Raw genomic sequence first — 72,089 nt, 5'->3', positions numbered from 1 at the left:
TACTGGCCACTGGCCTTGCTGTTGGTTACTATGGATACCCATTCTGTGTGCAGTTTCTCATGCACACATGTACTTGGCTCTACTTTGTACTGGCCACTGGCTTTCCTGTTTATCACTCAGGATGCCCATTCCCTGTGCAGTTTCCCAAAGCACACATGTGCCTACTTTGCACCTTGTACTGGCCACTGGCCTTGCTGTTGGTTACTATGGATGCCCATTCCCTGTGCAGTTTCTCATGCACACGTGTACTTTGCTCTACTTTGTACTGGCCACTGGCCTTGCTGTATATCACTCAGGATGCCCATTCCCTGTGCAGTTTCTCAAGCACACATGTGCCTACTGTGCTTGTTGTACTGGCCACTGACCTTGCTGTTGGGTACTACGGATGCGCATTCCCTGTGCAGTTTCTCATGCACACAAGAACTCTGTTCTACTTTGTACTGGCCAGTGGCCTTGCTGTTGGTAACTATGGATGCCCATTCCCTGTGCAGTTTCTCATGCACACATGTACCTTACTCTACTTTGTACTGGCCACTGGCCTTGCTGTTCATCACTGTTGCTGCCCACTCCCCGTGCAGGTTCTCATGTACATACTTTGCACTGTGTACTGGCCAATTGCCTTGCTCCTGTCTACTTTTGATGCCTATCTGTGTCATATGTAATAAATACAGTTGATCCTGTTGTCTGCTTTGTCAATGTTCTTGCTAAATAAATAGTTTGCTGTATGGGTATGGTTTAATGGGACACATGCTCTGTATGCCACTTTAACGATGCCAATGGCTTGTTTAACTTTTTCAGAGTTTGGCAGAGGTGACAGGCACTTCAGTATTTCTTGACTCCAAGACTTGGGGATGCACTGATAGTTGTTTGTGATGACCTACTGTCATCCTAATCATTCTTTGGTCAGGTTTGCTAAATTGTACATGTCATGTTTGGATGCACTGCCAGCACAGAGGTGGATTCTATCCACAGGATTGCAGGCAGGCTGGCCACGGTCCACCATATCTTTGTGATCTTTCTTGATATGAGGACAGCAGTGTTGGTGTATGGTCATCTTGTGATGACCTGTCTTCCTAGTCACATGGGTACATTTGAATGTGTGCACTTGAGTGGTGATGAAGTGTGCAGTGTTAAGGGGGTGACTTTATCAGTGGTTTTGATGTGTGTGTGCCCCTGTAATGGCTACTGCACACATATGTTACCCAGGAGCTGAGTGCCTGTTAGTTTGATTTGTCAGCCCTGTGCTTGTGATTGTGTGCACATGTAGTAGTTATAGGTTGTGCACTGTGCAGTGTGTTGGTGTGTTCTTGTACTCCTGGGGGACACCTACTTGTTGTTGCTGCCAGTTGTGAGTATGAAGAGTGTGTGACAGCCAAGTCTGTGTTGTCTTTTGTTGATCAGCCATGTGTCTTGATACTGTTTGTGCTCACTGTGAAGACCTAGTCAGCCACACTGACATTGTGGATGGGTTTTATCATGCATTGCTGTCACTTGAGCCATTTCTGGATCCAGTATGGTATGTGGGATGTGGAGTAATCCCATCCCCTAGCTTTGCTTCTGATGCCTACCCATTGTGATTGACTCCTCCATATAATTGTGTATAGTACACCCTTGACCTGTCTACTACTGACATACACACGACTTCACTCTCATGTCACCTATCACCTTGGGTTGGCAGTGTGTGTTCCTCCCCACCACTTCATTTGTTATATAGTGCTTTGTGCTGCTGGTCTGTGCACAGGAACAATGTGCCACTTTCCCAATTAGGAATGTGTGATTTTCTTGTACTGTTTTGCAGTCCTGGTTGCTCATGTGCAGTGCAACTGTTTAAGCAGCACTGTCCTCTGGTCATGTTGTTTGCACCTGGGTGTCCCTGAGTTGAGCATCTGTGGGTGTTGGGTTAGCTGTATGTGTGTTTGCTGAGGTACTGCTACCCTTACAGAGTGTGAAGTTGTCGGTGTGCTGTGCTGATTTGTGTTATGTGAGTACATGTTGTGGGAGAATGAGATGTATGTGCTACTGATTTGGTTGTTGTGCACACACTGCTTGTTGTGCATGCAGTGATTTGAGTGCATGTTGCCTTGTATTTGCCTGGTGTGCATGCCTTGATGTCCAGCTGAGTTGCTATGCGATGGATTGGCATTTGCATGTGTTATGTTTTTGTTGTGGATGTATGCAGTGTTTGGCCTGAGTTGGCTCTTTCAGCTGACAGATGCTTTGTGTGTTGTATTCTCTTTGCATGACATTGTGGGTGAGTTGTTAGTGCATTGTGATACATTCAGATGTGTGTTGCAGGTGTAGTGTGCATTACTTGTGTGTGTGTCACATGCAGCGAGGTGGATTCGTGTTCCTGAGCTTGTTTTGAGTGCACATTGGTGGTTTGTCCTCCTATTTTTGACATGTCACTTGTCAGGATTGTGCATGTGCATGCTTGTGTTACACTATGACACCATATTGACTTGATGGGTGGTGTGTTATGTCTTTCTGTAATTGCTTATTGTCCCATTAATGCCAGTTTGTGTCCATGATTTTTTCGAGATGCTGCACTTCTTGTTTGTGTTGGGGCATGATGTCTTTGCATTGGTCCTGAGTGACAATATTGTGTGCTTTTGTTTTGTCTGAGTTCCCATTGCCTTTCCACTGTTTGGCTGGCCAAATGTGGGTTTGGTGTACTTCTGTGTATGTTGTTTGTGAGGTTTGTGTTTGGCTATTGTTTTTCTGCCAGCATTGGTTCAGGCATCCCTCAGAGTCTGTGTGTTGTTTGTGGATGCACACCAGGGAGTGTGATTGTTTGTCTGTGTACTGACAGGACATTATTTGCAATATTGTGTGTGTTTGACACTGGTGTGGAGTGGTGTAGGTGAGAGGTGGGTGGAGAAGGGGTATGTGTGCAAGATCCAACTTGTGTTTGACAGTCATGGAGTGTAACAATGAGCCATGTGTGCTGTGCTGCTGACATACACATGTCAGGTGAGTTGAGACAGATGTGTGGCTGATCACTGTTGACTTCAGACACTTCCTATCATCCCTGTGCCTATGCATGGCTTGCCTTGCTATCTCCCTTAGTTGTTGCACAGTGGTCACTGTGGTTTAATTTCACTCACTGTGCCAGCCATGTCTGATTTGATGGCCCAAGGGTGTTTTGATATGTGTGTTCTCTTGCATGTGATGTACACATGCTTTGTGTCTTGCTCCATGGCTTTTCAGCACTGTCCACCTCATTTTTGGCTATCCAATTATTGTCCTCCATTGCTGCTTACATCTGGTAGGTGTATGTGGCAGTGTGCCAGTGTGGGGTGTGTCTGGGTGACTTGACGGCAGTGTGTACAGTTAAGTGGTTGTTCATATTCAGTGTGAGTGTTAATTTTGTGATTGACTCAGTTTGCTTGACATGAGTGGAGGGTATTTGTGGGGCGGAGGGTTGACCTGCTCCAGAGCTTCTGTGCAATGTGTTCCTCTTCACCCCCACATTCTGAGACAGATTCCCTGGTTGTTTGGTGTGTGTGTGGTGCAGGGTCTGGGAACACCTGGCTGGTTAAATGTGCAGGGGGGCACATGAGGGGCACACACCATGTCCCCTAATGGGTGTGGGGGAGCCTAGTGTGTGTAGGGTGGAGGTGTGGTCCCATGTTCACTGTGGACTGCCCATGCCTGGCGCTGGCCCTGCCTACTACATTTTTTTCAGGTTTTCCTGTGTCTTCACCGCTGAAGTGATATGACCGGGAGATTGCATTGATTTTGAGGTTGATGGGTGACCGGGATGCGGAGGGGTTATTTGGTGACAGGTAGGACATATGTGGGTACACTTGTGGATGTGTTCCTGTCCCCACCAGAGTGTCTGGTGTGGACAGGAACCGTATATCAGCCCAGGAGTTGCGTGCTGTGGTTGTGTGCGTAGTTGTGTGGTAGCGTATCTAGGGTGTTGTATGCGACGGTGCTTGACTTGCTGGTAATGGATCAGGTACACCACCGGAAAGGCGTGTAAAGCTGGATCCAATGCGGTCCGGACCGGGTGGAGGGGACCGGGAGTCTGGTTTCGCTTTCTGCTGTTGTGCTTCTGCCGTCTCCGGTTGGGTGGTTTCTCCACTGTGGTGTGCCGGGCTGTTTGGGGCATACTGATTTGTACGCCGGTCGGGACGTCATTCCGCATTGTAGTGGGTCTCTATTGGCTCACTCCGCGGTGGGTGCATTTTGTATGGCGGTTCATGTCACACTGCAGCGGATGGGAAATAGGCTATGTTTGTCCATTGTAATATGGCGGCCGTGAGGACCAGTACTGACATGCTGAAAATGACATTTTCCGCCAGCACCGCGGAGGTGCCTCTGCCCTCCATCATAATAAGCCTCATAGTTCGATGCACCTCAATGTACTTGATTATCATAATTTGATTATTGTGATGAACAGTGAGTTTTTTATCTCTTACTGTTGCTGAATAGTTATGAACTATCTCAATCCATGCCCACCTGGATAGATTTACATAAGCAAAATAAACTTGTCAAAACGAATTTGAGGCTTTCTACAGCTGCAGTTTTGATATAGCAGCCATATACAAATTTAGACCTAAACCCTCTAACAGAAGGGTCTACATATTGTGATATGTTCCGCTGCAAAAGTAAAACTTATAGATAGGCAAATTATTATTTACTCTCCCAAACACTCAGATTTAATGTAGTATTTAATGGAAGATGCAAAGAAAGTGGCCAAATGCAATAAAAAATATAATTCTTCCAATTGTTTCAATTTTTTTTTAAATAATTGACATTTATATATTTCTCCTTATTGTATTTATATTTGTGTATGTCACCTTTCTAGGCCTGGAGAATCTAAATGTGTGTTTTTGCTACTTTGTAAGTGGTCAGAAAACCCCCTTTTTGTGCAGTCATCTCCTATCTCTTCAGGTATCATTTTTACTGTATAAACCTGGAAATGTAAAAATGTAATTAAATAAAGTCCCTGATCCGTATACGAATCGTGCCATTATGGTTTAGTAAGACCAACGTTAGCCTGCGAGTATTTTTTAGATCATATTATAGTTGAATTATAATTGCAAATGGGTAAGTAAGGCCAGCGTTAGCTTGAGTTGAAAATATTATAGTTGCGATAGATATGAGCCTGGCTTTTAGCTTACTTTCAAGCTATCGGTTTCACCGACTTTACGAATTAATCTTTGCAGATATGATCGTCCTTTGGTCATAAGGTTACAGGAACATTTTGCAACCTTTGCAACTAGTTTAAAAACAGCAGTCTTTAGTGACTCGTTTCAAATTTTTAAGAATTCGTATTAAAGTCAAATCCTATGAATGTAACCAGCACAGCCTAACCTAGCAAACAAAAGGATCTAATTTACTCTTCGTGATCTTAAATGTGCATTCATTCTAAATATGTATTTCTGGTCTCATGCACACTGGCTATATAAGTTGATCCTTTTATATTGTTTCGAACAGTAAAAAAATGTGTGGTGCCCTGACGTAAGCCGTGTGAACTCGCGCTCAAGTGAATAACGATAGCTTTACTGTATGGTTTTGTAGGTCAAATTTGACCTCCAGCTGAGTACTCCTCACAGAGAGGATCAAAAACGACTTTCTTTTTCTTTAAAAAAAAAAAGGAATTAATCTGGCTGCGCCAAGGGTGAACTGGTCTTTTTATTACCGCGGTTCATATACTCACAGGGCTCGTTCTACTGAACAGAGAAATTGCTTGGAATTTTATTTTTACGATTTTATATTGTTAATTGAAAAAGCGCATCTTTCCATAACTAGACAATAATAAATAAAATTCAAACTGCCATTCTTTACTTTAAAATGTGATCTAGTTTTTTATTTGGTGAAACAGATATGTTTTGGAGGACATGGTTGAACTCTTAACACACAATTAAAAAGTAAAGTTAATGGTTCCTATCCAGCTCTGTCAATCTGTCAAATATCTTTTAAAAAGTAGGGGGCAGATTTATGATAACTGGCGCATCCCCAGGGATGCGCCAGTTATTTTGCGCCGCTGCTCCGCCACCCATGGTGCACCTCATTTACAATGCGGCGCACCATGGGGCAAAAACGGCACAGATGCGTGACGCATTGGTGCCGTAAAGGTGGCGTATTGCTGGAGTTGCGTCGCAAGCGCGACACAGCTCCAGCAAGACTCGGGGTGCCCCATCTTTACAATGCTGCGTCAAGACCTACGCCTGCTTCAAGTAGGCGCAGGGTTTTGACGCAGCATTGGCCTGAAAGTGACTGAGTGAAATCTTATAGATTTCACTCAGTCAGAGATATGCGCCAGGTCTGAGGACCTGCAAGGCTGCAATGTGGTGTCCGACATCGTTGTTGAGGCTGCCGTCGACAAGGCCTATCCCAAGGATGCATCACGCACTGGCAGTTCCGACTAGGCAGTGGGCTGCAAAGGCAATGCAATGCAGGTCTTTGCAATGGGTCCTATTTATGCAGCAGAGCGGTTGCACTGCACAGCAGAGGAGATATTTCAGTTGTGCTGGGACCTAAGAGTTTGGCCGAGCACTTTAGACCCACTTTCAAGGGACCAGAACTAGGGTGGCACCGCTTGGAAGGGTAGACACACATATAATAAAATCCAGGTGCTGGGGTCAAGGTTGTTGGAGCCTTCTGTCCATGATGCTCAATCAGGAGATCCAGCACATAGTCCTCAGAGTCACTCTGGGGTCCTTGGATGAACAGATGCAGGTCCAGTCCTTCTCCCCCAGGACAAAGGATGGCAGTGAGTCAGCACAGCAGGTCTACAGTCCTTGAGAACAGCAGTCCAGCAGAGTGTCAGTCCTTTCAGAAGCACAGCAATCCTTCTTCCTGGCAGAATATGCACAGAATATATCTTCCTGAAAAGTTGGTATCCAAGGTCCAAAGTGTGCCTTTGAAGGAGGGAGAAGCTTCTCGAAACCTGTCTTTGAAGTGCACAGGTACCCTGCCTTCCTTGCCCTGGCTTCAACCTAACTACAGGGGGTATGCAGCTTTTCAGTGGAGACAGGAAACAACCTATTCAAGTGTAAGTGGGGCAGTGCCCAGGTCCTCCCTCCCATCCTGCCAATTGATTGCCCATCCAGGCACATCTGCGCTACTTTTTGTGTGTGACTGTCTAGGAGGAGTACACAAAACCCAAATGTCAACTACGCCTAGGCATGTGACTCAGAGACAAGCTGTAGGTACCAAATAGCTAAGGTAGGAAAATGCCAGACGTGGGTCCCATGCTCACTACACCACTTGATACAAGCTAGCCTGGCTAATGAAGGGTGAAGCCCTGAAACCGGTCCCAGGATGCTTGTTTCCGGTCCAGGGAGGACCTGGCTTGGCAGTTCGGGCTGGATTGTTCCCACAAGGAACAGGGTCAAGACTAATTTGCATAAGGCTGGGTCCAAACTTGGGTGGTGTGGTGAGCAAAATAATGATGGATTTAACCCAGATCCTTGTGACTGGGGGCAAATGTTTGCATTGTACAGCATTCTGCCCATTAAGTGTTTCTTTTGAACATTCTAAAAGTGTCATTTTCAAAATTGTGATTTAGAATCCGAATTCACCATAAGTTCATTACTATTCCAAAGACACCATTCATGAACTGGTTACCTATTCCCATTTGGAAATTAACATACTTTTTCTACGGGAAAGTTTAGCCTTGCAGCAGTGAACAATGAATTTACTCGTTTTCCACTACCAGGATATATAAAACTAAACAGTATATGTGCCAATTGTTAAATACATTGCACCTGCCCTCTGGGCAGTCCAGGGCCTACCCTAGTGGCGCCTTATGTGTATTAAAAAGGTTAGTTTAGGCCTGGCAAAAGCTTACTTTGCCAGGTCAAATTGGCAGTTTAAAACTGCACTCAGGCTGAAATATCAGGCCTGAGGCACGTTTTTAAAAGGGATACTTAAGTGGGTAGCACAATGAGAGCTGCAGGCCCACCAGAAGCATTTAAGTTACATGGCCTTTGTACATTAATTATTACCAATTTACTAGGGACTTATTCATAACTTGAAAGTGCCAATTGGGTGTAAATCATTTTTACAATGTTTAAAAGTGAGAATACAAGCACTTTAGTACTGATGAGCAATGGTAAAGTGCGCAGAGTCCTAATGCCAACAAAAACCGATGTCAGAAAACAGGATGGGAGAAGGAAAATAGTTTTGGGGAAGACTACACCTATGCTGTCAGGACTAATATGGGCCCTGCCTACCTGTAACTGGGGACAACCACCCACCCATGGGAGTTCTCATCACTAAGACAGAAGAACCTGGAAAGACCTTCAACATTGGAGTGGTCGGTTCCAGGGTAGAATTCTACCATAAAGTCTCATTCCTGTAGGGAGGTGGACTATCTAATCAGTTTGACATTCTCACCCCTCATATGCATCAATCAATCATTTATTTGTAGAGTGCACTAATCCCCCGTGAGGGTCTCAAGGCGCTGAGCGGGGTGGGGGTGCAAAGGTAGCTGTAAAATATTAAACTGCGGGAACATCACCAAATTAATGTAAGAGATAGGCCTGTCAAATGTTGTAACCTCACAATATATCACATTGATAGAATTTATCGCTCCAAGCCAGGGTCAAACAAATGAAACCACAAAGGTTACCTGGAGCTCGATAGAGGCGATGAACAAGATCTTACGGCACACCAAAACCTTCAAGCAGTGGGGCATAATCATTCTACTCAGCAGGGAGCCAGGCTATTCACATATTCTGGAGAAAACCACAGGCATTGAGCTTTCACACACAGAAAAATATCAGTCTATTCAGTCTTAAGGAGCGCCCGCGACAAAACTCCTACCTCTGACTCAAAAGTAACAAAAACAAGAGAGGATCAGATCACTTTTAATACGGGTATGTAGCAGACAGGAACATGGCCATGGTTAACGGGATCCTTAAACTCAACCCGGCTGCTACGCTGACAATACAACAGCCAAAAGGGTCACAAAACCTGTCCATTAAGAATTTGCTCTTGGAACATTAATGGGCTATCAAATAAACTTGGGGACACAGCATTTATCTGCTACTTACAATCATTTGAGATCATACTGCTTCAAGAGACATGGCTCGTGGAGCCGCAGCAATCAGAAGGGTTCAAAACTCACCACATTCCAGCTCTGAAAAGTGAAATCTTCGGGACGAGGCAGCGGAGTCCTAGCAATTTACATATCAATAAAAAATGCAATCTCCTCATAAGACCTCGCGATCCCTTCTCATTCTCTTCAGTCTGTGGGAATCTCTTTTAACACTAACAAAGGCCAGCCCAGGTCAATAACTTTAATGAATGCCTATGTTTGCCCAAACTCAGTGTCCAGGCAAACCTTCTCAGACGAAGTGACAGCGACAGTGCTAAGAACGAAATCTGGATATTCGAATGCAGAAATAATACTATCTGGTGTTTTCAATATGTGGCTAATGTCCGACCTACAGAAAAATGAGGTAACCAAATCACATTAAAGCGTTTGGGTCATACCACCGCAGATGGTCGGAATTATCACTGGCTGAGCGACACTCCATCGATTTAATATCCTTGAATATAGCCCTGAGGAAGTCACAGAGAGATTGTTCCAAATGCAACGAAACACGTGTCGGCTGGTTTTTCTCGAAAATTAAAGACTGAACAAATTCAAAATTCATCAAGATGTCATCTCTGTATTTGGTGGCTTGCATAATGTACTATATATGTCTACACTAACAGATTATCACATCTAATTTATGTGTGCCTAAGTTTATGCTCGAATTTTGTATTGTGAGGGTTGTTTCCTGCACTCAATTGGGGGGTTACAGGGCTTATCCCCTCACCTAGTTGCACCATACAGCAACATTTTTCCCTTTTGAACTATTGCGTCCACTTCAGCAGAGCGCCTTGAAAATCCCTGGTTACTCAAAAACCCTTTTTTCTTGACTAGTAACTCCACCCCAGATGGCGCAAGGAAGACCCGAAGGGACGCTCCTTACAAGGTAACCTGGAACACCTTGGTCTTAGAGCCCTCAATGGGCGCTTTCTCCCGGACAAGCCACCCGGCCTTTCATACTTATCGGAAAATGGTGCATCCTTAATTGATTACACCTTTGTCAGCCTTTCCCTCTTGCATCAAATATTAGGTTTCAGTTTCGGCAGAAGAACTGAAAGTGAAAACAGCCCTCAAGAAATATTGCTTAGCACCAGACTGGTGCAACATGCTGAGGCAAGGACTCAAGCTGTTGATAGCTATACGATCAATCTAAAACGAATCAAGTGCTCGATCATTGAACTACAGCAGGTAGTAACAGAGTCAAAATACATCTTTGAGAGTACCAGTAGGACAACCAATGATCAAATTGCAAACTGGACAACCTTTGCATTGAAGCTGACAGCCAGACACGCAAAACCAATAATGCATGCAAAACCAAATGGGATGCAACAGTCGACCTTTTCGAATTACGCGATACGATGTAAATGTAAATGTATTGCGACTTATATAGCGCACGTATCACCCGAAGGCATCAAGGCGCTTGCCTTGGGAACCTGTCCTGGCTTTTCCCTGTGAGATAACCCCTACTGGGTATCCCCAGGGTGAAAGCCAAGCATCCCGCAGCGGGTGGGCCGCCATAGTGGAGATTAAGCAACTATTGCCCAGAGCTGCAGCGTGGGACCCCATGATCAGAATAGGCATCGAGGCGAGAATTATCGAGTCCGTGGACATTTTGGGCTCAGGACCCTGCCGCGTCAGGAATTGAACCCTGGTCCCGGGCCAGACCTCTGCATCAGGGTCTGCCGCTCTAATCAGTGAGCTACACTCCTCCACGATCAGCGAAAAGAACCGTGAACCGGCTATGGCGGGAACTAAAAACAAAGCCAATGGACTCACCAACAATAATCAAACTGAGAGAAGCCAGCAAACACCTGAAGATAGTAAAAAGAGAACATCGTAGGGCTCACTGGAACTCTTTCTTGGCCAAATTATATCAGGACATAAGGTCAAACAACCTAGAGCTTATGGCGCCCGGGGGCTATCCTTCAGATTGCCGCCCCTCCCTTGCTGGGGAAAAAAGACGGCGAGCACTTGAAAAAGCTCCGAGAGACGCGTCGTATTGCTGCTAATAGTTACCTCGATCATGCAAGTTATATGCACATACATGACACAGTCTAAGACTACACAGTTGAATACACCGGTGACCGGCAGTACAAAGGAGAACACCCACACTGCATGATCTATCTTGGGACTCAGAAAAACTGCCTGTGACATCCATCAGAGAGCTGAGTGAACAATTACAACACGAAAGGAATGCATACCACATATCAGCCCTACATGAAGTTAGAATTTTTGAAATCCTGTTTTATGCTGCTAAAGTTTTGAGAAATTTCAATGTTCTGCTGTCTGAAAAATTTCCCAAGATAAGTTTGTCTTTGCCTTCCTTACAAGTTTGCATTAAATTCTGCTATGTGCGGTAGCTCCGGGAACCACACTTATTGGACTTTTGAGTTTTGGAATGAAAACCATGTTCCCTTCATAAATGCTTTCAGGCCAAACCTACTGATATCTATCAGGGGAAACCCGGAAGATGGCATTTAGGTGCAGTAAGACGCAAGATCTGGACGTTGGCCCTCATTACTGGGGAATAACCACTTGTAATGAAGTGTATAGCAACAACAAAACAACAACAAAACAAAAATGAATTCAAAATACTTCCCTTCTCCCTTCACTATCCTTTTTCAATCCAAATAACAGACTAACATGTCCACTACTCAAATAAATTTCCTATTTCACTATACTAGTTCACCACTAATCCTTTATGGCTTCCGGAGTAGCATACTACTCACGAAAAAATCACATTAACACCTCAACAGGGGTAGCAAGCGCAATATAAATGCAAACCTTTTTACCTCTTCTACCCCTTCTGTATCTTCTTAATCCAAATAATTGACTAACATATCTACCACTCAAATTATTAAAAATGACTTGCATATTTCATTATACTAATTGCGTCTGTGAGCTCTGCCTCCCGTGGTCTATCCCACCCTCCAGTGTGAAATGACCAAACATAAGTAGGAAAGGAAAAAAAGTGAACAACGATTGGCAGTGTCTCACGGGAGTAACACCTTGGGAGTCTGCAGACTGGTACTCGCCTACATCCTCAGGTTCTCATCATCAGTGACTATCAACCGATAACAAAAATTGTGATAAAGTAAGAAAAAGAAAGAAGACACACTGTTAAGTGCCTAAGTCTCCATACCTCCACTATCATTCTCAATCCACATAATCTGACTAACATATTCAACACTAACCTTACTTTCATATTTTCATTATACTAATTCACCACTATTCCTTTCTGGGTTCCGAAGTAACGTGCCACTCGCCAAAAAAGTGCTTTAACACCCATCAAGGGTAGCAAGTGCTATATAAATGCAAACCTTTGTCCTTCTTCTATCCCTCCAATATCCTTCTCAATCCTTCTCAATACAAATAAATGACTAACATATACACCACTCAAATTTCTTTCAAATTTTCCCTATACTAATTCACCACTAATCATTTATGGGTTCCGGAGTAGCGTGCCACTCGCTAAAAAAGCGCTTTGATGACTCGTTATGGGTAGTGAGTGCTATATAAATGCAATTACAATACAATACAAAAAATTATTGCAAAAGTGCCATCAACACCCTCAAGCAACCAGACAAGGGAAAACTATGCAACCAAATTTAAATCCATTCTTCCAAACACCTGACCTCTACAAAGAACGTAGGTCCATATCAGTGCGTCAAAGGCAATATTTGAATCTACATGAAATCAACCACATCTGGCCCACATTCTGGGTTAAACTAGACTTTAGGTTAAAGTTGTTAGATATATGAGGTCCTGCACCTCAGCCTCCTCTTAGATATGTTGCAGCTTTGTTCCAAACCACAGAGAGCAAATGCTGATTATGCAAGAAAACAGAAGCCAAGGGGTTCACAGAAGGAGCCCGAAACAATTGAAAGGATATAGCAAAAATCCTCATGTGTGCACGGGAAGCAGTTAGAAACACATGGGAAAATGACTTAAACCCCATTATTATTCACAGAACAATATGGACCTCACAGACCTCCCCAGTGCCCAGTTGGCAATGTTCTTCTGTGCTGTAGTGTGACATAGTATCTGAGGCTAAGGCAGGCTGAACTAAGGTAAGAAGCCATTGCAGGAGAAGAGTTTTAGCTTCTCATGGGGGCTGGGCTTATCAGTGAGACTGAGTGGGGGCCCAATTTGGTTAAAACTGAGTAGAGACCAATGCCCCTATGTCCAGACCTAGCCTAGACCTTTTTTGTCTTTGAATTGTTCTTCTTGAAATCACTGCAGAGATGCAGGCTTCAAAACTGGTCACGGATAAAATACTTGCTACTGGTACAGTTTAAGTGCAACAAAGCATTATGGGAAAGGAGGGACGCAGTACTTCACATCTTCAAGTGACCCTTTGACATCAGTGACACCTTCATCAAGTCCTGCTTTTGTGACAAACAGCACTTTGCTTTTTGGTGTTTTAGGATCCACAGAATCAAAGTGGTCTTGGCTAAAAAACCAAGATTGGAAGGCGTCACTTATGACAATGGGCGGTTAACACGCTTACTACTTTAATATTTATATTACCTCATTTCTCCCCTGAGGCGGAAGCCGGGGGCTCTCAGCTCAACCTTGTCTATTGCTAAAATCTACGTATTTGACCAGCGAAGTACATGAGTATTTTACTAGTGTATATATTTTAATTGTGCTATTTTATTTCGTACTTCCATGCACTTCGGCGCGAGATTAGCGTTGCACCGAAGTTGACATAGACATTCTTCCTGGCACAGCGCAGCCGATTTCGGGGCTGACACCGTGATTACACCCACCTCAGACGCCATCTTGCTGGGAGGAAAGGGTCGCGCTCCAGTTGTTGGACGCCTCCCACCCTCCTCTAATCCCCCTGAGACATGTATAAATACATCATGCTTTCCCGTCCGCACCGGCGGCGTGCCGAAGGCGCGCCAAAGGCAAGCCCGTCTGCGCCCGTCCGCGCCCGTCCGCGCCGAGACCGGGCCTAGGGCCACGACCCCTGGCCGGGCTCTATCGGATCACAGGTTGGTTTACTCCCGCTCATTTTTGATGGAGTTTCGTTCACTCCCCACTTCCCGTTGCATAATGCATGATCCAACAATCATACTACAAAATGCCACTATTACATGCCCTGATTGCAACAGTACGATTTCTACAAATAGCCACAAGACCCAATCCGAGCCACAAACTCATCTTAAAGAAATCAATATTCTTATGGCCCTCATTAAGGCGCGATCGGCGTGTAAACATAGTCAGGAAATAGCGGACCTTATAACCGATAACAATTTAGATGTCCTGTTTATTACTGAAACGCGGATGGATGACGCGTCAGACCCCGATTTAGTAATTGCTGTACCATAGGGATATAAAGCTTACCGACAGGACAGGGTACGGAAAAAAGGAGGTGGGCTGGCTATCATAGCTCGAGAACGGTTTGCCGTTAGAACATCATCCATCCCAGCTACCGCATGCGAAGCCCTGCAGTTCGGTATTAAGTTCACTGCCCTCTTTAATTTTAAGGGAGTACTCTTATACCGACCTCCTGGCACAAGGACCACGTTTTTAGCTAATCTAAGTACAATATTGGAGTCGATAGCCACCGAAGAGTCTTTCACTGTTATGGGTGACATGAATTTTCACCTAGATCAAGAAGACGATAAGGACACTTCTGCCCTTATCACAGACCTGGATATACTGGGTCTCAGACAAAGGGTCACCTCCCCTACCCATCAAGCCGGACATACCTTAGACGGTATCTTCTCAAATGGGGAGGGCTTACATATATTAAACATCTTACCTATGCCCTGGACTGACCATTATGTTATATTTAGCAGACTGACAATTAATGAAATCTTGAAAAAAAAGGTCACTACGCCTATCCCAGGATCCTTTAAAGTATGGAAAAATATAAATCAGACTGAATTAACAAAGTTATTGGACAGCACACGTCCATCTCTGTCCACTGATCCCAATATTGCTACCCAACAATTTCACGACTGGCTAGCCCATGCCACCAATCTCCTAGTACCAATTAAAACCCAATCTAGGAATAGAACCACATCTTCTGCCCCATGGTACACAGAGGAACTAAGGAGGCAACAACAATTGAGTAGGAACAGGGAAAGGCAGTGGCGAAAAAACTATGATACAGAGAGTAAGGCCAAATATAAAGATTCATTGACCGTTTATAAAGCTATGATCACGGAAGCAAAAAAAAAGTTATTTTCAGATCAAATTGAAAAAGCCAAAAACTCGAGTAGGCAATTATACGACATCACTAGAACTCTGTCAGGTAATGCCCCAGATCTTACCCCGCCCCCCTCACAATCATTTTGTGATGCACTGGCTAATTTCTTTTTTTCTAAAGTTAATGATATTTACCAGGCTTTTACCCCAAACCCGACAATAACAGCTCCTTTTGATCTGCCTTCGGATAAGGTTTTGACCAGCTTCAAGGCTCTTACTATCGATCAAATAAAGATCATTGTCTCCTCTATCAAAACTGGATCGAGACTAGATCCCTGTCCATTCTCAGTCCTCCCACCGGTGATGGACACACTCATCCCGGTCATCACTTTAGTTTGTAATTCTATATTGGGTTCTGGGATATTCCCAGATTCCTTAAAGAACACGCTGGTGAAACCCTTGTTGAAGAAAGCAAGTCTTGATAAGGCCGAATTAAAGAATTATAGGCCCATTGCAAGCCTCCCATTTTTAGCCAAAGTGATCAAAAAGGCCATGAATCAACAACTAGTCGAGCATGTAGAGAAACATCTTCTACTGGATGAATCACAATTCGGTTTCCGAAGATATCATGGTACTGAAACCGCCTTAATCAAAGCTGCAGACGACATCAGGGCAATTCGAGACCAGGGAGGGACAGCAGTACTTGTATTGTTGGACTTATAGGCGGCCTTCGACACGGTCGACCATAAGATCTTGGTCGACCGTTTCGGAAAGATGGGCATTTACCATACAGCGAGAGATCTGCTTGCATCCTTCCTGGCCGACAGAACACAGGCTGTCACCCTGGGGCCATACCAATCTGTTAAGCTGTCACTACCGTGTGGGGTTCCTCAAGGCTCATCCCTAAGTCCGACACTATTTAATATCTATGTGTCGGACCTTGCTAATGTCATCAAAGCATATGGGATGAGCCTAACCTCTTACGCTGATGACACACAATTGGTTCTGGCCATTAAAGACGATGGACTCGAGGTGGCAGAGCGTTTCCAACGCCGAATGCTAGCAATCGGAGAGTGGATGGCATCCAACTGCCTTAAACTCAACTCCGAAAAGACAGAGGTGCTCATCTTTGGACCCCTTTTACCAGACTGGTCAGCAACCTGGTGGCCATCAGCCTTTGGAGCCCCTCCTAGTCCAGCCCTCAAGGTCAGGAACCTGGGAGTAACTTTTGATGCGGATCTCAACTTTGTGGCACATGCGAACAGAGTAGCGGTAACAGCCCATCACAAATTAAGACTGATCAGAAAAATCATCCAGTTTTTGCCAGATGCAGCTGCTAAAACATTGGTTAGCCGTGTTATCGTCCCTTGACTATTGTAATGGCCTATTCTTAAATGCCCAGGTGAGGGTAACCAATAAGCTTCAGACAATACAGAATGCAGCAGTACGTCTGCTCTCTGGAACACCCACGTTTTCGGCTATATGAGACACCATCAAGAAATATCATTGGCTGACGATCCGTAATCTGATCAAATTTAAATCACTTTGCATAGTATACAAGACACTTCATGACCAAGGACCACATTATTTTAAGGATCAGCTGATACCCTATAAACCTGCCAGACAGCTTCGATCTGCTACTCTTAACCAACTAGTGGTTCCATGTTCAAAAACTGTTTCATGGGGTGATCGCCGCTTTTTAGTCGCGGCACCCAAATTATGGAACACCCTGCCGCAGCACATCAGGACAAGCCCCTCACTTTTGCAGTTTCGCAAAAAATTGAAGACCTGGCTTTTTAATCAGTAATATCGACAACTAACCTTCAGGAGATTTTTTCATCTTGGGAAAATTAGGTGAATAATCTAGCGCCGAGACGCCTACGGGTATTCGTTTGCGCTTAATAAATTGCAAAAATAAATAAATAATAAATAAATAAAATAGGATTAGCGGGATAGGTTGCCATCTTACAGATTCTTCAACCGACAGCAGGCACCTGATCAAATAAAAAAATCCTGAGACGGAAGCACCGTTTTTGCTCCACTGCACCACTTTCCCACAGACTTAATTAAGATCATTGAGAATTCATTATGTGATTGTGCACGCAGACCAAAGGGTACTCCTCCACCCCCCAAGCTCTCTTCAAACGGAATACATCTGCATGGGCAAGTTCTCTGGCTGTGATTTGTAACTTTTTTTAATCTTGAAATGTGCCGTTGGCTTTTCTAACGGGTATATTTTTCTTAGCCGGAAATGCAATGTTGTTCTTACACAGCTTTTTAAATTTGGTAAATATGTTAGATGCACGCTTTTTACATGTTTATACTTTTAATTAACTAATAAACTATTACTAGTCACTTGAACTGTTCATAGACATGACTGGATAACATGGATGCACTGTCCTGGGGCTCTGGAAAAAAACACACAAAGACACACACACACCACACACACAGAGACACACACACCACACAGACATATACCACACACAGACACACACACACACACAGACACACAGACATGCACACACACACACAGACACACCACACCAAGACGCACAAAACACACACAGACACACACACAGACACACCACACACACAACACAGACACACACGCAGAGGATGGAAGCCCTATTGTGCAGGGTTTCTAATAACTTTGCACTGAACTAATGTTATACATGAGTAAGACATTTTAGAAAGATGATTCTGCATTTCCTGCTGCAATCATTTGAAGGGAGAAGACAGCAAAATGCTACACCATCCATGTATCGGAGATGTGGGACACGGACACCCCACTCCCCACAGATGCCACCCCTTTCCAGTCATGCATAGCTGCCAAGGTTTCAGATCACCATGTGTGACATTTTCATAATTTTGGTCTATTTAGGAGTGACATTTCAACAACTGAGTGAAACTCTCTCACGAGCAAAATTAAGCAATAAAAACGAGGGACACATAACAAATATCAGAAATTACACGAATTTGAGCAATGATAAGGCCAAATACGTTTTTAAAACTGCTGCAAAGCACCAGTATTCAAATGGCAGTAATATGTACTTGTGTGGCAAAGTCAGGAGGTTGAAGACAGGCATCATGATCAGTCTTCCTGCAATTTTACTCAGCCAGCGCCGGGCGGGCGGCAGCAGCAATTACTGGGGCCTGGTTTGTCAGAAAAAGTTACCAGAATGTTCAAATTAACAGTTTAGTAGGCATGGGTAAATAGAGAAGCAGTACCAGAGTTGCTAGCGCTACAGAGGGCCCCCAAAATTGTTCTGCTCAACGGATTCAAGCAACCAGTTCAAATAGAAGGCAAGTAAATGCCAGAAAGGAATACAACAGATATATGCTTAAGGCCGACACTGTGGCAATGTAGTCACGAGTCTAAACTGGGGCTGTGCTCGCTTGGCAAGTGGCAGTCATTCCTTTTTCTCCCCTCTTTTGTGTTTCGTACAGGCTGTACAGGGGATGCTGTATTCTGTTTGTGTTTGCTAATCACCGGGGGCCTGAGTTGACAGACCGACGACGACGAGGGAAAATAACATTAAAAAACAGGAAACAACTTACTTTGAGCTCCTTGTATCGCTGAGTGGCACACACAAGACATGCAGTGGGGGAGCGGGAATCTGCCCCGCCTGTTAATTTTCTGACTTTTGCCTTGTCCTTGTCTTCTGGTATAATCTCTCTGGATCTGCCCCCAGAGGGGCTGCGGAGGGCAGCTATACCGCGATGCTGGCGCCAGGCCTGACCTCGCTGCCCTGGGGAGCCTGGGTCTCACAGGTCTCGTGCAGGAGGCCTTCCTCGCTGTGCCCTCTAACGGACGGACTGTTGTGAATGTATCTAGAACCCTATTTAAAAATTCCCGATTCATGCCCTTATGTGGTTATAACAAAACATATCCTTATAAAGGCATAAGAATCATATCCATATTTAGTCATAGCCAATGCAGTCCAAATACGGCAAGGCTACTCCCATAGACTCCTAGAAAGCACAACGCGTTCCTTAAACAAACCAAGCTTTTAGCAGCCCGGGAAATCCCCCTGCTTTTGTTTTGATTTGTGCAAGAACTCCTGGAGTCCAGAAAGAACTGTAAGTTCTTAGTGACGTCTTATGTCCAACCTTACGTCAAACTCGGCACCTTCCAGGTATAAATATACCAACGTTGCCTTAAGCAAACCCACGGTGGTTAGGAGCAAAGCGGCTATCTACTTGCCCGAAGCCCAGCTGATGCGAGAGCTGAAGGAAGCCGGGCCTCCCATTGAGAGAGACGCTGTCTTTTCTCCTGCCGAGAAATCCAGCTCCAGTGTTTCCAGTCACCCTCGCGGGTTGCTGGGAAATCGAGTCCTGAGAAAGAGATACAAGACCTCCTTCATTCTATAACCAAGGGACGGAGCTGATTAAATCCTTAAGAGATCTCTTGATTCAGATTTTTGGCAAAAACTAAATTAACTTAAACTGCAGCTCACTTACTCCTTCCCACGTATTAGGCTTAGGTCAGGTACACCGGGGTAGGCGTATCTTAGAAGCACCAGTTGAGTACGTTTAGTCAATGATTTTAGATATGTATATATTTGATCCATTTTAAGTATCATATGGCTCAGAAACCATATAAATGCTTTTACAGTATTATTTCATAATACTCCTTTTACTGTACGCACTTTACTTTATGACAAGTATTGCAATTACGGCAATTCACTTCTCTTGCACGAGAAAGAGGACTACTCAATAAATAACAACTTTTATTGAAAACGCCCGTCTCTCTATTTCTCTGCACTTTGGTGAAACTAAGCATGCACGATTGACTGAGTGAAATAGCTATCTATTGTTTTCACACGACTCTGGAGATATACTCCTCATTCTGGAGGGATCAAAGTTGTCATGTTAATGCGGTTGTCAGAAGCTAATCCCTTCTTGTCTATTCAGGGAAGTTAACTCATCCCTGTTTACTCGAGAACGTTTCTAGTGACCTCTGAGCTAGCTGGCATTCATAATTAAGTCTAACATATTCAATAGAGACCTAGTCGACCTCAGTCCTATGTCTAAACTATTGTTTATGTTATTCCAATGCGCAGAGCCTATTGGGAATATAGGAACTACACTACATGGTGCCCAATGTTTGGTAAGGCGATAATCTAACGCAAGATACTAGAGTAACTCAGTCGTGCTTTTCACACAGATCCCTTTTTCCCGTAAAAACTCCAAAAGACATCTGGAGTGGGTGAAAGGTTAATATCCGCCAGAACTTAGTAGGATGAGAATCCTATGTATTAGATTTTGGTTTAGTCAACGTTGAAGGATACAGTGTTCCAAAATATTGTGCACCTAATCTTTGTTTACTTGAAACTTGCTCTGCAAACAAAAACTTTCTGTCAAAAAAATGGGGGAAAGTGAGGATGAAAGAGAGAAAGCTAGAATAGCAGCTCAACTTTTAGCGGATGACACAAGTCTCCAAAATGATGACCCGAATGTTATTATCATTCCGGTAAACGCAAGAAGAACTATAACTCTTAAACTTATAGAAAATGGACTATCACCAAGAGGTGGTACAGTCATATTTGTGGTAGAGGCCCATGAATATCGGCAGACAAAGGTATTCTATCCATGGATACATTTTCCAGCAGCACACGTTGTGACACAAGATTTCCACTATTACAAAATAGAGGAATCTCCAGAGAAATATGCTTCTTTCGAGGACGTTGAAATTCCACTAACATACCAAGAGCACCTGCTCAGGTTTAATGGCGCCCTAAAACATCAAAATCACATCACCAGGCACGGTCCACTAGGTAGACCAGGAGCCACATGGCCGATTCTAGCCAGCTATACACCACACCCTGACATTGAAAAAAATGTCAGACCGAGAACTTTTAGCTAAGCTAAAACAACTCATTAAAATACATAGACAATTGGTCCAATATGTCATGCGGACTTCAACAGTCCAACCAGCAATAAGAATTCCACAACACACCCCTCAACAGGGGAACACAAATAAAATCACACCACAGAATATACGATCAGCCATTGGCAAAATACACGCTAAACGGGAACAAATTCCATTCAGGTTAGCTCAAAAAATCACTTAAATAGAGGCAGTATTTGCTGATACTACTCCTAATGAGAAACACAGAATTCTGACTATCTGTCTCCCAATGGGGATTGCACCACATGTGGAGGACTGTGACACTTGGGGCACAGTCTTTGCTTCGATTTACACAAAAACACATGGTGTTCCGTCCATGGCGGTTATACCAGACGTACTAAGACAGATTCAAAATGAATACGGTCCAGAATCTGCTTTAACTCTTGGTATGAAATTATTAAAAGACTTTAAGCAGGTCTCAGCCATATTACTAGCCAACATAAAAGGAGAAGCAGCATCTGTGGCGATCCGCCAAAAATTGAAAGAAACAGATATAGCAGAACAACCTTTTGAACTTGCCAGAATCATAGAAAAATCCTATGAAGAATTAGGTAGAGATAGTTTGGGTGGGCAACCACTAAAACCACAACTAACTGAAAATCCTGAAAAAACCTTTATTAAAAATAATCTCATTACTTCAAAAAAGAAGTGGGAGGGTAATAAACAAACTACTCCCAGAGAAAAACAATTTCAGTCCAGAGGAAGGTCTCCTCAACGGAGAGATAGATCTCCAGAACGAGGAAGCAAGTCTCCTCACAGGGAGCCATCTGAGAAAAGATACAACCTTAGAGATAGTGATAAATTGAGAAAACCTGACAGATATCAAGATAATGATACTCGTCCCTCTCGATCTTTTCAGACTTCCTCACAGAAATCGGAAAGAAGAGGACGATCAGAACATAAGGAAGAGCACGTCAAGTCCAAAGACAAGGAACCTGCTCATCAAAATAAAAAATTACAATTTCCAAAAAAGAAGGTAGCTAGTATTAAAATAAAACATGCCGAGGATTTTGAGGACACAACTGAAAAACGGAGAGTGGGCCCAGACAATGCTAGACAGCGCAGCAGAAGTGACCATAGCTCGCAAGATCCTGATGAATCTTCTGGAGACAGTGGACACGAATGAATACATTCAAGTGGAAACTGCAGACACCAGAGTTAGCATACCCCATAAATTATATGAAATAACATTAGGTATAGAGGGGGACAAAAGGGTCTCTTTTGGGATAACATTTCGGAAGGCTATGATATCCTTCTAGCAGAAAAAGACTGGCTACCAGAGTTTGTCAGGGAGTGCCCACATGGCGAAGAAATGATTATGCCTGCCTTCTCAAATCAAATTCCAATACATTACAAATACACATTTACAAGAAAATGGGCAGTTGCCCAAGCCCCTGCATTATATAAAAATCATGTAGGATGGGATGAGGATTCTCCTCACCATAAAATTTAGTTAAAAAATCAACCAACTGCACAGAGGCAGTATCCTGTTAAGCAAGAAGCTAAAAAACAAGTCAGGGAGATCTTAGATCAACTTGAATATCAGGGGGTGATTGAAACATGCACCTCACAAATGAACAATCATTTGTTTCCTGTCTCCAAGCCAGACGATTCATATCGTCTAGTTTTGGCCTACAGACACCTGAACTCATGCTGCAAAACTTTTGCAGTACAAAACTCACACAGTGCAGCACTAATGAATAACATCGTGCACAAAAAATATAAAACCACATTAGATATCTCAAATGGTTTCTTTTGTCAAAACATTGTACCTGAAATCAGGTATTTGACCGCTTTCTCAACAATGGGGGCGCATTACAATTTTGCCGTCTCCCACAGGGATTCAAGAATAGCCCAGGATTATTCTCAGCAAGGGTAACAGAGGTACTACAAATGTATGATGATGAGGCATTATCCTATGTCGATGACATCTATCTTACAGACGACGACCTGGAGACACACTTGAAAAGAGTGAACACCATCATACTTGGCATCTGAGGGTTATAAATTCAACTTTAAGAAGTCACGAATTGCCCATCTAACTGTCCTCTTTTTAGCCTAGCAGACAATTTCTTAGAGAAATGTGCAGTACTCCAAGCTCCCAAAATGCTGAAGAACTTACAATCAATTCAAGGTTTCCTGAATTTCGGAAGAACATACATTCTAAATAATGCAGAGAGGGTTAAACCTCTCTACGAATTAATAAAACCTGATTTCAAACCAATTAATTGGACTCAGAAACACACAGAAATTTTACGAACATTAGAAACAGACATATTAACTAAAACAAAACTGAAAACACGCGCAAATGAACGCAACATTGTAATCTGAGTCATCCCAGGAAGATGCGGATTCACGTACCTGACCTCTAATGAGGGCGAAACAGTACCAATAGCTTATAAATCACACTTGTACACACAAGCTGAAATGAAATTCAGTTCTACTGAAAAAATTCTGACTGCGGTTCAAAATGCTGCAGCAAAAGAAAGAGCCCTAGCACAAGGTAAATGTATAATAATCGTTACACCGGTACCTGCCCTAGAAGCAGTAACAAGAGCCAGCATTCCAAATTCTAAAGCTTTACATCCATGATGGATACAATGGGAAAATTCTCTTGCTGCAGAAGACGTGAAACACGCGTTTGACCCAAAAATGAAAAGACTAGAAGATCTAGAATACGAAAGTGAATGTCCTCTGTCAATCGAAATTCTGCCTCTCGAACAGTACACCTGTGTAATATACACGAACAGATTCGCACAACACTACGTTGTGGATAAATAAATTTACAATGCAGCATGCACGATTGTTAAAGGTCGCTGGCGAATAGGTAAATTCAAACCGATGGTCATCAAAACTGAATCATTCAGAAACTGTTTAGCTCAGCGAGCTGAAATAAGATCTTTAAAGATGGCGCTTGAAAATGCTGATCGCGAATTCCCCACACTAATAGTGTGCGATTCGCATTACTGCGTTAAGTCTTACAATAATGACATGCAGACATGGATCAAAAACGGTTACAAAGGGGGAGGAGCCAAGCTCGCGAGCGTAATGGTCGCCTTGTAGCTCGGCTCCGTCAGCCCTCTGGCCCGACTCGTATATCCTGTCGCATATCCTGCCCAGAGACGACATAGTTCCGAAGAAACAGGAACGCAACGTTTCGCTCTTACTCACCTTTTGACCTGGAGGCTCCGGCGTGCTGCGGTTCCGAAGTTGTGCCCCCCGAAGGAACCTGGGCCCTCGTGGTGTTGAGACCGGGGCCTCGCCTATTGGATCCGGCCTGGCGTTGTGGTGACCATCGGCCCCGGCCGAGAGACTGCGCCACTGGTGAGAGCCGTTGTGTGAACATCCCGGCTTACTTCACGCTGTCATGTGGTGGGTGGTAATTTTGGTTAGGAAAGGACTGGGGTGAGATGCACGGCTCCCGGTGGTTTACTGGTGTACGGATTCGTGGCGAAGTTGCTCATATTTCTAGTGCTGTGGGAGACCCCCCTGTACGTTTTTTTTGGCGCTCGAGATTGTGTCGTTCTGGCTCACATATAATATGATCGTATGGTTGGGCGGAGGGCTGTGGCCGACCGTATTTGTTTCTGCCCTCTTGCTCCTCCCTCCCATTTATTTCTTTTGTTTTCATGTCCTTCTTTTTGTCTCTTTATTCCTCTTCTCTCTTGTCTCTACTACATTTCGGGTTCTGGTTTAGGGCAACAGGCGCGCTGTTTGGAGGGTAGGCCGTAGCCTTCTGCAGGGGTGCTGGGTGGGATGGGTGGGTTGGGTCTTATTTGATGTTTTATTTTCCTCAGTTCTATGGCCCTTTTGTGTCTCTTTATTGGTGTGCCGCGTCTGTCCTTGCCTTCCGTGGTATGATTGGGGTGGGGCCTGTAACGTCGCTGTTCTTCTTGTAGCTCTGCTGCTTGCCATCGCGACTCCCATGCCCTCCTCATTGCTGATATTCCTGCTCTTTTATATGTTCCTCGCTACGGGGCGCTTGTTTAGGCGCGGCATTCTTCTCTTTCAGTTTGTGTTTTCCTTTCCTCTCTTCTTTCCTCTCCCCTCCCCCCTCCCCTTTCCTTCTCTCCCAAGGTTAGCATGACGGGTTGGTCTTGGTTTTGTCGCTATTCCGGCCCCTTTGTTCTGTTTCCAATGTGCTACTGGGTGGTGGAGATGTAACGTTGTTATTAATTATATATTGACTTGTGTTCACCGCACCTGTTTTTATACCTATATGTACAGTGCTGATACTCCTGCATTGCTACCCTTTAGACTTTCTGTTGTCAATGGTTTGCTTTGGGATTCCGGATTCCTCTATATTGTCGCAGAGCCTGTCATGCTCCTTATCGCTACATTATAAAAAATAACCTTCTTTGCTCCTGTTTGCTGGCCGTTTAGATCCTCTTTCCTCCCCCCTTTTTAGGATTGTGTTGATCGCGTTCCTCTATGATTGATTCTGTAACTTCATTCTGGATTTCTTGATTGCTTTCACGTATCATGGCCGGCCAGTTTGGTTGTAGGCCCAGATTTGTATATCCTGTCTATACGAATAAAGGTTAATACATTTTTTTTTTTAAACGGTTACAAAGATGAGACTGGTGCCACAATAAAGCATAAAAAACTTTGGGAACAAGTATTTCTTTTGCAGAAAAAACTACAAAAGATACATACACTGAGTCATCAACGTGATGGCGTTCACGTTGCAGGGAATTCATTGGCTCACAGAGCCACAGCGGCAGCTGTCAAACCGGATTCCGTAGCTACAAAAAAGCGCACTAAAAAACATATAGATGGTGAAACGCTACTAGCAGTAAAAGCCTCAATGGAAGGCAACTATGCGGCGTTACCTCTAAATTATCCACTCGGAAATAAATACATAATTGATGCAAACTCCGTTCCTTTTGCTCAAATCCCTAGAGTGGGGGATAGAGTAATTCCAAACACGAACCGGAGAGCTTACTTGATTCAAGAAGCAAACATGGGAATTGGTCTGAGGCACCAAGAGATCTTGAAATCTCTAATTGAATTACAATCAGAATACTGGTGGCCGAGGATAAACGTGCAAATTTACAACTTTGGACTGCAATAGAGATCGCAGTTGTGAACCGGACCAGAGACCAGCTCGGACACCTCTATTAGAAAGCATTAGGCTATCTATACGCAAAAATCCAGATGGAAAAAGGCGATCCCATAATTATTAAGACGAGATTCATTTGGATGTGGCCCCAGCGCTCGGCTGACGCCAGAACTGTTATAAAAGATTTGCGAGTCTTTATCGGCACATACGCAATTGGCATGCTACATTCTGACCAGAGTCCTGCGTTTAGCTCTCGAGCTTACAAGGAGGCCATGGCCAGCATGGGCATTGCATTGCGGTACTCTAGTCCATTCCATCCCGAGGGAAATGCGGTAATGGAGAGAAAAAAACCGGACATAAAGCAATCTATAACGGCGAGGGTATTAGGTTCGGGAGATGGGTGGGTCAAACATCTAACAAGTGTCTAACGTAGTCTTAATAATCTGCCAAGAAATTCTCTAAGAGGTATCACTCCATACGAACTTTTGTTCGGTACTAGTATGATAATCCAGGACTTAGATTGTCAGACTTCAGTGGTGAAAGAAAAATCCTTTGACATCAAAGATCGTTTGGCTGTTTTACAGGACTTAAATGAAACAAGAAGAAGTCTAAGTAACATAAAGCTAAAGCCAACGGCCACTGAAGAAAAACCACCTGTCCGAGCAAGACCTGTCCGGATTCCAAAGATTGGGGATCTAGTCAGTGAAAAGATCGCGATGAAGAAGGAATTTGGGCCTTCTTACAGAAAAGCAGTACCTGTCTTAGCTGTTAGCGGAACAAGATCAGTAGTACTACCGCCCCTTGCTGGTAAAAAGGAGAACAGAGTTGTATCAATCGACCTGGTAAAACCACAATCATGTGGCCAATAATAAGTAGTAGGCCTAGTGGACTCCCAAGAAATAGCAGAAGACCAAATCTTGCTACAATCCAAGAGGTTCAAACTGGGAGACTAATCACTTTTGATAAACCTGCAGTGAACAAAAAAGGACTATGCAACAAAGTCATGGAACTTGTGCCTCTTGAAACCCAAATTGCAACAGTTCATCTAGAAACACCTGTCTACAATGATGTAGCTTCAGACTATACTAATGTGACAAAAGAAGATTCAAAGACTAAAGAAACTCCGGAAGCAATTCCAAAAATTGACAGAAATGCATCTGGCTACTTCATCAATTTCGATGACTTTTCGGATGATCCAAGTGAACATGAAGAAACGCTAGCAACAAAAACTTTCAAAGAAAAAATGACTGAACTATTTCGTCAACTCAAAAAAATATCTGATTTCACCATGGATTGAATTATAGATTGTGTTATGTGTACTTTTCCTCCTACTTTGGCTCATCATGATTTTATGTTTGGGTAGATTTATTGATGGAAAATATAGTACAATGTTATGTTATGTTATGTTATGTAACTTTTATATAGCGCACGGCTACTCGATATGAGTGTCCCGGCGCTTTCCACCTGCAGCTCAGAGTAAAAATAACACAACACAGCTAAAATGAGGAAAGAAAGCAACAGAGGAAAACAATAAGAGCAATAGACAGTAAAAACAGACTAAAGATTAAAAAGCCAGGTCTTCAGGCTCTTCCTGAACTGGAGCAAATTGGCAGTGCTGCGGAGCGGAAGAGGAAGCAAATTCCACAGCTGGGGGGCTCTGCAGCTGAAAGAACGCCCTTCCACGTGGGCCTTCCTCACCCGCGGGCCACCGCTTTAAAGAGGGATTCCGAACGCAGGGAGCGGACTGGACGATAGAAAGCCAGTCTCCGCCGCAGATATCCAGCCCCTGATCCATATAGGGCTTTATGCATCAGAGTCAGGGATTTGAACTGGATCCGCTTCCTGATAGGCAGCCAGTGTAGCGTCTGAAGCAGCCCGGAAGCTCGAGCTCGTCTGCGTAGGCCAAAAATAGCCCGGGCGGCAGAGTTCTGCACCACATGAAGGCGCTGAACCAGGTAGTCAGGGAGACAATGGACACAGCAAGTCAGAACATCAACTTGGCCCTAAAGCCTCACAGATCCTCTCACACTGAAAAAAGAGAACTGTCATCAGTGAACATCACAGCCAATCATATACCTGGGGGTGTAGCATGTGACAAAACGGATTACGAAATCTATGGCCCGGTTGAACTCTTGAAATATCCACATCAGTTCAAGGTTTCCTTAAGTGACTTTGTAACACCAAGGGGCAGATTTATGAAGGCCTTGCTTCGCCGGTGCGTCACTTTTAACATGGGAAAAAGTGACGCACCGGCGGCGCAAGGCCTTCATAAATCTGCCCCCAAGTACTTTCTCTGACGATTGGGACTTTGAAAATATTAATATTATGATGTCAGATTTAGAAATGTCAGCAAAATTCACAGAACATGACTATTTGCAGGGTTCATCGAACTATGAAGAAATGTATTGTTATAATCATTATGGTCATCACTATTTGCATAAATCTGCTAATCCTAGAAATGTTTTTACTTATAACCAATGGGAACATTGTCCAACACCATCAAAAGGCAGCTCGAAAACATTTTATGAGAAATTCCCATACTTCTCAGGGTTTAATAACACTGATCCAGAAACATTTTATTTCAAAATGTTAAATAAGACAGGAATGAAAAACATGTTGACAAATACTAAATTGATTTATTCTGAACAATTTTATGAAAAAATGTCTACATTTGGTTTTGAATTTTGGTAAAACAACATTGAGACAAAAACTATCTGGGGTACAAAAGACTGGCAGGTTCAAGGTATAGAATCATTATTTAGAGCCTGCATGATCCCAGAACAGATAATATTTCTGAATGACACCATTCAGCAAACAATCTGTCTTGGCTTAGCCAAGATAAAAGACTTAAACAAACCGATACCTGATGGTAATAGCACTACAGATGTGGAGATAGAAGTATCCCACATTTTACACCAAAATAGAACAAATCCTGATTGGAGAAAATGGTTGATCTGGCCCAAAGACACTAATAACTGTCAAGATAGATTCCTGAACAAAACACAGGGGTTCAAACAGACCAGGCCAGACCCAAGATATTCCCAGAGACAACATCCAGGGATAATTACAACATACAGTGTAGGGAAACTATGCCTCGAATGGCTACAGAGATCCACAGTGCAGGAAATTAAGCAACACTTAACTTTACTTAAAGAAGGTGCTGACTTGCGAGATTTCATAATGGGACCTCGCAAACAGCGTCAAAACATTTCATATACGCCGGTATATACGCAGCTTACAACGAGGCTTGGAAAGTAATGCAAATTGAAACTGCAGAAAAAATACGAGAAAATTGATTGTATAAATTTGGAAAAATCACTGTCTGTAGTGGACAATGGGTTAACGACTCTGTCCCCCAGAATGTATTCACTGGACAGCATTGTATCATCTGCTATTGATATAATAGAGCAGGACTTGCTAATGTTACAACATGGCCAGTCCCAATTACGTTCTATTGTACAGCTAGGCTGGATGTTACAAAATCTGCGTTCAGGTCACGTGCCATGGCGTCTAATCAACAAAACGTCATTATTTTCTAACTTTAACCTTACTGATAAACAAATCAGTTTGGCTCAAAAAAGAGCAGACTATACGATTCTGAGCATTGAAAAACTTGAGAGATTACCATTGACAATGTCAGAGAGACCTGTCATTGAATGGATAATACATGGTACAATTACAATTCCGATAACAACTTTTCAGTTTCAATATTGCCAACAGTTTATACCAGCAGGCCTGTATGAAAGGTTGGGTAAAGGATACATCAAGTCAACCTGGAAATTACCTTATACACATAAATGTTATATTGAAGGGAAAAAGAGGTATTTCTTAGTGGTAATAACTGTAAAAATGCACTAAGCCTTACACTTCTGTGTCAAGTTATTAACTTGCATGGAGTCTGCGAAGGTTCATCGAATAACCTTTCATGTCACCTGCATGGCACTCCTGCAACACAGATAGAGCCTTTTTTCAGACAACTTTCCAACGGCAGCTACGTTGTAATAAATGACCGCAGCTGTTGTGGCATGGTGCCAGGATTAGCCTATCTCGTGAGCGTTATTTCCAGGGTCATTTGCTGTATGCAAGTAATGTATCCAAACAGCAATCCAGACAAGGAGGCAACATTATGGCCTTCTGTGAATAGCTCTTCTATTCTAATTGATACTTTAAGCAGAATGAAGTCTATTCTTTTACAAAAAACTGTGCCTTTAACCTCGTCCAAAGAGATGTATGATCTGCAAGTTCCAAGGACAGCGGCAGAGATACATTCCCTATTATCGATAAATTGCCCCTGTGCATTTCATAAAAATGTTAGGTCAAATTTTAAACATGTCTGATAACAGTGGCATCGCACATGTATTTAAGACCATTTTTTCGGGACTGTTAGCACCCTTTGAAACAGTTCTGGGCATCTTCCCGAATTTTGTGCATTCTGTATTCAGCGGACTGCCTCTTCTTTTGGGAATCGTAGCAGGAATTTTATTTTTGTTCCTTCTGCTCCGATATGGCATGTCAAGCCCCAGACAAAAGTCAGGCTAGAATGGAAGAGACAATTGTGGCTATACGATACCGAGAACGGATCACTAAAGTCCTCGGCTTTGCCCGGCTAAGAGATCTGAGTACTACCTGGTTTCTTAAGTTCAGACCAATCTGGCAAGATTGCATCTTACCTGTGCTTCGATGTCTGCTATGCGGAGAAGAATGCGTGTTGGATGTCTGTCTTACACTACCATCAGCAGTATCTATGGATATCGATACTTTGCTTGGTTCGGTAACGGCTCATGCAACGTGTTGTCCCCAGCGGCTACCTATTCTGATGACGGCATTTGCTGAGACTACACCATTACGATTAGGTGGTGGTGAAGTACGAGATGAAAGCAGCACCACACAGGTACAACCTTCAGTGAGCATTGCTGATCCAGACATCGATGATGGCAATGATTCTCACATATGCACTATTTCAGCTTTTTCGAACTTGGTCGAACTTTCACCTACTATTGTAGACCAATTTTTCTCAAGCCTGTCTGATATGATGTTCTCTCCTAACAACGAGAATAACTTTTAAAACAACGAGCACACAGCGTTCCCTGAACTCTGAATTCGGCCATCAGTTTTGATAAACAAGACTACTGAAAACAATTGGAACTATTTTTTCCCCTGAAAGCGAAATTATTTTTCCATTTAAAAAAATATTTACTTTTTTTCTGGCACACGGTACTCTACTTAAAGTAGAACTATTCTTAGAGAACAGAACTTCTATTTGGAACTCTAGAAACAATATTTTGATTCAGCCTCTAGCACATGTACAGTATTGTATAAATATGTGATGAAATGGTCTCGACCTTCTTTTCTGTATTAAGAGCCATTTCATAGATGTAATTTTCGCAATTCCTTCAGCCAATATTTATATGCATTATCTGAATGATACCACTGCTTGAAAACCGTACAGTACAAATACTCATTTTTCGTGTATATACCATATACCATTTCAAATGCATTTTTTGTATTTTGGGGTAGGTTGGAAAACACATGCATCGTTATATGTTTAGTATTGCTTAGTATTTAGTAATGATGGACATTATACATGGAGTGGGTGTTGTGAATGTATCTAGGACCCTATTTAAATATTCCCAATTCATGCCCTTATGTGGTTATAACAAAACATATCCTTATAAAAGCATAAGAATCATATCCATATTTAGTCATAGCCAATGCAGTCCAAATAGGGCAAGGCTACTCCCATAGACTCCTAGAAAGCACAACGCGTTCTTTAAACAAACCAAGCCTCCAGCAGCCCGGGAAATCCCCCTGCTTTTGTTTTGATTTGTGCAAGAACTCCTGGAGTCCAGAAAGAACTGTAAGTTCTTAGAGACGTCTTATGTCCAACCTTACGTCAAACTCGGCACCTTCCAGGTATAAATATACCAACGTTGCCTTAAGCAAACACACGGTGGTTTGGAGCAGAGCGGCTATCTACTTGCCCGAAGCCCAGCTGATGCGAGAGCCGTAGGAAGCCGACCCTCCCATTGACGCACTGAGAGAGACGCTGTCTTTTCTTCTGCTGAGAAATCCAGCTCCAGTGTTTCCAGTCACCCTCGCGGGTTGCTGGGAAATCGAGTCCTGAGAAAGAGATACAAGACCTCCTTCATTCTATAACCAAGGGACGGAGCTGATTAAATCCTTAAGAGAATTCTTGATTCAGATTCTTGGCAAAAACTAACTTAACTTAAACTGCAGCTCACTTACTCCTTCCCACGTATTAGGCTTAGGTCAGGTACACCGGGGTAGGCGTATCTTAGAAGCACCAGTTGAGTACGTTTAGTCAATGATTTTATGTATGTATATATTTTATCCGTTTTAAGTATCATATGGCTCAGAAACCATATAAATGCTTTTACAGTATTATCTCATAATACTCCTTTTACTGTACGCACTTTACTTTATGACAAGTATTGCAATTACGGCAATTCACTTCTCTTGCACGAGAAAGAGGACTGCTCAATAAATAACAACTTTTATTGAAAACGCCTGTCTCTCTATTTCTCTGCACTCTGGTGAAACTAAGCATGCACGATTGACTGAGTGAAATAGCTGTCTATTGTTTTCACACGACTCTGGAGATATACTCCTTATTCTGGAGGGAGCAAAGTTGTCATGTTAATGCGGTTGTCAGAAGCGAATCCCTTCTTGTCTATTCAGGGAAGTTAACTCATCCCTGATTACTCGAGAAAGTTTCTAGTGACCTCTGAGCTAGCTGGCATTCGTAATTAAGTCTAACATATTCAATAGAGACCTAGTCGACCTCAGTCCTACGTCTAAACTATCGTTTATGTTATTCCAATGCGCAGAGCCTACTGGGAAAATAGGAACTACACTACAGGACCACCAGTGCTGCGCGGTAGCCACCCCTCAAAGAGTGCCGCCTGGGGCCGACCGCCCCCCTCCGCCCCCCTAGCTACGCCAGTGCAAACAACTCCGCGAGGTTCTGGCGCACCACTTATAGTCTTCAAGGGAATGTCCCGAAAGTTGCTTTGTCAAATATACTGGCGTCCGAATGGTATTCCTTTTTGTACAGCCACTTCAACGATCGACAAGATAGCACTCCTGATCAGGCTACTGGCGAAGAGGGCAGTAAAGTTCCAAAAGTGGCGAACTTGCCTCCAGAGCGACTCATCAAAATACTAACCATGGAAGAGCTTCCCGACAAAGGTCCAACAATTGAAACGCAAACAGGGAGACTAAATCATTTTAGTAGCATTGAATACTGCACATTCCCGGAGGACCAACTTGAAAAGCAGATTAAAAAGGAACGGAAAGATGGAGCTCCAGGTCCAGGAGGCATTCCTCCGGCTCTGTTCAAGGTGGAGCCGGCTTTCTGGGCTTCCAAGTTATCTCCACTCTTCACTTCCATCTGACAAAAGAACACCATTTCATTCTCTTGGCAAGGTTCGATTCTTGCAGCAATTTTCAAAGGAGGGGACAAAATATCTCCAGGGAATTATCGATTAGTCGCCCTTATAGATAATGAAGTGAAGTGCTTTGCTGGGATACTGCTCAAATCACTTTGCGCATGTGCTGGCGAACATTCAGTAATTCTTCCAAACCAAACTGGACTCTCTCCAGTTTAATAGACCAGGCAGAGATTAGCACTAGTCTGTTCTATATGGGATTCATAGACTACAAAGCCGCGTTTGACAAAGTCAACAGGGCCAAGCTTTGGCAGAAGCTCTCCAGATTAAAAATCCCAAATGGTCTACTAAGAGCCATACAAATACTGCACCGGGATACATGGGTCAGGATCAAGATTGGGGATGGCTCCAGACTGTCACGTCCAATTTTAACAACGAAAGGAGTAAAACAAGGATGCGTCCTGGCCCCTACACTTTTTAACCTGTTTTTATCGGACTTCCCGGAGGCCCTAAACAAAGTCAACTCTCATGCTCCCAAACTAGGCAGTTTTCAGCTGTTAAATCTTCAATACACTGATGACGTGTGTCTCCTAAGCTAAACAATGATAGGCCTACAAAGGCTTATGGACGCTACTGCCAAATACACAAACAAGAATGAGGTCTAGATAAACAATAAGAAAACTAAAATCTTGGTGATCCATCCGGGAAGGCCAAAGAAGCTGGCCTGGGTCTTAAATTCCATAAGCATTGTAGAATCCAATTACCACATGTACTTAGGTGTCCTTTCATTAACAATGGAAGATACAAAACCCTCTTAGAAGAGCAAAAAAAGAAGGGAGAAGCGTTAGCTTTCGCACTCAGCTCTATCCATAAGTAGCTATTCGGCCCAACATTTTCCCCAACATTGCAGGCAGCACAGGTAAAAATCATTCCAACACTAACGTATGGAAGTGAGGTGCTAAAAGGATTGGATAGTGGCCAATTAGACAAAATTATTGCAAAAATCTTTAGAACAGTGTTCCAGTTAGCCTGGAACTGGGAATCTGTAACCAATCACTCGCCAGATTGATGAGCTTCTTAACGTGCTGCCACAAACTGAGGTTGTCAAAAAAAGGCAGCCTAGCGCAACATTTATGGTCCAGCCTGAACACAAAACAATGGCGAGCAGGGCATGATTATTGGGCGAGAGGGCTAAAAACCCTAGGCCTGCATAAAGTTTTGGACCTACATGTTAGCCAAAACGAGTCTAAAAGGCTAGCAAAAATAAGCGCATAAATAACTCTCCTCAATAGAAGACAAGGCATGTCTCTCAAGGAGAAGCCACGGCTGGATGACCCTTAAATCTTACGACCAGCTGATGCCTCAGAGGTAATTAACCCTGCCGTCTACCGCACGTACTAATCTCTGTTTCTTAAAACTAAGAATGGGAGTGATCAGCTTCTCCTGCCATCTTCCCAAATGGAAAAGAGAACATGCCAAGGAACATTGTCGGCTTTTTGGCAACCATATGGAAGACATAATAAACATCTTATGCCTGTGTCCAAGCCTGCTGAGGAAAGAAGGTCCCTTCTATGGAAAGACTGGAACATCAATGAGGTCAGATCATACAGAGCTGCAGTATTGGCCTATTTTGACCCACAGAACACTAATTCGCACTGTGCCCTGGTAAGGTTTATGGGTCGCGCTGCAAAAAAACTAGGGGAGGGAATCTATCAACAACAACCTCCACCAGAGGCGCAGCTTCCTGGATCTCCAAAATAAATGAAAGATCCTCTTCGCAGGCATCCGGATAAAGGAAATATTGTTAGAACCAGCAACCTAAGGATTCAAAGGGGTTGGCGCACAAGTTGGTTTACTCTCGGAATAAAATGTTGATCATAGACACGATCATAAACGCCCCTAAGGGACCATTATCAAAGTATTGGTGGTAGGGTTACCAGAAGAGAACTCTGACAAGTGGGGGGGGGGGGGGCGGGCATCTTTTACCAAAAGAACTGGGGTTCTATTTTTTTAATGGGTATACTTTTGTCTCTTGTAACTTACAAAGGTTTTTTTTAAATCATGCAATAAAGTTTCTTTCTTTCTTTCTGGTTGGGGGCGCAGCTACTTCTCGAACAGCCAGGTCTGGAGAAGTCTCCTGAAATCAGCAGGTCCTGGGTCTGTCGCAGCTGTGCGGGGAGGGTGTTCAATGTCTTGGCAGCAAGGTAGGGGAAGGATCTGCTGCCGGTGGAGGTCCTGTGGATGCGCGGGAAGGTGGCGAGGGCGAGGTCGGCAGAGCAAAGCTGGCGATTCAGGTGTAGAAAGTAAGAGGCTTGTTGAGGTATGTTGGTCCGGCAATGTGTAGTGCATTGTGGGCGTAGGAGAGGAGCTTGTAGGTGATCCTCTTGTTGACTGGGAGCCAGTGCAGGTCTTTTTTCCTTCAGGTAGGCAGTGATGTGGGTGTGGTGGGATATGTCGAGGATGAGGTGCGGAGGTGTTCTGTATGCATTGGAGCCTCTTCTGGAGTTTGATCGTGGTCCCTGTGTAAAGAGAATTGCTGTAGTTCAGTCTACTGCTGACGGGGGTCTGTGTGACCGTTCTTCAGGTTCTGGTGGGGATCCATCTGTAGATCTTGCGAAGCAGGCAGAGGGTGTTGAAGCAGGAGGAGTAGACGGCATTGACTTGCTGGGTCATTGAGAGCGATGAATCCAGGATGAACCCCAGGTTGCGTGCCTGATCGGTGGGTGTGGGTGCGCATCCCAGGTTGGCTGGCCACCAAGAGTCTTCCCAGGCAGAGGGAGTGGATCCAACAATTAGGACCTCTGTCTTGTCTGAGTTAAGTTTCTGGCAGCTGATCTGCATCCAACTGGCGACGGCCTTCATTCCTTCGTGGAAGTTGGTTTTGACGGTGGCGGGGTTTTTGGAAAGTGAGAGGATCAGTTGAGTGTCGTCGACATAGGAGACAATGTTGAGGTTGTGCGAGCGGACGATGTAGGTGAGCGGTGCCATTTAGACATTGAAAAGGGTAGGGCTGAGGGATGATCCTTGGGACCCCCCCCCAGATGATCTTAGTGGCTTCGGAATCGAAAAGGGGGAGACGGACCCTTTGGGTTCTGTCGGTGAGGAAGGAGGTGATCCAGTCCAGGACTTTGTCACAGGTCCTTGAGTCATGGAGGCGTATTTGTAGGGTGTGGTCGCAGACGGTGTCATAGGCGGCAGAGAGGTCCAGAAGGATGAGGGCCGCAGTTTCGCCTTTGTTCAGTAGGGCAGCGATGAGGGCGGTTTCGGTGCTGTGATTGCTGCGGAATCCGGATTGGGACATGTCCAGGATGTTGTTCTCCTCGAGGAAGTGGGTCAGTTGCCTGTTGACAATCTTTTCGATGACTTTTGCCGGGAACGGGAGGAGGGAGATTGGCCGGAAGTTCTTGAGGTCCTTTGGGTCCGCTGTGGGTTTTTGAGTAGGGCGTTGATCTCAGCGTGCTTCCAGATTTCCGGGAAGGTGGGGGTCTCGAAGGAGCTGTTGATGATCTTCCGAAATTGGGGTGCGATTATGCGGTTTGCTTTGTTGAAGATGTGGTGAGGGGAGGGGTCGGATGTGGTGATATGCATGAACTATCTGAGGGGCCTGTAGCCTGCCTGAACCCAGAAGTGAGTCCTAGACAGGTATAGTCTGAGCTTCGTCTGTGAACAGACCATAGCAAATGATTCTGTTCCACTAGCACTCCACCTCTGTTTCCTGGGAATGAACCTCCTACTTATTAAGGGTGCATGTTGGCCTAGGCACACACTTAGCTGTGAGAACACAGCCAGCACAGCCTTTATGCCATGCTCTGAATCGTCTGTCTGCACAATTAATTCTTTGGAAAAGTCAGGTCCTTGAGTACACAAGGCTTCCTTGAGGTTATCAAAGGCTTTCTGGCAGGCCTCTGTCCAGGTAAAATGTTCAGACTGCTATTTGTATGTCCGCTCAGTGAAGGAGGCAACAAGGGTGCCATACCCCTTGACAAAACTCCTAGACTATCCAGTGTGGACAAGGAAGACCCTCACCTTGGTCTGAGGTTTGTGGGGATCCCATGCTAGAATAGTCTCAATATTGGTTTGGACAGGCAGCACTTTATTTGAGCCCACTAGGTGTCTTACATACACCACAGATCCCTTGCCTCTCTTATATTTGCTGGCCTTGAGCATCAGATCTGCCTAATTTGAATGTCCCTGTGGGATGGAAAATGCACATCTGCCCTTAGACTCCTCGGTTAGGGAAAATTGCCTGTCAACATATGTCAAATCAAAAGTACAGAGGAAAGTGGCAGTTCCCAGTCTATCTAAAAGCTCATCAGTGTGGGGGTTGGGGTGTGCATCAGGCTTTGTAATTGCTTTGAGACCCCTAAAGTCCACATAAGATCTGAGCTCTGGGGCGGTGTCCACATGGACAGCTTTGAGTACCAGCACCACTTGGCGGGACCAGGGACTATTAAAGTGCTCAATCATTCCCATTTCCAGCATCTTGGACATTTTTTCCTTGACACTAGCACTTACCTTGTCAGACAATCTGTAAATGTTGTTCTTTCAGGCATGTTCTCTCTAGTATCAAAATCATGGGTACGCAAATGTGTAAGAGAAGGCGTTCTGGGGAACAAGGAGGAAACCTGCCCCTGTCTCTGGCAACAGTCTCTCCGTTGTACTTGAGCCAGGGTAGGGGAAAGGTTGACACCATCCACTGACTCAACCTACTCCTTGGAAGATAGGAGGTCAGGGAGAGGTTCACTCTCCTCTTCCCTCCCATCATCTGATCACGGTGAGTTCAGACCTCTCATAGGAGTTTCAGATAATTAACATGGAGTTCCTTTAAGTGGTTTCTTGGGGTGTTGAGGTCCACCAGGCAGGTGACCTCCTCTTTTCTCTCTTTCACCTCATAAAGCCCTGACCAGTAGTCCTGGCAGGCCTTAGCTTTAGCCTTCATTGGCCCCATAGCCCATTATTTGGCTGTGCTGAAACTCAGCCAAAGTTGCCTTCTGGTTATGCCAGAGCTTTATTACATCTTGGCTGGCTTCCACATTCTCAGAATCCTTCTTCTAGAAGCACTGCATCTGGTTTCTGAGAGCCAATATGTAGGTAACTGCATCCTGGGGGTGATTCATTAGAGCTTGTTCCCACCCCTCCTTTACCAGAAAGAGAGGTCCTCTAACAGGGTGGCCACAGAGGACTCAAAGGGACTAAACTCAACTCATTTTTGTGCTACTTCACTGTCTGCAAATAGAAGGCAAGGCAAAAGGAGTTTCACTTTCTCCACATGACCACTGGTAGGCCCATAATCATGCCTTTAAGAATGTTGTTGATCCTTTCAACAAGGCCATTAGTCTGAGGGTGATAGGGTGTGGAAAACACGTAAGCTACCCCACATTCATCTCACATTGACTTAATGTAAGCAGACATGAAGTTGGCACCCCTGTCAGACTACTTCTTTTGGGAATTCCACCCGGGTAAATATACCCATCAAGCCCCTAGCCTTTGCAAATGATACTACAGTCCTTAAAGTTATGATCTCTGGATGTCTAGTGGAATGGCCTGCACTACAACCAGTATAAACCTGCTGCCCAAGACAATGTTGGGTTCCAGAAGCCCAACAATGTCAATGTCCACCCTTTCAAAAGGGAGGGGTTGACAATGGCAGGAAAGAGAACCAGAGGAACCTTGAGCTTTTTATCTGACTTCCCACTGGCCTAGCAGTTGGGAAATGCCCTGCACAATGCATCTGACGCTGTCTTCATTCAGGGTCAATACATTTGGACAACAAACCCAAATAATATCTTGTCCTGCCCCAGATGCCATGCCAGGGTTTGCCATGAGCAAGACCCATTCGGAAGGCTCTGTAGCACTGGGCGATTACTAACACATGGTTTGCCCCAGGCTCAGGAACCTTTAGCTCACTATATAGAAGGTAATTCTCCTAATAGATAAGGTGGTCCCCAGAGGTGTCAACTGCTGCCTGGAACTCATCACCTCAAACCCTCAAGCGTTGGGCAATCCCTCTGTGCTATTCAGTATTACTCCCTGGCAGACCATGGAAGTTTCAGGGGCTGGTTTACCATGCCCCTTGACCTTCCTCTTCTTGGTAGCTACCCTGACCAATTTTCAAGGCTACAGGTCTCCTTAACTACCTTCTCTAGGGCTGCCATTGACCTTGTAGCCAGGCACACCGACTCCAGGTGGGAGCTGAGCTCCACTTCCTTCTAGACAGTGGGCTATAAGTCAATCCCTGGCAGATAATCAATGGGCAAGGAACGACTCACAGCTATTTTTAGAGAACCTGAGACCATCCTCACTCAAGGAGAACCAGAGCACCTGGGTAGTGACTGCCAAGGTTGTCTGCTCCCACAACCAGGAGGAATGTAGTTGGGATAACCAGCTCTGAAGACAACAGATGACACCTTACATTAGTCATACTGGCTCTTGTGTCACTCAGGGTTTCCCACCTCTGCCCATTGATATTGGCCCACTGTCTATACTTAGAAGTATTGGAAGGCATGTGGGCTCTGGACACTATCTCTTTTACACCCAGGGACACTTAGTAACCTTTGTACTGCCCCCCATATTAACTGGGGTAATCTCCTCCCCAAGTGCTATATTCATCAAACCTAGGGTCTTTGTCCACCAATAGGTTAGTGTAGCCTCTTGGGGCACTTGGCATCTCCCTTCAAGTGGCTATACTGGTAACATTCATAACACTTGGGGACAAATGTTCCTGTTTTTCTATCCACAAACGGGTGAGATTGGGGCTGGGTCTCCTTCCCCTGTGAATTGCTTTAGGGTTTTTAGAGAGCTTCTTATTTTTGTTTTTATGCCCCCCCTTTTCTTCTGTTGTGGGTTTCTGAAAACCATTTTGAGGAATCCCCCCATGTATATTCTTGTCCAAAATGGACAAGAATGGTCCGCCTCCTCAGCCAGCTCTGTGGGTTCAGTGATCTTACTATACACTAGCGTTTGGTGCGGCTCTTTAAAATATTAGCTGAACGTGTGCACCCTAGCAATCAAGTTATATAGCCTGTTGTGATCACTCACATCAATACCCTTCACCAAACTATCTGGTGCCCTTTAAAAGTGAGTCACAAATCTACCCAGGTGTTAGGCCTGACATCCGTGGCATGGTTTTCTCCCTATCATTTTGCTTTCAGACCTCCTGTTTTTGCTAACTTCTTTTTTGTTGGCCTTAGAACTCTGCACACTTTCTCACTGCTAATCAGTGCAAAAAGTGCCTGTTTCACTTCTTATATGGTAATATTGGCTTACACCCAATTGGCATATTTAATTGACTTTTAAGTTCCTAGTAAAGGAAACCACATGTGCCTAGGGCCTGTACATTAAATGCTACTAGTAGGCCTGTAGCACTGATTCTGCCACCCACTTAAGGAGGTGGCACTCTAAACATGTCTCAGGCCTGCTGCTGCAACCTGTGTGTTTGCAGTGTTAACTGCCAATTTAACCTGGCATAATAAACCTTTTGCAAGTCCCAAATCTTCCTTTTTAGTGGACATAAGTCACCCCTGAGGTAGGCCCTCGAGAGCCCAGATGACAGAGTGCCATGTATTTTAAAAGTAGGACATATACTTTAAGGTTTTACATGTCCGGGTAGTGAAAAGCGTAAAACTTGTTTTTCACCACTTCAAGGTCTACCTCTCCAATATGATAATAATGGAATTACCTTATTACATTTTGTAATTGTAACTTTCATCTGGGAAAAGGTAACCCCTTCATGTCTGGTGTCTCTAGAATCACAATTTAAAATCCTAGCTTATTGTGCTATTTGATTTTAAATTGAAATACTCAAAAGGCCATTTTTTTAAATTTGGCATTTTCTTGCCTTGCCATTTGGTGCCTGCTGCCTGTCTCAGGATCACATCAACTGGTGTGGGTGACAGCTGGGCTTTGTGTATTCCTCCTAGACAGCTAAACACAATGGGAGTTTAGGTGTGACTAGATGAGCCATCACTGACAGGAGGGGTGGGAGGAGCTGGGCCCGGAGCCACTTAAACTTCAATTGGCTGTATCTTGCCTCCATACAAAGGGCTCCCTATCCCCTGTGTTTACTCTGGAGCCAAGGTAGGGAAGGCAGGGCATCTGTGCATTTCAAAGGCAAGTCTTTAGATGCTTCTTCCCACTTCAAACGGACAACTGTGTAAAAATAAGAACCTCAGACACCAACTCTTCAGTACACTTCTGGGCCAGCGGATACTCTGCCAGGAAGAAAGACTGCTATGCTGCTACAAGGACTGCCACCCTTCTGCACGGCTGGTCTAATGGAACTGTTGCCATGCTGTGCTAACCTGTGCATTTTTGCCTGGGGAAGAAGAACTAGATCTACAACTTTATCTTGGACCCAGAATCCCAGAGTGACTCCATGATCTAGTCTGCTGGCCTCCTGATCAGAGCCTCAGGGCCATAAAAGGCTCCTCAGGCAGCTCCTGGACCCAGCTGCACCAAGTTCCTGACCCAAACGTGGTGCCTCCCAGTTTATAGACCTTTGAAATGGCTCAGGGGCTCCTAAATCAAGCTTTTGGGCTCTTTGTGACTGAAATCAGGCCTGTTCCCAACAACACTGCCATGCTCATACTGAAACTAAGCACGAGCTGGCAATAGCCCATCTCTCGGTACAGCAGCATTTACAACCCGTGGCCTCAAACCACTTATCTATATCATCCCGGCAGCAAAGTTAGGCAACAGATTCTTGGGATGTGGACAATTACAAGTACTGAATCCCACCACTTAGCACCAATGTTGGAAATAGTTTTATGAATAAAGAGGGTGGGAACCATTTTAAAGAAACAACCACAATCCCTGCCAGGGTGAACCACAAAAGTCACTAAATTAACCTGTGCATAACCCTCTAGCAATCAGGCTTAACTTAGAGTAAATGTGCAAAGTGTTTGGCAGTACTCACACAGTAGTTGAGTGAAAACACATCACAAGGCATATCCCACAACAATTTAGAAACATTGAAAAACTTTTAATAAATAAAATTAGATCAAAATGCAATTTTAAAGGAGGCGCTAACTGTGGGTATATGGCCATAGTAGATTTGAACAAAGTCAAAAGTTCGGGCTGACCACGTGGAGTGCAGACTGGATAGAAGGACCAAGTTAGTCTCACTGAAAAAGTTATCTTCTCAAATTCCAGTACAAAGAATTCCATTCACAGTAAAGCAGGTCAAGAGGAGCAGAAACAGCTTCACAGTAGCATGAATAGCCAGCTGGTTGGGCATTGCAGATGGTAGTTGTGGGAGCTTTTCAACTGTTTCCACTCTCCACCCCAACCAATAACCTAATTTCTTACACCAGGAATTTGTTCTCTATATTCTTTATCTGCTGTTGATGAAGACTGTGTTATTGTAATCTTTTCTTATCTTAAAGGCTCATATCTATCAATATTTAGAAGCTGTTTCCAGTGCAATATGCTACTACTGCTTCAATTTGTGAACTTTGGGCTATTTCTTGTGCTACAAAAATTTAATCTGTACAGATAACCGGATCAGCATATGGAATTTCTGATAAAAAAGTGCTGCACCTAGTATGAGGCCAGTACAGTTCTTGTCTTAACACCTGTTTCTAAGTGAACCCACATCGTAACAACAATATTTCTTTTGCATATCCTTTGTAATTTGGAATGTTTATCCACCCCAATGGCCTACCTTTTAAAGAAAGGAATGTGCTAAGCCTTAGAATGTGAAGCAGAAATACTTCCTGAGTATACAAATATGTTTTGCCGACCAAATGAGCAAGCTGTTACAAATTAGCATGTTTTCACCAGCCTCATAGGGGACTTGTAGGCTACAACCACCTGCCTTTTATTGTGTTGCTCTGCACACTATGGCCCAGACCGACCAACCCTTAGCATTGTTCTTGCATCACACAAGGTGACACAACGACAATGCAAAAACGTCAGTTATATTTACAAATCCACGCAAGGGCTGATTTGTGCAACCTTGTGTGGTTTTGTTTGCAAGCCAGAAGTCATTCATTGGGTGGAGCATGTGCATTCCATGCATTGAGCCATGGATGTTGCCACATTTCCAGATTTTCTAAAGCTATTAAACCAGGGAATACATCAAAATGCTATGCCTTCCCAATTGAGGTGCAATGAGGAAAAATATCATATCACATATCGAAAGAGGAAAATGCCTCTAAAGATTATTTTTGTGCAACAGTGTCCCTTCTTAATACACTTTCCCTTCACATAATACATGCTCTGATGTTTGTATGAACCAGCATCTTTTGAAAAGGTAATTTCTTTCTTTCAGGAGTGTAGTATGAGGGGCAGGGTGTGCACCTCGGATATGATATTTGGTTACAATGTGGAAGCTAATGTAGGGCATAAGTCACCAGTAGCGGCCCGTGGAGGAAGTTCCGTGAGGCGGTAAGGCGACAGGGTGGGGGGGATAGTAAACACCAGAATATGGATGGTCGGAGGTAAGTAAACAGTTAAATAAATAAAATGAATTTTGTTGCGCGTGCGGCATCACAAAATGTGATGCAGTGCGCGCAATGAAATTTGCATCCCTGTGCTTTCCCCTGCATTGGAGCACAATTGGCTGCCATGCTCCAGCACAGACACCCTTGTACCATAGTGCAAGGATGCCTGCGTCGTGATTTCCTCTTTCCATGCGTGCTGTAGAATGCAGCAAGCATTGAAGGAGGAAATAAATTAGAAGAAATGTAAACATTTCTCCTCGTTGCACCTTGTTACTACACACCTGGGGTGGCGTAGCATTCTGACAGATTTCCAAGTTTACGATTTCTCGTCAATCTGAAAATGCATCTGAATATATAGGTGTTATGTTGGCACACCCACACCAACACCCATTTCACGCCCTTTACACACAAAGTGTTGCGGGGAAGGGGAATTATTTACAAGCACACGTGAAGCCACTCAGATCTTCAAGAGCAATCTTCCAAACAGTGAGTTTGTTCTTGTTGAACAAAATAACAATATGCAAATGCAGAGTTGTCTCCCTGTGCACAGGGGTCATAGAGCGATATATTTCTTTACACAAGATTACCATGTTTGTTATTTTGGGCCAGGGCAAGAAAAAAAGGTGATTGTCATATCGTTGACATAGGGTGGAGTGACTGTTTCTGTCACCTGACAGCCCTCAGCAGGACTGGCTGGCAGATCAAACAGTTTAAACAGCAAATACAGTTGAATATCAGCTGCCACAATTCCTGTGTGTTCCTCCATCTCTTAATGTGGTAGGGGAGCTGTACGTTTGGTCGAATGGTGCATCTGCAGCATTCATGAGGTTTGTTTAAGGATGCATATTCCTGCCTGAGTCAAAGTTCAGTAGCGGTCAAGTTGGTGTCTACAGAATATACATTCTGTTGGTCAGAGTAGCTGTAGGAGAACAGTCAGTGACAATCAGTCTGAACAGAGCATGTCATACCTCAAATCTGCTGGCTCATCATATGCATCAAACAACCAAGCAATGTAAAAAGTATCATTTTCATTACCTCCTTGTCCTGATCTCCACGTCCCATTCCTTAACAGTGAGCAGCTAGTCTGCTCCACAGAAACCTATAACTTAGCTGAGCTTTTTGCACTTCCCCCAACATGGCGTCACTATCACGTGACAATAAAGGGGGAAGTGCCAGACAGAAACATCCTTTTTTTTTTTTTCTGCCTACGCGGTATGCCTTATATGTCTGGCTGAGCTGGGGGAAAGTTCCCTTTTTGTTTTCTTGAAGTTGTTCTTGTGTTGGGCGGCCTGCTTTAGCGGCCGCCTTTATTGTTTTTGACTTGCTCCCGTGCTGCCTGCTTTGCCGGTATTTCGCGTGGTTCGCTCAAGCGGCCGCCTCTGCCTGGCGCCCTCACCTGTTGGGACGCCGCTGTTTTCCCGTGCTTCCCGGTCCTGGTGCGCCCTGCTTTAGTGGGCGGGGGTTGCAGGGGTGTTCATTGCAGCACTTGTGTTCTTTGCTTCATAGGGGCGAAATGTTGGTGGCCGGCTGTGCTTTTATGCCGGCCCCTTTTCTCTGGTCCCACGGGAGCTTGGGTCCTCGGGACTTCGTTGCTTCTATAAAATGGGTCCTTGCATTCATGCATTTGTCCTCTGTCTAGGCCTGTTTTTGGTTCTTGGGACTTGACTTGTTTGCTGTCATGGCTTCTGATGCCTCTTCCTCTGCTGCTCCTCTTGATGCCCTGCGCCTGTTAATTAATGAGGCGGTGGCTGCTGCTTTCCTGGCTAGGGATGCGGCTGGACCTCCTCCCAAGGTGCCTCATGGTTCTGTGCATCCACAGGCTGCTCCTGATGAGGAACTGGGTCCTGAAGAGGATGAGGGTGTCCATGGACGCTTTGTTCAGGGTGCTGAGCTCTCTGACCTTTTCACCCATGTGCGGGGCAATTTGAGTTTTTCTCCTCCTGTTTTTTATGTATTTATTTATTTAATGCAAACTTTACCCGAAGGTGTCAGAGCGCTTTACATAAGAACTAGTTGCAAAACATAAGGACTTAGGATTACATGCGTTACATAAAAGATACAAACAGAAAAAATTGCAAATGTACAAGATGTTAAGTCACACAAGGAAGAGATACAAACAGAAAGAAAAATTGCAAATGTACAAGTAGTAAAGTCACTCAAGGAAGAGATACGAATGGATATACTCTAAGAGTCATATAGGAATGGTAGATAGTACAAAGGTCTACTGCATATACTAGTGATTAGAGTTATCTCTATATACATAGGGGAGGGATATGACTGAATATACTCTAAGAATCACATAGGAATGGTAGAGTACAAAGTTCTACTGCATATACTAGTGATTAGAGTTATCTCTATATACATAGGGAAGGGATGCAAATGGATATACTTTAAGAGTCACATAGGAATTAGTAGAGAGTACAAAGGTCTATTGCATATACTAGTGATTAGAGTAATCTCTATATACATAGGGAAGGGATGCGAACGGATATACTCTAAGAGTCACTTAGGAATTAATTGAGAGTACAAAGGTCTACTGCATATACTAGTGATTAGAGTTATCTCTATAAACATATATATACAGATAGTAGATTTTCTCAGGTCAAGATCCCCAAAAAAACCAAAAAAACAGAAGAGCAGAGTTCCATTAGGTGAGGGGGGGACGACGCAGTCACAGCACCAAGGGTGGGTGGGAGGGATACATGGGTATGGAGAAAAGGCCAAACAGAAAAGGGAAGAAACATTTGAGGATCATCAAGGGGGGAACGAGGGAAAAGGGTAAAAAATGAGGGAATGGACAAGATGGGGGGTCAGGGTCCAGAGAAAAACGGCAGAGAACAGCAGCAAAATGACAGCCAGGACAAAAGAAAAAGTTTCCTTCCATGGAGTCTCGGGGAAAAAGTGTGGGAAGTATGAATTTCCACCAGTTTTTTCTGTTCCTTCGCCTTTTCCTGAGCTTTCCAGTGTGCTAGTTCAGCGGAGCCCTCTTGCCAGTTGGGAGGTTATGGATAAGAAACAATAACGGTATTCAGACTTTGCTTCTGCACGCTCGCTGCAGCTCCCCGGTCCTGGAGTTCTCGGGAGTCAGTGTGTGGGGGTGATGAAGAGGAGAGGGCGGGGAGCTTGAGCCCCGGCGGCCAGCTGTTCCCCGGCTCAGTCGGAAATAACAACGGGGCCTGCTGAGGACGTTCATGGAGGGACACAGAAGTGTGTCTGTGGAAGGAAAGATGTCCAAGAGAAGGTGACGCCCGATCGCTGGCATAGATCGCCATCCGGGCCCTCAGAGATGTTATGAATTTGTGTTGGAGGCTCGTCTGCTGCCCTCTCTGGGCGGCGAACATGGTGAGCGGGGGCCCGCACATCTGACCGCTTGCGGGCAGCCAGGTAGTGGTCGGAGGCCAAGGGGCATGCGGGAGAGGCGCTCGCTGTGGGCATGGAGGCACCTGGGATCCTGCAGCTGAGGGCGGTGCTCGGGGGCTCGGCCTCGACCTCGTACTCACATGTCCTTGGCGGTCAGGTTCTTCCCCTCCATGATCTGGATGGCGAGGGAGCTTCTATTCGCCAAGATCTGGTGGGTTGTTCTGGAGGATGACTTCTTTACGCAGTATGTCCAGCCTGGTGCGGACTATTTTCCTTTGCACGGGGCTGTGCGCAAGGTGCTGACTCACGAGTGGAAGGAGGTGGATAAGTCCGCCTTTCCTCGTTTCTTGTCCAGGCGTTATCCTCTGGAGGGTTTTGCTGCTGAATTCCCTCAGGCTGTGAAGATCGACAATTTGATGGCTGGTCTTTCCTCTCAAGGTTTGTTCCTCTTGGATGACGCCATTCCTGCAGACGCTGTGGATAAGCGTGTTGAGGGGGCGGTGAACCGTTCTTATGCTGCTTCTAATTTTTCTGTCCGTGCAACTGCCTATTCTAATTACATGGTCCAGTCCCTCCTCAAAGATTTTCAGTCCCTGTCCCTTCTGTTGCAGGATGGTGAGGATGCCACACCTCTTTTGTCTATGATGGAGTTGCAGGTGCGGTACTTGTCGGATCTTTCCTTTGACAATTTTGGGGCGGCGGCGGCTGCTTCTGGTGCTTCCATCACTGCATGATGTCATATCTGGATGCGTTCCTGGAAGGTTGAGTCTTCCCAGAAGTCGGTCCTCCTTAAGTTGCCCTTTGAGGGTTCCAGGGTATTCGGTCCTCAGCTGGAGGAAATGGTCAAGCAATCGGCGGAGAACCGCAAGCTTGTGGCTGCGGTCCGCCCTCGTTCTCGGGGGCGTGGGTTTGGCTACTGTCACGCTTTTGGGTCTCCTGCTCGGGGAGCTTCACAGCCCTTTCGCGGCAGGGGTCGTGGCCGGGGGGCCCCTGGTGGTGCCAAGTCCCGGGCCCCTGCCAGTGTTGCTGCCACCGCTTCCTTCTCTTCCCAATGACTGTCTGCCTTTGCCAGTTGGTGGTCGCCTCCAGTCATTCCTATCCCAGTGGTTGTCAGTTCTGGATGCCTGGGCAGTTCAGACTGTGTCGGAGGGTTGCCGGATAGAGTTTTCCTCTCCTCCTCCGGTTTTCATTCGGACTCCCCTGCCCCATCTTCCTCTGCGACGGGAGGCGTTGCTGGTGGGTGTGCGGCTTCTGTTGGAGAAGAAGGCTGTTGTGGAGGTTCCTCCTCTGGAACGGGGCGAGGATTGCTATTCAATCCTCTTTCTGGTCTCCAAGAAGTATACTTCGGATCTGCGTCCTGTTTTGGATCTAAAGCGGGTCACTCGCTTCGTTCTCCATCGTCCATTCAAGATGGTGACTCTGCAGTCCATCCTGCCTCTGGTGCTTCCGGGGGGGCTTCCTGGCGTCCCTGGATCTGATAGATGCGTATCTGCACGTTCCTGTCCATCCCGTGGACCAGCGGTTTCTCCGGTTTGCTGTGGGTTCCCTTCACTACCAGTTCCGGGTGCTCCCATTCGGCCTTTCCTCAGCGCCCAGGATTTTCACCAGGCTCTTGGCCCCTCTGGTGGGTATTCTTCATTCCAGGGGGCTGCTGGTGTTTCCCTATCTGGATGACTGGTTGATTGTCTCTCCTTCTTTTTCTCAGGCTCTGTCAGATGTGGACCAGGTGTGTCTTCTACTGGGTTCTTTTGGGTTCCTCGTCAACCACGGAAGTCCTCCCTGGTGCCCTCCCAGTCCCTGAAGTTCATCTGGGCTCTCTTCCGCATGGATCTGGACATGATGTTCCTCTCCTGGGGCGCCAGTTGGCTTTGTTTTGTCACCTTTCTTGGCTTCTATCCCAGTCCCAGGTGTCCGGCGGTCTATGGTTGCGGAGTCAGGGGGAGATGGCATCCACTTTGCATCTCCTCCCTTGGGCCAGGCTACATCTGTATTCCCTGTTGCATCATATCCTGTTGCACTGGGATCCTGCCTCCTTGGATTACGAGACTGATTCCTATCACTGCGGGGATTCGGGCGGATCTCCAGTGGTGGTTGTCCCCTCAGTCTCTTTCCCGGGGGTTCTATCTCCTTCCTCCACGGTCTGTGGTTGTGTTGTCCACGGATGCCAGTGGCTTGGGTTGAGTGGCCGTGCTGGGTGCCTCCAAGGCTCAGGGTCGATGGTCCCGTTTCGATTTCCTCCAGTCCTCAAACTGGAAAGAGTTGAGGGCGGTTTGGTTGGCTCTTCAGTGGTTCGCTCCTCTCCTTCGAGTTCAGGCGGTCTTGGTGCAGACCGACAACCAGGTGGTTCGTGCTTATATCAATCGCCAAGGGGGCATGTGTCGGTCTCTGTTTCTCCTCTCCCGGAAGGTCGGGCTTTGGGCCGAGTTGAATCTCTTGTCTCTGACGGCGGTCTATCTTCCGGGGAAGGAGAATGGGCCTGCGGACTCTATGAGCAGGGTGTTCCCCTCCTCGGTGTCTCTGTGTCTGTCCCCGGATCTATTCGATCAGATTATCCTCAGGTTCCGCCATCCTTGGCTGGATCTCTTTGCCTCAGAGGATTCTGCCCTTCTTCCTCGGTTTTGCAGCCTCGTTCCCAACCGGTTGGCATGGGTCACCGATGCTTTCTCGGTTCCATGGTCGACGGGCTGCTGTTTCCCTTCCCTCCGTTTGCCTTGATTCCGCGGGTCCTCCGGAAGATTCGGTTAGATCGGGCAGAGGTTCTCCTGGTGGTGCCGGAGTGGTCTCTTCGTTCTTGGTTTCCCCTTCTGCTGACCTTATCTGTTTGCCCACATTGGAGGTTTCCCCTGTGTCCCTCTCCTCTGCTGGCTCCTCTTCTCGGGATTGCCTCCCTGCGCCGCCTCCGGCTGGGGGTTTGGCACTTGAAATGTTGAGTTTGCTGGGTCTGGGTTGCTCTGTGGAGGTTGCACAATGTCTTCAGCTGTCTCTGCGCCCTTCCAGCTTGAAGTCCTATGCCCATCATTGGAAGAATTGCTCCTCCTGGTGTCTTGGGAAGGGTCTCTCTTCTGCCTCCTGTGAGGCTGTGAGGGTGTTGGACTTCTTGCTGGATGGTTTTGTCTTGGGGCTTGCGGTTTCTTCCCTGCGGGAGCAGTCGGTTGCCATTCTTGCCTTTCGGGGTTCCTCTGTGTCTTCTGTCTCCCCGTTGGTGGCTCACCTTCTGAGGAGTTTTTTGCTTCAGCGTCCTATTTCTCGCTCTCCTGTGCCTCCTCGGGATCTTCCCTTGATTCTCCAGGCTTTGACGGGCCCCCCTTTCGAGCCTTTGGACTCCGTGGCCCTGAAGTACCTCTCTGCTAAGGTTCTTTTCCTGGTGGCCATTACTTCTGGGCAGAGGGTTGGTGAGATTGGGGCTTTGATGGCTTCTCCCCCCTTTTTGCGCGTTTGTGCTGACAAGGTCATTCTCCGTCCCAGTCAGTTTTTTCTGCCTAAGGTGTTGTCTTCTTTTCACTGTCAGGAGGATATTGTTCTCCTGGTCTTTTTTCCGGATCGGGCCTCTCCTGAGGAGGTGGTCCTCCATTCGTTAGATGTGTTGAGGGCCCTCCGCATCTACTTGGAGCGTACCTCTGGTTTCCGTAAGGTTGATTCCTTGTTTGTCACCTACGGCCTCTCGGGGCTGGGTCTTCGGCCTTCTTTGTCCACCTTGTCTCGTTGGGTCAAAGGTGCTGTGGTTTCTTCTTACGATTCTGCCCACTGTCCTCTCCCTTCTTCTGTTCAGGGTAGGTCGACCAGGGGCGTTTCCTCCTCCTGGGTCATGTTCAAGGGGGCCTCCTTGAGGGACATTTGTAATGCTGCCACTTGGGCTGCTCCCCATATGTTTGTTTCACATTATCGGCTGCAGTTGGGGATGGCGGCCTCTGCTGTCTTTGGGGCTCATGTCCTGTCTGTGGTACATGGTTTGTAGAATGTACTGTTTTCTGTTGATTAAAATGGACCTGTTTTTCCCGCACTTTTTGGTCTGTTTTTTTCTTACAATCACCGTGTGCTTGGGTATGGGCTCACTGTTAAGGAATTGGACGGGGAGACAGGACGAGGAGGTAATGCACGGTTACTCACCGGTAATATCCATTACTCCGAGTCCTGGTCTCCCCGTCCCATTCCTGAGCCCTTCCCTCCCTCCCTGGGTTGCATTGTTTCTTTGGGGTTATTGTTTCGCTTTCTGGGTTTCTTTTCTATGGTATTCTCAGGATGTTTCTGTCCGGCACTTCCCCCTTTATTGTCACGTGATAGTGACGCCATGTTGAGGGGTGTGCAAAAAGCTCAGCTAGGTTATAGATTTCTGTGAAGCAGACTAGCTGCTCACTGTTAAGGAATGGGATGGGGAGACCAGGACTCGGAGTAATGGATATTACCGGTGAGTAACCGGGCATTACTAATACAGAGCACTGTGGATGTGATTGTGATTTCTAAGTATGTTGATGCACACCAGCTACAAAGATATCCCGTGCATAGGTTTTCCACTCTGCAGTGTTGAAGTAACTATGTGCTTACCATAATTCTCTCACTGTCTTACTATTGGTAACAAGATACAGCAAATAAAGTGCGGGGAATGAACTTTTTTCTTAAGCGTGATCCTTTAAAGTTGCCGAAAGACAGGATTGATGATTACCAAGGCTGCCTAGTTTTGATTCCTCTTGTGCCTCTTTCTTCCACAATCACACTTTATAACTCTTTATCTCATGCTTGAAGGTTCCTTTGTCACTGCTTTCTGGCTGAAAGTCAGAATATTGTACACAGAAGTACCATCTGATATAAATACAATGTCTAGCATTTCCCAAAATATTGACAACATTATAATTGTTTTCTTTTTTAACTCTAATGGGGTGATATGTTCGTACAATCTATTTATGACATGATATCTATGTCAGACAATATTCTGTCAGCAATACTCTGCTACCACACCGTCCTGCCCTATCTTTTTCTTCCAAGTATATTTAGGAACCATATTGCATCCCACTTGCACCACACAATGTGGTTCAAGCGCGACGCAACTCAAAAATCAGACTACAGCATAAAAGAAGGAGGAAGTAACCAGGAAAAATGAAAATATTTCTCCTCTTTACCCTCCCCAGGGAAGGCGTATATTTTTGGTAAATTCCCAGGTTTGCCCGTTCTGGTAGATCTGAGAATGTGTCAAAAACCATGGGAGTTGTGTGGGCAGACATACTGTGACTGCAGCTGTATTTCTATGATTTTCTGAACAGCAAATTAAAAACAATACTTGTGCATTACATTTAAACATGCACTTTTATAAATGTGGTGTAGTGCAATCTGGTTATTTCAAGTAAAATAAACCTACGTTAAGCAATATTTGCCTAAATAAAAACAATTTTTCACATCGTTATGCAACTGTACTCATTTTGGCAGAGTACAGTGAGTTGAAAAAATGTCAAAGCATTAAGTTCCTACAAAACATTATTCCTCTTTAAAGATCTGAGAATCCACTGCTAATGCTTTTAAGTGTTTTCTTCCAGCTAATTAGAACCTGTCCCTAATGTGTTGATTTTCAGCTATGCTGAACATTTTTGAATTTGGGGGATACATCATTAAGACTACCATTAATGCATAAAACCTAATAATTATTCCATTTACTGCATCTGGGACATAACACCTTGGGAGCTTCGTAAATAGACCTCCCCAGTGCTGCGCTGTCCATTATCCAGTGCTGAACTGGACGTCCAGCGGTCGCACGCAGCACTGCGGAGGTAGTGCCCGTGACGACCGTTGGCCGACGGCAGCACTTAAGGTGTTAAATATGAAGGTGTGTCCAGGCTGCCCTGCCTGTTTTTTCAGAACATTATTTCCTTAGCATTACTTAAATTAACACCTTGAACGCTATGGGGATTTTTCTCCTGTGCTGGAACTTTACAAACACCATTATTCATGACGAGCTGGGCTCGTCATCAGCGTAGCAGGAGGCTACTGCATGACGAGCCCAGCTCGTCATGAGCGTGGAAGGGGTTAATGCAACTACTCCTAAAATTCCTTCAAATGAGATTAATTTGTACTGAATCTAGAGTTAATCGTTCTTCTCCACTTGCTTTGAATGACAATGTTTTTGTATCTCGGAGCATCATTTGTCTAGAAACCAAATTACTGATGTACTGTTATACCCAAAAATATGATACATTTTGAGGTTTGCCTATATCAAGCGGAAAGGTCAGAACAAGAACTGGATATCTTGCCATAGCTGCTCATATTGTCACCTGGTCAGGAAAGGCCTAGTAATGAACACTGTCATCTTACATACTCATGTTTCACAAGTTGCTTTCTCTTTTACACACAATGACTTTTGACATACATGTGCATGCAGGACAATGTAGGATAACAATCTCTGAACCTGCATTGCTTATATTTTTACTTTGTAGGCACATTATCTCTCCACTGTGAACATTCAGTACAAGGGATAAAGTTCACTGTGCAAAATGCCATCATTGTTATTGTTCGTAAGGCGACAACACTATCCAACTAGAATAAACAATTGAAGCCTGACAGGGGTTGTGACATGGCCACATGGGTGCTGATTAATATATATACAGAATTACTTCCTTGTTTAGGCAGAGGAGCACTCAGCTGACACTGCGAGGTCCCTACATTCCTAAATTCCAGTTCAGCTGATTCCTGTTTACTGACACAAGTAATGTCCAGCTCTACACCAAGACAAACAACATAATGATATTTACCCACAGGTAATGGGGCATTATTCCACCCTTGTAAGGGTTTTACAGATCACCCACCCTAGGCAAAACTGGGTTAGGGAGTGCTCAGTAGGACTACACTATACAGAGTACTTATATGCCTGCATGTCTTAGCACAGTGGTGGAAATGTTAATCTTTTTCACGGTTCTTGTAATGCCAGTTAAGCTAAATTGTTTTGTTCTGTTGATTATCGCGGTTCTGCTACATGGTCTATCAAAAAACCTTTCTTATTGTATACCCACAGGAGTTGGGTTATTATTTAGCGGAAAAAAATCACAAAAATAATTCTCCAAACTCATCAAGTAGATATGAAACAAACCACTACTAAATAATGAAATGTGAATAATTCATATATATTATAAAGGCATGACATATAAACACACAAAAGACTAATCACAGGTTATTGCACAAGAAAACACAATGAAATTACAGTACGTGAATACAAACAATTATACACATGAATTTCAATACAATTGAATTAACAAGGTTTTACATATATAATGCAATCAATTACATCAACGTCATTTTCTTACGTGAGCGCCCTAACTTTAGTTACATTTAGTTGGGCTATAACGTTTGATTTCCATGTACGTCGACGTTTCTACCCCTTAAAGAAGTATGAAAATGGTAACCATCGCTACGGGGTCTTCACCAGGACTAAGGACCAGTTTGTGTGATGCCTGTATAAAAAAGAATAAAGTCTACTTTAGAAGGTGATGTTGGAGAATTATGTGTGTTGATATAATCGTACTCAAAATGGAAAGCGAGACCAGCTTATTGAGGGCCAGTTGTTTGATATCAGTGCTAAAACAGACCACCATCAGACACCTAGATGGAATTGAAGTTTTATTTCCATCAGTTGTCAATATTTATGAGCAATTAATAATCCGAGGAAGATGTATGGACAACCTGATACATTTATTTAAATGTTCCCTATTGAAATATTATTTATGCTCTTTAGATGACAGAGATCAATGAATATGAAAGTATCATTTAAACATGTAATGGGAAGTTTTCAAAAAAGGCCTAAAAATAGAATTGTTCCAAGATACATTCAGCTAAACACCATACCTTTGGGGGCCGCGATTAAAGATCAGGACAAGACCTTGACCAATTTCACTCTAACTGTAATGCTTAATTTGAATTATTTAGTTGTTTCAAGCAGCTGGAAATAGACATGGGGCATTATTATGAAACAGCGGTTCAGTGCAGCGCAGCAAGTCATCTTGCTGCGCTGCACTACATCACTGGGAAAGGATAAGAATGCGTCGTATTTAAGTCATACAGCTCATTCCTGACTTATCCCCCTGCGCTGGCGCACAATGGGCTGCCTAGTGCCAATGTAAACACTCTTGCACCCTTTCACCCTGGCATCCCCTGGTTTACAAGGTCTTGTAAATCTGGGAATGCATCAAAAACCATAGCAGTTGCATGGGAACACCCACGTAACACCCATGGAGTGCTTTCCCAGGACAGAGTAATGCAATTCAGTGATTTTGTGCTGCAGTGCCTTACTCCAGATATTTGGAGCCACGCAAAGGGGTTTTTCATGGCTTAAAAAATCTGTTTGGGTTGCTTTTGCACCAAATTGTGTGCTACAAAAGCGATGCAAACTGAGTCATAAATATGGCCATCAGTTTTTAAAAACTCCTGATAAATAATTAAATAAATGAATAACTTATTAGCTAAATAATTAATTAATAATACATTCATTTATGTAGGTCGTTATAATCATGATAATGTAGTTACGGAGTTAGTTTATAAACTACTGAAACTGTATGTTTTGATTCGTTATTGAATTTATTGCAATAATATTTTTATAAGTCTGTAAGAAGCTCGTCATTTTGAGTAGGGCTAAAAATTGGTGGTTCTTTTGTCTGCTCCCTCTTGCATTTCTAACTCCTGTAGGGGTATATTAACAAGAACGTGTGCTAAACATCACCAAAATATGCTAACGCAACTTTACACATCGCAGCCTATTGCTGGAAAATAACGCTGTGTCAACCTGGAATTCACAACACGGTGGCAGCATGCGATAGTCTGCCGAAACTGCGGCCACTGTCTGTGATACAACCACCTCATCAGAGATAAAAACACAAACCACAACACCAAACCGAGCTGAGCGTTGAGTCCATTTGCGATGAGGAAAGCAGGGATAAGCACCACCAGGCCAGCAAAATACACACGGAAGGCAGGAATAAGCACAGCAGAAGCCTGAAGAAGTGAGACAAACCAAACCGAAAACAACAGCCAAGCACAATGGAATTGAAAAAAGGGAGCGGGGAATGGGGTCAAGCACAATTGCACCTATCCTAAGTACTGTTTAGTGAATAGATTTTATTGGGTGCCACAGACCGGAGATTCACAAGCCCCTAAATCTCCCAAGACAGATGCCTTGCTTACAACTCCATAATACACAATGGCCCAGCACACTAATACATTCCAATATTTCAACAATAATAAAAAAAAAAATCAAAATAATGGAAGCAGCAGTTCAGTGGAGTTCGTTTGTAGTTTGTTCTTTATTTCTTTAAATTTCTTCAATTAACAAACTGTAGCCAACGCGTTTCGTCCTTCATGGACTTCTTCAGGGCGGAAAAGATAATGGTTTTATTTCCGCTGACTTGCAGGGCACTGTGGCAGGGTCACAAGAGCAGAGCAGGTGTCCGTAGATGACAAAGGAGCTTGTTGCGGATTGTCTCTGTAAACAGTGGAAGGTGTACCCCCAGAGCATGATACAGAGGGCAGGACCACGCTGAAACAGTCACCATGGTGGAGATGAATGGAACAGACACATGTCGGACACCAAGTCCCGTCCAGCCAGATGAAGATTCCAAAAACGACCAGACCATGGACTCAGACGCCACCAAGGTCCAACCAGATAGTGCCCATGACTCAGTGTGCACAGAGTTAGTGGCACCAGAGCAGTTAGGGAATGCCGCCTGTGATGAGGGGTGTCCAATGATGTCCACATCTTACCCAAGACACGGTTCCACATGTGTGACCTACTGGACCACCGTGTAGGCCTCAGGCAGTGGTAAGCATGGGTCATTCACTGAGTGTCGCTGGCGTAGGTCGAATGGCCCCACCTGCCTGCGTAGTTCAGGTTCAGTGGCACTACGGAAAGTGAACAGGGTTGATGGCACCAGGTCAGTTGTTGATTGTGTTCGATCACCTCCGTGACTCTGATCCGGCTTTCGTCCGGACTGAGCCGAATCTTCCTCTTACTCCTCTCCGTGCTTTCACTGGTGTGGACTCTGCCATTCATGATTTGAGACTACGTGCTGGATGTGGGACCTACTGGTCTGCAGGGTAGGCCTAAGCCCTCATCCACGTGTCGCCGGCTTGCTTTGAACAGGGTTAGTGGCACCACAAGTTGCCGGCTTGTGTTGAACAGGGTTAGTGGCCTCACGTGTCGCTAGCTTGCGTTGAACAGGGTTAGTGGCACCACGTGTCGCAGGCCTGCCATATGGAAATATGCCTCACGGATCGAAGGAAGTCTGGTGCTGTGGCCACTGCCTCGGACTTGGAGTCACTGCCATTCAGGACTCAGGACACAGTTTCACATGTGAGACCCACTGGGCCAAAAGGGATGCCAGTGGTTTATGTAAATGTGAAAGGAGTAATGTGGGCCACCGTTGGGGGGCTAGCGATGGTCTGTGGAGGCTGCAGAGGTCGCGGCACTGGTGCTTGGAGCTTGCACCGGAACGTGGTGGACCCTCTTTGACACACGCCGGTGTAGGCAGGTGAGCAGAGCCTCATTGGTGCCCTGGGGCAAGCATGACAGGTCTGGGGACCTGCGGCCCGTGGTGCAGCAGGCGCACAGGGAAGCAGGCCCCGTCCCGCTCGGCGCAGGACTTGTGGCAGGCTAAGAGGTGCCGCCCTTGCAGACACGTTGTCCATCCCGAAAGAAAATTACGACCAGTGCGATGGGCTTTTTATTCACTCCCCTACGCAGGCCTGGCATACGCAGGTTCAACCCACTACGTACGTGCATGCAAGGGGGATGTAATGTGCAACATTTTCATCTTCTGCCCCACAGCTTGTGGGGCATGGTAGCGTCCACAGGCCACTACACCGCATGCACCAACAGTTGATCTCCACATGGTAATTTCTGTGGTTTTCACTCTGTGGTCTGTCTGGCACATCCAGGCCACAACTGGCATTGGGTAGGTTCACATTCCTTAGTCACTTGCTGCTCTTACACATGCTTGCTCCATGCCTCTCCTCACATCCTACTATTATGTGTCTGTGGTGCCATGCCGTGGCTGGGTTGTGGGCATGGCAAGGCAGAATTCCCAATGGCCTTGTGTTGTCGTGTCTGGTCGGTTGGCATGTTGTGTGTCATGTTGAATGTAGTTGTGCTGCGTGCCCATTGGCAGTGTCGTGAGTTGCATGACTATGGGCTTCAGGTGTGGCTCTTGGCTGGGCTACATTCATGCTGTGGGTAGTCGTCCTGCGTAGCACTAGGAAAAGGCAGGTGTTAAAGCTGTACTGCTACCGTGGCTTGTCGCCTGTTGTTGGTTTAGATCGCAGATCTGACAGTTCGTTGTGAAAGTAGTGTTGTGGTTTTTTCGTGTGTTTTTGCATGGGAACGCCTACTATGTATTTCATTAGGGTTAGTTGGTGGTGTCCACTTTGGAGATAAATTTAGGGACAGTTATCACTGAAATACTGGCGGTGTCTGCCTTTTACACCAGCTTGTGAATGGGGTGGTAAATCTATTTCCACTTTTGATGCATTAAGGTGGAGATAAATCGGAGTTTAATCATTGTGAATATCCCCCTTAGAGTACATGCATTAGATAATTTCCTGATGGTGGAGTCAATATTGGTTCTGCCACCAGGAAAACATATGCATAGGACAGGCACTGAGGAAATCTATGTGGGAGGGTCCACCCTATTTATTCCTATGGTTGTGCCATGTAATGTTCCTCCATTTGCAGTATGGAGGTCCACAAAGGGACATTTTTAAGTTTGTCTCATAGACACACTATATGGGGCCTGACATAGAAGAATGAATCAACTGCTAGTTGTTCTGCCATGGCATGGTGGTATGGCTGTTCCTCTGTTTGCACTGAGCAGCTCCAGCCATGTTGGCAAGATCCACCTCAGGAAAAAAAAGATCAACCCGGGGATATATTTCATAAGTACTCTGGGGGCATATGGCGTTTGCGCAAGCTTTGCGTTCCCCCGGGGCACTTTGGTATTATATAAGGGGCCGCAGAAGCTCATGCGGCAGCTTCTGTAATACTGATAGTGCTGGTGTACATAAAGAGCCAGTGCAATCTTCAGGGGTGTTCCCTCATTTGCATGGGGGCATGCCCCATGCAAATGAGGGAGTTCCTGTGCTTCTGCTCCCAAGCCGTATTACTGATGCGAGCACAGAGGCAGAGGCCCTGTTATGAGAAGGGCGCACTTTCCCTGTTTGCATCTGGCGCACCTTAAAACAGGAGTGCTGGGACGGCGGAGAGGCGCATATTTGGCCACCATAAATTTATCTGTAAGGTGCAACGTAGCGGTTGTGCGCTGTGAGTTCCGGGAGATACTGTTATCCGGGTCAAGAAAGTCTACACAGTTTTTTAGTGTACTGGGAGACATATCTCTGTGGGAGTTCTCAGGTGCAGGACGTATGTGGGATGCGCTTTCTTGGAGACTCTTCTTATGACTAGCTTCATTCAGCCAACTGACAGCCCAGGGAATACTATGACTTTGCATACATGGCATTAGACCCTCGTTTTCTACTTTGATACACCAATTTTTTGGTATTGGTATTAGGCTAGACTGGTGCCTGAGGATAGCACTGTGGTGTTCTTGAATTTCCATTGCTGATTGTATGGATTTCATGGGCAACTTTATAACCGATGTGTCAGTGCTGATCCATACTTCAGGACTACCACATGGGGTTTCTCAACAATATACTCTAATTTTGAGGATGGACTTTGTCTAGCTTATCCCAGTTTATTCTATGACTTATCCTATGCCTTGAAAAAGTCTAAGTGCAGGCAAAACACGTGTCTGCTAATCACGTGCTGGGAATTTTAATCTTTTGAACATTATTAAAGGATGCAAGAAAGCATGAACATTGACCGTACAGGATCCTTAGTTTTCCCTAATTTGCATGGGGGTATGCCCCATGCAAATGAGGGAGTTCCTGTGCTTCTGCTCCCACACCGTATTACAGATGTGAGCACAGAGGCAGGGGCCCTATTATGTGAAGGGTGCAATTTCCCTGTTTGCATCTGGCGCACCTTAAAACAGGAGCACTGGGAGCAAACAGGAAAATTGTGCCCTATTGCATGTAATGTGCTTCCCCCTGGGCTCCATGAACTTGTGCTGCCCAGGGGATAGTGCATTCATGTGAAAAATGGAGTGGCTGCTTTAAAACCCGTTGTGTTTTCACAGTACAGGCAGCAACCCACCTGCACTTTTCAAGGGGATAAGAGATCTCCTTGCAGGCGGGTGCAGTCAGTGACTGCATCTGCCTGCAAGGGGATGTCTGGGGGGTCCATGGGACCACATTTCCCCCCTCCAGAGGGCTTATCTTAGGAGGCGCAAGCCCCCATGCAAATGAGGGAATGCCCTCTGAAGATAGTGCTGGAACTTTATGTGCGCCAGTGCTATCTGTAATGTGGAATGGGCAGCATAAGCATCTATAGCCCCTTCTCTAATACCAAAGTACATCTGGGCCCGCTCAAAGCGGGTGCAAATGCCCATTGCACTTTCTTAATATGGCCCTTGATGGCAATCCTTAGATATTAAATCCTATCTTAGCAGCACTTTGGGAACCTCACACCATACTCTAAATGACTCCTTATTCTTGTGTTACAAAGAACAGGTATCATAAAATTACTGATAGCAATACAGTTCTGTTTCAGAGATTAAGGGGCACATGCATCAAGGTATTTTGCAATCGCAAACAGTGAGATCGCAAAATGGCCTTTCCTAATGCATGAAAGTTATTTGGATTTGCAATTAAGGTAATGGCATTTTCTTCTGATTATCTAAATGGGGAATGCAAATAGGGAATTGCAATTTGTGATTCCCTAAAGCACATGCAAGAAGCCTTTCCTAAATGCGAAATGTGCATTTAGGAAATGCTAATTACCATCAATTTCTAGTTGATGCTAATGTGTGCACACTTTGAAAAATGCACAAAACTTCATTTTTCAAAGTGCCATGTGGTGCACACATGCCCCTAGGGCATTTGTGTCCCTTACATGTGTACCTGTTCCATTGTAGGGGTGCCCCAGGGGGGGCTTAGGGCCCCCAACACCCTGGCATTTGCATTACCTAATTTGCGATCACCAATTAGGTAATCACAATTTAGGCAACGCAATACCATTCCCACCTATGGGCCTGGAGGCCCATAGAAAAGAATGGAGTTGCAAGAGCAAATAGCGAGTTCCTCATTGCGATTGCGATTCTTAGGGAATTGCAATTAGAGAATCGCTATTTGCATTTTTGTTTGATGCATTGCATTTTGCAATAACCAAATTGTGATTTCTTAAAAATCAATATTTGGTAATCGCAAAAATAAACTTTGATGCATGTGCCTCTAAGAACAAACATCTACAATTTGGTACTTTGCCAAAGGAATAAACAGATAAAAGAAAACAAAAAAGCGACCATCAGGAGTAGAGAAACAGTGACAGTGCAGAAAGAGACTATAATTGAAGTTCATTACACAATAGTGATTTAATTAGGGCGTTTTCTGACGGTAATAATTAAAAGGAGAAAAAGAGAGAGCCTGACGGATACTGGCATATACATGACAATGACAATGATAGAAATTAATTCGTAAAACACTTCTGATTTTTGAAGTAGAACATTAACACAATAGAAAAACCACAGTCTTGCAAATGGCAGTGCAAATTTGTTTGCTACATTCTGATATAGAAAATATTCCGTTTTGACATTTATGTTACAGACAGCGAGCGACTACGAAAGCAACAGAAAGGTATGCTTTTCAGTAGTAGCATTAGCATGATAAAAAGAACATAAGGAACACAGCCGTTTCCTAACAAAAGCAAAACGTAACATTTTCTGGTACCTAAATATTGCATTTTGACAGCTGTACAGCGTTATTGTAGCTGCTCCAGTGCATTTTTGAATTTTAATACAGCAGCCACATTTTTAGTTGCATCTACACTGAAAAGTGCTACTTGTCTGGCTTACTACGTTTGCAGCTTCACGAAGACCTTGCTGATGGAGGCTTGAGATACCTGGAAGTACAGGTAATGTTTAGTCAGTTGATTAAGAATTATATTCAATGGAATCCATGCTTCAAGGACATGATTTCATTTTATTTAAACTTGCCACGCTTAGTATTCTGCTTGGTTTGGCTGCATTATAATACTACTGAGTATAACTGGTACATGTTTACCCTGTTTTGCTTTCCTTAAAATAATGTTTATAAAGATTGTCAACATGCAGAATATGGAAGTCGAAGAAGACATGGATCCTTATTACATGTTTGATGAACATCCACACGTGATAACCCATCAAAATGCTAATTAAACTGTTCTATGTGGAAATAATCAATGGAAAGGAGAGGGTTAAATAAAATTACAGACGAAAAATATTGCGTCAAGTTTGTGGCCGTTTCATAGTTTGCTATCAATAACTAGACAAGCTCAGGCAAAGACAACATATGTCAGTACCCTAAGCTTACACAAACATTATATTGGTTACCTACTGTACCCCAAGTGATACAAATATAAATAAATATATATATATATATATATATATATTTTCATATATATATATATCTGTTTCTCTCTGTCCACCAACCGTTGCTCCTCTTTTTTCCTCGGGTGCCTCCTTACCCCACAGTGGGGTGCGTGCAATTTTCAAAACACGCAGTCCTGATTACTGAGACTGCTCCTCAATTAAGGGCACTCAGAGCCTTATCACGTAGTTTTCATTGCCACATTTATTCACAGTGTTACACAATCGAGTCAACAAACGCGATTCGGCGTCGCCGCCTTCATCAGTGTCAACTGATTCAAAACTAGGTGTGTTTAAATAAAGTTACATAGTGATATTCCATCACGTGATTAAAAACAAAACATAAAAAAACGGCACATTCAATTCAATTCATTAATGTGGCGGCCATCTTATAGTGTATTAGTGCTTTGACAATATGACTAATTCATCTTCATTTATCAATGTCACACACTCTTTGAAAAAATGCAGGTGTTAATCATTCTGCAATGTTATTTCGTTTCATCATTAAATTGATATCATTAAGCTCAAATTTCATTATTTCGCCCTGGATGGGCCATCTCTTGTTGCTCTCAAGAGATTACTTAAGTTAGCACTACAATTCTAACTCTGTGGCCTATTTTCAAGTGCCTGCTGTATCAAGCTTGCAGGTACAGATCCTGCCCTGGATGGGCAAAACTCCTCTTAATCACAAGCATGATAATTCTATTCTCAGAGGGGGGAGTCAGTTTCATGAAGGGTGAGTAGGGGAAGGGGGAGGAACGGGGGTCTAAGGATACTTTTCTGCTTCTATTCAGTTCCTGATCTAGCCTTTGTGTACCCACATCTCCTCCTCATTATTCAGACCCATCGGATATTTTGTTTGGAGCATTATAATATATCTTGATTCTAGGTTTCTGAGTTTCCTAATCCAGTCACCCCCTCGCTCAGTTCATGTCGGCTGATCCAAGATAAAAAAAGTTAACAAATTACTGTTACTTTTGTGCACTTTTTCATAGTGCCCTGCCACTGGGTAACTCTGATCTTTTGTGTTAATGGCTCTCATATGCTCCAGGATCCTCAGTTTAGTCTGTTTCGTTGTACTGCCCATGTATTTCTTGCCACATGGACACACAAGGCAGTACACAGTGAATTCCGAGTTACAGTTTAATTGTTTAGAAATGATGGTTTTTTTGGGTCTCCCGGTACCTCAAACTCCTTAACCTTATGTGAGTTCTTACAAGCTTTACATTTCATACACGGGTAAAATCCCGGAGTGGGGGCCTTCTTTTTTCGCCTGGGTTCATAATGGCTGTTAACTAGATGATCTCTAAGACAATTCCCTTTCCGATATGTGACTAGTGGGTAATCTGATACAAGTTTTCCCACTACGTTATCTGACTTTAATATGTTCCAGTTTCTTTTTAGAATTTGGAACATTTCGGGAGATTTTTCCGTGAAGTTAGTAATTAATCTCACGTTCATGTCTTTGGTTTTGATGTTATCAATCAGCAATTCATTTCTAATCTTAGAATTGCTTTTCAATTCCGTCTCATTTAGAACACCTTTGCAGTACCCCCTCTCCTCGAATCTCTTTCTGGACTCCGTTCTGGCCTTAGCATATTCCTCCTCTGTGGAGCAATTCCGCTTCATTCGTAGGAATTCCCCAAGGGGGATGTTGTTCACTACACTTCGTGGGTGGCAGCTTTCTGCATGCAGGATCGTGTTTCCTGCCGTTGGCTTTCTATACAGGGCTGTCTCAATAGAGCCGTCCTGTATATAAATTCTTAGATCCAGATAGTATACCTCTTTTTTGCTGATACTGCTGGTGAATCTGAGGTTCTGTTCATTATTGTTTAGGATCCTAATATATTCTTAAGCCTCGCTTTGTGTACCACGCCACACGATGAATAAATCATCTATGTAGCGGGACCACAACACAATCTTCTCCACCCACTTCTCATTGGTACCCGCCCAGGCCACGTGCTCCTCCCACCATCCCACGAATAAATTCGCGTAGCTGGGGGCGAAGCACGTGCCCATCGCAGTCCCCTGTAGTTGTAAATTTAATTGGCCAGAGAACAGAAAAATATTGTTTTTCAGGCAAAATTCTGTAAGTTCAATCAACATGCGATTATGTGTTCTGAACCTTAATGCCCTTCTATCCAGAAAGAAACTCATGGCCTTCAGGCCATCCTCATGTCTTATCGAGGTGTAGAGGCTGGTAATGTCCAATGTTATTAGAACAAAATCCTCCTCCCACACCACCCCTTGTATAATCCTCAGGAAGTCTTTGGTGTCCCTCAAGTACGAACTTAAGTCCTTTACCAATGGTGCAATGAAGTTCCATTATAATGGATGTAAAGGACTGGCTGAATTTGAAATGTGAACACCCACACTGGCGACATTTTATCACTTACCCAAAGTGCATAAAAGCAAAATCTGGCCGCCCGGACGACCAATTGTGTCGGTTAAGGAAAGCCTTTTGGAAAAAACCTCTGTCTACATCGATAACTACATTGCACCATTGGTAAAGGACTTAAGTTTGTACTTGAGGGACACCAAAGACTTCCTGAAGATTATACAAGGGGTGGTGTGGGAGGAGGATTTTGTTCTAATAACATTGGACATTACCAGCCTCTACACCTCGATAAGACATGAGGATGGCCTGAAGGCCATGAGTTTCTTTCTGGATAGAAGGGCATTAAGGTTCAGAACACATAATCGCATGTTGATTGAACTTACAGAATTTTGCCTGAAAAACTATATTTTTCTGTACTCTGGCCAATTATATTTACAACTACAGGGGACCTGATGGGCACGTGCTTGCCCCCAGCTACGCGAATGTATTTGTGGGCTGGTGGGAGGAGCACGTGGCCTGGGCGGGTACCAATGAGAAGTGGGTGGAGAAGATAGCGTCGTGGACCCGCTACATAGATGATTTATTCATCGTGTGGCGTGATACACAAAGCGAGGCTGAAGAATATATTAGGATCCTAAACAATAATGAACAGAACCTCAGATTCACCAGCAGTATCAGCAAAAAAGAGGTATACTATCTGGATCTAAGAATTTATATACAGGACGGCTCTATTGAGACAGCCCTGTATAGAAAGCCAACGGCAGGAAACACGATCCTGCGTGCAGGAAGCAGCCACCCACGAAGTGTAGTGAACAACACCCCCCTTGGGGAATTCCTACGAATGAAGCAGAATTGCTCCACAGAGGAGGAATATGCTAAGGCCAGAACGGAGTCCAGAAAGAGATTCGAGCAGAGGGGGTACTGCAAAGGTGTTCTTGATGAGGCGGAATTGAAAAGCAATTCTAAGATTAGAAATGAATTGCTGATTGATAACACCAAAGCCAAAGACATGAAAGTGAGATTAATCACTAACTTCACGGAAAAATCTCCCGAAATGTTCCAGATTCTAAAAAGAAACTGGAACATATTAAAGTCGGATAACGTAGTGGGGAAACTTGTATCAGACTACCCACTAGTCACATATCGGAAAGGGAATTGTCTTAGAGATCATCTAGTTAACAGCCATTATGACCCAAGCGAAAAAAGAAGGCCCCCACTCCGGGATTTTACCTGTGTATCAAATGTAAAGCTTGTAAGAACTCACATAAGGTTAAGGAGTTTGAGGTACCGGGGAGACCCAAAAAAACATAATTTCTAAACAATTAAACTGTAACTCGGAATTCACCGTGTACTGCCTGGTGTGTCCATGTGGCAAGAAATACGTGGGCAGTACCACGAAACAGACTTAACTGAGGATCCTGGAGCATATGAGAGCCATTAATACAAAAGATCAGAGTTACCCAGTGGCACGGCACTATGAAAAAGTGCACAAAAGTAACAGTAATTTGTTAACTTTTTTTATCTTGGACCAGCTGACGCAAACTGAGCGAGGGGGTTACTGGGTTAGGAAACTCAGAAGCCTAGAATCAAGATATATTATAATGCTCCAAACTAAATATCTGATGGGTCTGAATAATGAGGAGGAGATGTGGGTACACATAGGATAGATCAGGAACTGAATAGAAGCAGAAAAGTATCCTTAGACCCCCGTTCCTCCCCCTTCCCCTACTCACCCTTCATGTAACTGACTCCCCCCTCTGAGAATAGAATTATCATGCTTGTGATTAACAGGAGTTTTGCCCATCCAGGGCAGGATCTGTACCCTCAAGCTTGATACAGCAGGTACTTGAAAATAGGCCACAGAGTTAGAACTGTAGTGCTGACTTTAGTAATCTTGTGAGAGCAACAAGAGATGGCCCATCCAGGGCGAAATAATGGAATTTGAGCTTAATGATATCAATTTAATGATGAAATGAAATAACATTGCAGAATGATTAAAAACTGTATTTTTTTCAAAGCGTGTGTGACATTGATAAATGAAGATGAATTAGTCATATTGTCAAAGCACTAAGACACTATAAGATGGCCGCCACATTAATGAATTGAATTGAATGTGCCATCTTTTATGTTTTGTTTTTAATCACGTGATGGAATATGTCAATGTCAAAGGTTCTTATATAGCGCCTTATCACCGCAAGGTCTCAAGGCGCTTGCTTTGGGAACCCGTCCTGGCTTTACCCTGTGATATAACCCTTACTGGGCATCCCCAAGGTGAAAGCCAGGCATCCCGCCGCGGGGGGGCCGTAGTGGAGTTTAAGCAAGCTATTGCCCAGAGTTGCAGGGTGTGAACCCGTGATTCGAGTAGGCACCGAAGCAAGAATTATCGAGTCCGTGGACATTTGGGCTCAAGACCCTGCCGCATCGGGAATTGAACCCTGGTCCAGGGTCTGACCTCTGCTTCAGGGTCTGCCTCCTCTAACCAGTGAGCCACACTTCTCCACAAATATCACTATGTAACTTTGTTTAAACATGCCTAGTTTTGAATCAGTTGACACTGATGAAGGCGGCGAAGCCGAAACGCGTTTGTTGACTCGATTATGTAACGCTGTGAATAAATGTGGCAATGAAAACTATGTGATAAGGCTCTGAGTGCCCTTAATTGAGGAGCGGTCCCAGTAATCAGGACTGTGTGTTATGAAAAAAAAAATATATATATAAATATATATATACATATTACCTACTGGCGGTCGCCAGTAGGTATATATAGTTAGGATTTTTTCTCTATGGGATTTTTAAAAATTCTATGTCTAATAACTTTGGCGTTTGTGGACGGAATTGGCTGAAATTTTCAGGAAAATGGCACATTTTGTTTCTGAGCAGCCCTTGAAAATTTGGGGGGGGGTTCGTCAAAGGGGGGCCGAGAAAAAAGGGGGGTCCCAAAACGTGTTTTTAACATTGAGTTTTCCATAGGGCGGTTGGCCTCACTTTTAGCCCGAACGGCTGAATGGATTTGCACGAAACTTGGCAAAATTGTAGGGACTGGTAGCCCGATGTGCCTTTGCTAGGTCTCAATATATGTGCTTCAGTGGATTTTGAGAAATTAACGTTCAAAAAAAGATATATATCTGTAACAGCGGACCGGGCAGCGCTCCGGTTCGCGGACTTTTCGCGGTACGGAGCTTTGTGAAGCGAAGCTGATTGGTTCTCCGGCGTCTGTGAACATTCCAAACAGTCCGTAGCGGCCGCCATCTTGTCTCTCGGTAGGATCGAGAGACAAGAGGAGGCCAAAGCGAAGGGGCAAATGACCATAAGGGGGCATAGTAGATCCTCGCTGACCCCCTAGGTTTGATGTGGAGGTTTTAAAAGGGCCCCGCGGGGCAAAAAAAAAAAATAATAATAATAATCGAACGGCTGAATGGATTTGCACGAAACTTGGTAAAATATTAGGGACTGGTAGCCCGATGTGCCTTTGCTAGGTCTCAATATATGTGCTCCAGTGGATTTTGAGAAATTAACGTTCAAAAAAAGATATATATCTGTAACAGCGCTCCGCTTCGCGTAACGGAGGTTTGTGAAGCTGATTGGTTCTCTGGCGTCTGTAAACATTGCAAACAGTCCGTAGCGGCCGCCATCTTGTCTCTCGGTAGGATCGAGAGACAAGAGGAGGCCAAAGCGAAGGGGCAAATGACCATAAGGGGGCATAGTAGATCCTCCTTGACCTCTTAGGTTTGATGTGGAGGTTTTAAAAGGGCCCCGCGGGGCAAAAAAAAAAATAATAATAATAATCGAACGGCTGAATGGATTTGCACGAAACTTGGCAAAATTGTAGGGACTGGTAGCTCGATGTGCCTTTGCTAGGTCTCAATATATGTGCTTCAGTGGATTTTGAGAAATTAACGTTCAAAAACAAGATATATATCTGTAACAGCGCTCCGCTTCGCGGAGATAAAATTATATCTGTATTACCTAGCTGTTGCTAACACCAGTTAGCGACGGCTAGTAGGAGATAGCGACCATCTTGGGCCCCACTTTGCATGTGAGTGATATTTATCACTAATGACATGCAAAGTGGGCATGCCAAGATGTTAGCGACTGGAAACAGTCGCTAACATCGCTATCTCCTATTATCAACTTTTGGAAATATTCGCGATAAGCGCGAATATCTCCAAAAGCTAGCACCTGCCCTGAGCAGTTCTTAGCCATGTTATCCAATGGGAGGTGGATAACATGGCTAAGAGCATTAGCTCGGTACTGCATAAATATCGCTGAGTTTTCAGCGATATTAATGCATTGCGGTCGTTTTTTATCGTATTTGCGATAAACCTTGATAATAGCAAGGTTTATCTGCGATAATTTCTGACGATGCTTAGCGGTAAAAAAATCGTTGCTAAGCATCGTTAGGGATAAATATCGCTTAACTTTGGTAATATGCCCCAACGTCTGTTAACGTTCGATTCGAAGGAAATCAGGAAGTGTTGAAAAACATTGTCTGCGCCATCTTGCCTTTTTTCAAATGCCACACTTTTGTCGTGCACGGCAGTCATTTTAGATGCCTTGACCAGACCCACTCTGTGCACGCTGTCGATCCTTAGCATGGCTCCCCACCCTCGCAAGCATCTCCCCCAGGCAGTGGTCACCCCCGCTCTCTGTCTTATGCATGGGTAATAAACCACCCCCCATCTGCGCTGCTCTTCCCTGAGAATCACACCCTGTGCCCGCCCGACACCTCCCTTTCGCCCTATTCACTACCGCACCCTCTGACACTCCTTTTCCTCTGTGTCCGATTGTCCAGGCCGGTCCTAGGCTATCAGCTAGCCCTGCAGATGTAGTTTATGGCCCCAGCTGTAAAGAATCACCCCTCTTCAAAGGATTTATAGTAGATCAAGGCCCACACCCGATGAGATCCGTCACAGCACACGCGTTCCTACTATCTGAAAACCATCCTGTATTGTGATTGGGGAGGGGACCGAGCCTGAAGCGGAAGATTCCAGGGATGACTCTTTGTACATCAAAGTTTTTACAATTATGTGTCACATTAAAAATATATAGCACTCCAAGAAAGTAGTAAGATTATAAAACTTTAATAACTTATAAATATATACAAGAAAACAAAAACAGTAATAACATATAAACATTTTTAGGGAAAAACAACGAAGTAGCGGTCGGCTGTGCTTATAGTCCCAACGCAGCACAACGTCCAGATTTCTGGCGTGGGGCGTCGCGGGGGGTGGGTCATCAGTAGCAAACTGTTGTGCGAATAGTTCCAAGGCAGCAGAACGATGGCACCAAGGTGATGTCCAGTAAGTTGCCACACTGGTTTTGGTATCCTACAATGCTGCTCCGAATAACGGCGTGGGGCGCCCCGGGGGAAGCGGTGTGAACGGGCCTCTCCAGGTGGAGTCTCGTCTGTTGTAGTGGGGCGCCCCTTTACCGTTTCAGTTGCCATTCCGTCCGCTTTTGGTCCACTGTGTCAAAAGCCGCAATTCAGCTGAGTTGCGCCCACTCTTGCGGTGCAGCGATAGGCGGCTGTCACAGGACTCTCAAAATGGCGGCAGGCTGTTTCCTTTTTGGGCCTGGTCCACTGAAATGGCCCTGGGACACCTTGGAAATCAGACGCTTGTCTGCTAGGTCTTGGACCCCATTCTCGAAAGCGTCCCCTCCGCCTTGAGGATTCATCAAAAGTTATGGGGGCCCCCGACTCCTGTAGGCTTCTGGTGGGGAGCGGCTGCCATGATTGCTCGCGGAATGACCACGACGGAGCTACGAGATGGTGGTGCTCTCATGCTGACGCCAGCTTCAGTCTGAAACATCCAGAAACAAGGTGGGGCTTTCATCGTTTGGGAAAAAAAAAAAGTTTTCATCCAATGAAAAGTGTTGTTTTTAGGTCATATGATCAAGCCTTCCATCATTAGGAAACCAAAAGTAAAATGAACCAATGAAAAGTTTTATAAACAAGTCACATGACCTGTTATGCGGCATAGGGTATAAAATGCGGAGAAAATACGTTGGCACGTGAGGCGGCGTCAGTAGCGGACCGATGTGCGAATAGGCCGAAGGCAACACAACGCGCCAAGATACGGATGGCACCGAGGTGGTGTCCAGCAAGTTGCAGCACTGGTGTGGCCATCCTACAATGCTGAAAGTCGGCGTGGGGCGCCCCGTTGGCCTGTGAGTTTGCGTCAGTAGCGGACCGATGTGCGAATAGGCCGAAGGCAGCACAACGCGCCAAGATCCGGATGGCACCGAGGTGGTGTCTAGTAAGTTGCCGCACTGGTGTGGCCATCCTACAATGTTGAAAGTCGGCGTGGGGCGCCCCGTTGGCCTGTGAGATGGCGTCAGTAGCGGACCGATGTGCGAATGGGGCCAAAGGCAGCGCAACAATATTTTCTGACTAGAAGACACCACAAGGCGCTGAGATGCCAAGATTCGGATGGCACCGAGGTGGTGTCTAGCAAGTTGTGGCACTGGTGTGGCCATCCTACAATGGTAAAAGTCGGCGTGGGGCGCCCTGTTGGCCTGTGAGATGGTGTCAGTTGCGGACCGATGTGCGAATGGGGCCAAAGGCAGCGCAACAATATTTTCTGTATGGAAGATACCAGTAGGCGTTGAGATGCCAAGATCCGGATGGCACCGAGGTGATGTCTAGCAAGTTGCTGTACTGGTGTGGTCATCCTACAATGCTGAAACTCGGCGTGGGGCGCCCCATTAGCCTGTGAGATGGCGTCAGTAGCGGACCGATGTGTGAATAGGTCGGAACCAGCACAAGGCGCCAAGATCCGGATGTCACCGTGGTGGTTTCATAGTTGAGAGGCACTTCATCTGCAGTGGGGCGCCGAGATCCGGATGGCACCGAGGTGATGTCTAGCAAGTT

This window comes from Lissotriton helveticus, chromosome 4_1 (assembly GCF_964261635.1).
Source record: "Lissotriton helveticus chromosome 4_1, aLisHel1.1, whole genome shotgun sequence".
NCBI classification, from domain to species: Eukaryota; Metazoa; Chordata; class Amphibia; order Caudata; family Salamandridae; genus Lissotriton; species Lissotriton helveticus.
The sequence above is the reverse complement of the archived record's forward strand: the minus strand, read 5'-3'. Positions refer to the sequence as shown.